Source organism: Phaseolus vulgaris, chromosome 10, assembly GCF_051622355.1.
Source record: "Phaseolus vulgaris cultivar YP4 chromosome 10, ASM5162235v1, whole genome shotgun sequence".
In the NCBI taxonomy this organism is placed as follows: domain Eukaryota; kingdom Viridiplantae; phylum Streptophyta; class Magnoliopsida; order Fabales; family Fabaceae; genus Phaseolus; species Phaseolus vulgaris.
In genome coordinates this window covers 42,273,324-42,345,412 of record NC_143507.1, presented here as the reverse complement: position 1 = coordinate 42,345,412, position 72,089 = coordinate 42,273,324, and the positions used below count along the sequence as shown (strand labels likewise).

Genomic DNA, 72,089 nt, shown 5'->3' with positions numbered 1-72,089 from the left:
ATTAACTTATGAAAATGAAGATTTTTCTTTATTTATTTATTTTTTCCATTTTACAATTAATTGATATGAGATTTTTATACATTTTTGGACTATCATGATAAACTCTGATATTATACTGATATTATACGTATAATCTAATTATGAATTTTATTTTACAAAATTCAAGAAGAATAATCCCATTTATATCTTTATTTTCAGACTTTTAATTAATGAACTTGTAATCTGTACAAGAAAAGGTCACAATCAGCTCCTTTATTCACCAGGCTATGAAGATGGAATGTGTTTGACTTGGGAATCTCACACAGTCCTAAATATAGTTTTCACCGTCTTTAATATTTTTAATCTGTGGCCATGCTTTTATGATTTGTTCCTTGAAAAGAAGAAAACTCCATCACACATAAACATGAAAAGAAGTGAGTTAATGTATTTTTTTTCTCAAACTGTTGAAGAAACAAAAAAACTGAGTAAGATGAAGACAACAGGAAACAACCTGGCATAGGTAACGTTAATGGCAGTGGGAATCTTGCACACCAACCGCTTCTTGGTCTTGGTCGCTTCTTGGTCTTGGTCGCTTCTTGGTCATCGATGAATTGATTAGAGAAGTATATAAAATGTCATCAACCTCAACTTCTGAGTGAAGTAAAACTATATTAATAATACTGGAATACATATTTTATATTTTTTCAACAATTTAAAACACTACAAGAAAATCATGAAATAGAAACCAATATTTGGAGACCAAAATAATTAGTTACAATAGTAATTAACTAAATTAGATATCATTTTAAAAACTAAATAAAAAATTGATTTCTAAATTAGTTTATATTATTATTAAATAGTTTTTAAATTAATATTTAATTAGTAATCAAGTTTTAACTATTAATTATTATGATTTTTTCTTACGTAAGCATGCCTCAATTTTAAGTTCTTTAATGTTCTTGCAAAACGAGGAACATTCATTACATAGAAGTCAATGCTATAAAATGAGTTTGGTAGTTGATGGAAATCAATTGAGAAGTCACTTTCTATTTCTCTTGATCTTCTACATCTAAGAAGAAACAACATATATAGAACACCACAAAATCTTGGATCAGAAGATCAGGAACATGTAGATTTTGAGGGTGAAACTATTGAAGAACAAAACAGAACCATTGATGAATGTTGGGGAGATTGTGTAGGGAACACGCACCGTCCATTTAGTATTTAGAACATAATCAATGATCTTAAACAGTCCAAAAATGATGCGCGATTCATGTTTTATCATTGGCCTTGCCTCCAAAGTCATCGCACCGGCTTTTGAGACAAGCGTAACCACCCTTTGAGGGAAGAGGTAATGTTGTGTTTGGTTTATCATTCAATTATTGTTGAACGCACTTTTATTTCACATTTTCAATGACAAAAATCATAACCAAGGGTGGTGGGAACATTTGTTTCGAATGAATGGGGAGAAGTAAGACACCCAAAAAGAAATAAAGAAAATCGAAACTAATTAAGATCATTTATATTGAAACAAAAAATAAAAAATAAGAGAAAAATCAATTTTAGTTATTTATTATTATTAGTTTAATTTTTTTTAATTATTTACTTTATTATATAACATAATCAATTATATAAATTATATAAAGATATAGAATCTAAGATATGCATAAATATTTATAATATAATTTATTATATAAAAAGAATATAAATCTGTTTACTTTGTATAAAAGGTTAACGCGTGTATTATTCTTATTTTTTTTTATGTTTTTAAACTTTTTATTTTTATTTTTTCTTCTTTTTTCCTTACTTCAAAATTTTCACGGCTTGATGTAACATCAAAGCCAAACATACAGAACTTAACACTTTTTTTTTCTTTTTACTCCCAAATTTGTCCCTTCTCTCGTCCATGCATAATGATTAAAAAAAAACAAAACTTACAGGTTGAATTGCAATATTGTTAATGGTACTGGTCTTTTTAAAATTGCTGATAAAAAAATTTGAAAATAATTTTAGAATACAAGTATATAATTAAAATAATATTAAATATTTTTTATTAAAATAAAAAGTTCACATGATTATATGTTTTATTTTAATATAATTATTATATTTTTAGAATTTTATTTTATTTTATCTTCAAAAATTACATTTGGTTTTTTAATAACAAATAGAATAAATTTGTTTGATTAGATTTCTATTTAGAATAAATTTTGTATCATTTCTTTTTTTTAGTCAATTTTGCATTTTCTTGTGTACGAGGTTTTGGTCTTAGAATTAGTCTATGTAAGTTAAGGTTAAGGTTCTTATTGATGATGTGGTAAGATCATTCTTTTCATTTTTTAGGAGTTGATTTCTTTGTGGTACTCATCATTAAAGATGAAAACACATCACTAATGCACATTAAGTATCACACCATTATGATATACATTATACTAACGAATTATACTAACGAAATACACTCGGTCTCATGAAAGATTGCAAAACATCAACCTTTAAAAGATGATTGTGAAAATACAATATTGGAACTTATTACTCAAGTTGAAACTCGACAAACACGGAAACTTGTTTATTCACCAAATTAGTAGCAGAAGGGTTGGCTGGAGTCTCTAGGATGGCAGAGGAGAAGAGTTTGATTGATAGTTTGGAGGTCGGAAGAGCTAGAGTGAAGGTGAATATGTTGCAATATGCTGATGATACTTTATTCTTTTGTGAAGCTAACACCAAAAGTATCTTCAACATTAAGGCGATTTTGCTCTGTTTTGAGCTTGCTTCTGGGCTTAAGGTGAATTTCTTGAAAAGCAGATTCGGAGGACTGGGGTTGGATTCGAGCTCGCTACAACGTTTCGCGGCTATTCTTAATTGTAATGTGATGGTAACTCCCTTAGTTTACTTGGGTTTACCAGTAGGAGGGTGTCATAAGCGCGACGCTTGTTGGAACAGGGTGGTTGAGAAAGTCCAGAGTAAACTAGCTAGGTGGAAAGGCAGGTGCTTGTCGATTGCAAGGAGGATTTGTTTGATCAAGTTTGTTCTCTCTTCAATCCCGTTATTTTTTATGTCTTTATTTAAACTGCCTTCTTTGGTGGTTGACAAGTTAGTTCAGATCCGAAGGAATTTCCTTTGGGGGTGGGGCTCTGATGGAAGGAAGATTGCTTGGGCTTCTTGGGATAAGGTGTGCGAACCTCGAGATTTTGGAGGTCTTGGAATCATTGATCTTAGGATTTTTAACTTGGCTTTGTTAGGAAAGTGGATTTGGAGACTGGGGACGGATAGTGGAGGTTTGTGGAAAGAGATCCTCGATTCTAAGTACGGAGGTTGGAGAAGTCTGAGAGAAGATAGTAGGTCTAATAGGGGTTCTCTCTGGTGGAAAGATCTGAAGGAGGTGTGGAATTCAGAGGGTTGGGGCGGAAGTTTTGAAGATGGGGTTAAGTGGAAAGTGGGAGACGGTAAGGAGATATCTTTCTGGGAGGACAATTGGTTGGGCTGCGGTAATTTGAAGGGAGTTTTTCCAAGACTTTTCTCTATAAGTTCGGCCAAAGACGCAGAAGTGGCTAAGCTTGGTTATTGGTATAATGGTGTTTGGGTGTGGAATCTGGAATGGCGCAGATCCTTTTTCGACTGGGAGAAGTCTTTGGTGGAACAGCTAGTTCAGTTATTGCAAGAGGTGAAGTTGACTTTGGGGGAGGCAGACTATTGGGTTTGGAAGGTTGGGGAAAGTCAAACTTTCTCAGTCAACTCTGCCTATGTTCAGGTAAGGCGGGGTAGAGGAGGAGAATTTTCTCCTGAGCACAGTAAGTTGTGGAGGTGTAAAGCCTTGCCTTCTGCTTTGTTCACTGCTTGGAGGGTGGTGGAGAATAGGATTGCCTCAAGGGTTAATTTGGTAAGGCGTGGAGTGGCGGTGGAAAGTTCATTGTGTTGTTTGTGCGGGGAGGAGGAGGAGTCGTCGTGTCACTTCTTCTTTGTTTGCAGGTTTGCTTGGCGTATCTGGTGTTTGTGCTTTGAGTGGCTTGGAGTGTCGTTTGTTTTTCACAAAGACCCTAAGTCAAATTTTGCACAATTCAGGATGAGTCAGGCTTCTGTTTCGGTTAACGACGTTTGGGGTTCAATTTGGGTTGGCATTGTGAGCGAAATTTGGAATATTAGGAACTCGGTCATCTTTAAAAGTGGAGTGACAGATGTGTCTGAGGTGTTTGCTTCAGTGCAAGTTAAGGTATGGTCTTGGATTCATGCAAAATCTCGTTTTTCTTATTTCCCGTATTCTAGTTGGGTTTTAAATCCTTTGGACTGTATGAGGTTGATTATGTAATATTGGGTAGTGTTGTTCTGGTAGTCCATTTGACAAACTGGTAGACAGGCGTTCTAATAGGAGTTATTGTTAGGTATTTATGTATAAGGGTTGGACCACCCCTGAAGTGGTCCTTATTTATTTATTTATTTTATTGCTGATAAAAAAAAAATTTATGGATTCCAAGCTTGAAGACTACGTAACTCAACTTCGAGATATTAAGATATATATTTATAATTGTACATCACAAAATATTTTTATTATTCGAATAATTTGGATATATATAACAACAATCATAACTCATTGAATGACAATTACTCGGTAATGAATTATATCTTAATTATCTTTTGGATATTTTCAGTTTATGCACAATAGTTTTTAAATACATATTGATCCTATAAGAGTATTCTATCAATTCTTTTATTCACTTCAATATTTATATATTCTATAATTTTTTAGTTCTTACTGACTTTAGTGTCAAAAAAATATTCAGTAAGTGGATCTTTCCTCGGTCTTCATCAACAATCCAATGATAAATTTTGTAAGATTTAAACTCGACTTCTAGAAATATCTCTCCTTCCATCTAAAATGAACCACACTCTTTTTCAATAAGATATAATATTTTTTCAAAATAAAAAATCAAATATGTGCACAAAGTTAAATGAGAAAATATCAAACATTTTTTTGAAATACATATTACCATAATTATCTCATCATGGAATAGTTTCATTTGTGTTACAAGTTCCTTAGAATTCTATAAGAACATGCATTTAATTAAATAATAGATTATCATCAACTCAGTGACGACTTTATTTTATTTTATTTTTTTTAACGTTGTCTTATGGTTTGATACTTAAGGTTGATCAGTTTCACTCTTGTCATTTTGAATCATAGATACAACAACAAAAGTTATCACAATATAAAATTATGATAAAATGTAACCAACATATAGATTTCCTAATATGAACAGATAACGAAGTTTAAATAAAAATAGTTTATCACCCTCATCAATTTATCAATACCTTAACATGCAATTAAAGGTATCTCGTTATCATCTTTGCATCTTTAGAGTGGTCACCAGCTAGATTACTCTTATATATCTTTTCAATCAAAATTCTAACGGTGCAGATGCAATCTGAGGACATAAGCATATTCCAATAACTAAAGCATTTTAAATATTTTTCACGTCTTCCCAACTAAATTTTCTGGGGATGACTTAGTTCAAATTGATCACTCTTCATTGGAACTCATATTTAATCAACAAATTTTTATATTAAACCTCTCTAAAACACTTTGTTGTATATAAGTTACCATAAATAAATCCAAAATATACCTTCAAACCTTGTTGATATAAGTTAGCATAGACAAATCCAAAATACCTTCAAATCTTTTTCTATGAATATTAATGTCGATTACATAAAATTTAGCACCCATATCCTTCTTTATCAAAATGATCTAGTTCCTAATTAATCGTAACACTTTTGTATCAATCATAAAAAAATAGCATCATACAACAATCACTGATAAAAAAAATAGCATCATACAACCATAAAAAGTTACAAATTGTTACACCCACTTTTTATGGATGCAATGAAAATTCCCCTAATCGGTGCATAATTAAACGATTGGATATTATTTATCCTAATGTAGAAAATAATCACTCTAAGTAACTACAAATTTTAACACGTAGTTATGCTAATAATTACATTGATTGTTAACACTATCTCTATTTTTAGCGTTAAATATATTGTTCTCACATATGTACTTTCGTATAAAATTGATTTTCTTTTTTTCTATTCTAATGTATTCGTAGTAGTAAGAAAACTACTAAATGTATTTTTATTAGTATTTTTTTACATTTTAATTATAGATTAGAATTTTAAAATATTTCATAATATTCTATCACTTAGATGAATATTAAAATATTATAATACAATTTCCATTAAAAATTTGTTTGTCAAGAGATCATATACTATGAAAAAAAAAATTCACGTTATAATACACTATCAAAAAATATATTAAACCCCTATTTTTATTTTTAAATGTTATTTCTATACTACAACATTATTTATATCCTTATTTTATATTTTATTTTTAACTAATTTGTATATAAATATTTACAGTGATGTAAAATAAAAAATAATATAAAGATTCTATTAAAATTAAGAAAATTTATTCTATTAAAAAACGAAGGGAGTAATGTTTGGTTGGAGGCGAAAAGATTATTCTGATGCATTGTTGGTTTCGTTATGTCCACTATTAAATAGGCACTGTGCAGTGACGCATATGCTTACGATAAATTTTTCGTAATTTTCCCTATTTTTTAAGTTCTGCTTACACTATAGTACCATTGTATTGCATAAATAATAATATACTCAAATCATTGGATTGTATTACTGAAATATAAATTTGTTTTTTGTAGCGTGTTTCAGAAATAATTATGGAGGTAGGGTGTGTTTGTAATACAAACTATTTTTTAATTTCTATTCTACACTACGTCTTAATAGGTTTCATATTTTTTTATTCATTTATTTTAAATTATAATTAATTAAAAATTTATAATAATTTTTAAAATTTCAATTAAATTTAACTTAATTAATTTCATAACTTAAATTCAAAACACGTATAAAGAAACATATTTTTCTGAAGATATATATGGAATATCTCATTGAATTTAATGTAAATTCTCTTTTCTTGAAATCTCCTATTTTTCAAGAAATTTACCTGAAGAGAAAAAAAAAATTAATGGAATATTTATTTTTCACTTCAATCATCTCATCTATATAGGTGTTATAAAATAACTATGGTATTTTTTTTTCTAATTGAAAGAATCATGTTATTCCCAATAATTTACCATTGTAAGACTAAAAAGAAAGCTACAAAAATATAAAATTAAGATAAATATTTCTTCATCTTATTGATTGGTTAGGAAGAACTAACAAATGTTGTCATTCTAATTGAATTCGAGGAAATTAAAATAAATAACATGAAAAAAAATAAGAAAAGCGAAAAAAAATCTCATATTGATGAATGTGGTACGAAGATTAAAAAGCACTATACAAATAATATTTATATCAAGTTACTAATAATTGCTTACTTAATATCATTCAATGCAAAAGTAAATTTTGTTTTGTTCAGAATTTTATCAATGAAAATAAATAAAAAATATTTTATTTTTATTTAATAAGATTAGCTAAGAGAAAAAAAAAAACCTCAGGAAATAATTTTTTGTCGCTTACAATCTTTTTCAACGAACAGGGATTATGCTGGTGTAACAGATTACATATAATAAACCATTTAATAAGCCACAGGAAAAACTATTTAATATTTTTTATTTTCACTGTTTATATTATAGTCACGTACTTTTCTAATATATTTTTAAATTTTAAATTATTGATCGAAATATATTATGTTTTTCAATTCTTATTAAACGAACTTTATCAATATTTTAAGAAATTTCGTAAAATTAAGTTTTAAAACTTAATTTATAGTAAACATTAAATTAAAATTTATTCCTAACACACTAATGTTGTAAAAATAACATTTCTATTATTTGTTGAGTCTGGCATACTTATTTTGTTGAAGTCACCACAATATTTTTTTCTGAATCCCACATTTCTTTATAGTATCTGACAATAATTATCAAAATGATATATCGATTTTCAGTAAAAATATTAATAAAATAGACCATAAGTTTATTGTTTTACTTCTCTGTCCAATGTGGCAAACAAAGCCTAAGCAAATCGCATTTGGCTTTATTGGAATTTTTAAATTAAGTGCCATGTTTCTTCCCAAATATGTTATTTTCCATGGTCAAAGAGAATAAGTTGAACAACACACACATCGCATTCCACCATTTATTTTTTGGAGAATAATTATTACGTTAACACACGACTTCTGAAACATTATTGATTGTTGCAACAATGCTGGAGCCAATATTCATACGCATCAAATTTTTCAAAATTATAATGTAGATAAAAAAAATTGTTCCTCGACATGAGTTAGTCATTTAATTTCCGTCACCAATTGACAACACATTTAAGATACTTAATAAATGACAACAACGACAATTATAAAATTTCTTTTACGAATTATGATCATGTTTCACGGGTGACATCTTCGAGAGATCAGTTAAACACTGAGTAAGTGAAAGATATTAAAGATATTATCCAATATATTCTCCAATTATACCAATATAGCAATATATGAATATGAGATCATGCTATAAATCAGTTAACAACTGATATTTGATACATCTGGCCCATCACAATAAGGGCTTATAACCAAACACTATAAATAAACCCTTTATAGAGGTGTAAGGTATGTTTTTATCAGTTTTATAAATATACACTCTTTACATATATAGAGTACTTGATCATCAGAATACCTTTTTCAGGTCAACTCCGACCGAGCACCAACAATTAAAGGAGAATACTTGAAGTGTGAAGCGAGGTGGCAACCGACACATCAACATTTGTACAACCAGTTTCAGGTACTGTGTAGGCACTATCAATTTATACAGGTACAATTGGCGTCCATCGTGAGGCCGAGGTAGAATTCAAATTCAGGCAAGCAACAATGATGTAAACTAGGAATATAGTCAACAATGATCGGATCACCAAGGAGCAGATCCCATGTTTCAAATGTAAGTTAAAACATGAATAAACGTAAATTGAACACATGCAATAATGTGTTCACATATAGATCTTATCATATCATGATTCTCACACAAAACATAAAAGTGAAGAAGAAATAGGCACTTACCTTGATCCATGAGTGATCCTAATTGAGCAGTTACTTTATCTCCTTTATCCCAATCTATCTCTTGCAATTCCGTTCTTGTCTCACACTTTCGTGATGGTTAACAGTGAGACAACTATTATTTGTAGAGACAGAACCTTATAGCCTTTAGTACCCAATCTCCATCAGATGTAGGTTTTCATTAGGTATATCATCAGATATATATTTCTCACATTAACCAATGGGCCTTTATTCTATTATTATTATTAAATCATATTTGGGCCCAAAGCCCAAACTCTAAGTCATGTGAGTCACTTTATAGAAATTAATTTACATAATTTCTTACATCAAATGCTCCAAAAACAACTGGAGGAGATGCATAAAAAATGAGTCGAAGATCAACAGAGGAGTGAAGAAGAAGTGTGCCTTCTCAAGGAGCAGAACAAAGAGTTGAAACGACAACTCGACAGATCCGATCAAGGAGAGCAATCTCAGTTGGGCAATCACACCCACAACCAAGAAAAATTTGCGACCGTTCGAGCACAAACTCAACAGGCATCGCGACAAATCGAACGAACTCACACGGCTGACGACGATGATGATCCTAAAGGACACCCTTTTACTGAAGAGATTATGGAGGCATAGCTCCCTTCCAAATGGAAGGTATTCAATATCAAACTCTATAACAGTTCTACAAATCCGGTGAGCACATGAATGTCTATAAAATCTAGATGAACCTTTTACCTGTTATTTGTCAGGTAAATTGTTACTTGTTACCTATTAAGTGCTACCTGCTACATGTTTGTTACTTGTTATCTATTACCTGCTACTTGTTACATGTTACCTGTTACATGTTACCTGTTACCTGTTACCTGTTACCTGTTACCTGCTACCTGCTACCTGCTACCTGCTTGTAACATGTTACCTACTTGTTTGTTACCTGTTACCTGCTACTTTCTTGTTTCCTATTATTTGTAACCTGCTACCTGTAAAGTAACATGTTACCTTTTACTTGTCAAGTAACTTGTTACCGGTTACATGATATTTGTTACCTGTTACTTGTTATGTATTACCTGCTACCTATTATCTGTTACGTGTTACCTGTTATCTGAACTGTTACCTGAAAATTGTAACCTGCTACCTGTTACCAGCTACATGTTACATGTTACCTGCTACCTGTTACCTGTTACCTGCTACCTGTTACCTGCTACCTGTTACCTGTTACCTGCTACCTGCTACCTGCTACCTGCTACCTGCTACCTGTTACCTGCTACCTGTTACCTGTTACTTGCTACCTGCTACCTGTTACTTGTTACCTGCTACCTGTTACCTGCTACCTGCTTGTAACATGTTACTTGCTACCTGCTTGTAACATGTTACCTACTACTTGTTTGTTACCTGTTACCTGCTACTTTCTTGTTACCTATTATTTGTAACCTGCTACATGTAAAGTAACATGTTACCTTTTACTTGTCAAGTAACCTGTTACCGGTTACATGATATTTGTTACCTGTTACTTGTTACGTATTACCTGCTACCTATTATCTGTTACGTGTTACCTGTTACCTGTTACATGTTACCTGTTATATGCTACCTGTTACCTGTTACCTGCTATCTGTTACCTGCTACCTGTTACCTGCTACCTGCTACCTGTTACCTGCTACCTGTTACCTGCTACCTGCTACCTGTTACCTGCTACCTTTTACCTGCTACCTGCTACCTGCTACCTGTTACCTGCTACCTGTTACCTGTTACTTGCTACCTGCTACCTGTTACTTGTTACCTGCTACCTGTTACCTGCTACCTGCTTGTAACATGTTACTTGCTACCTGCTTGTAACATGTTACCTACTACTTGTTTGTTACCTGTTACCTGCTACTTTCTTGTTACCTATTATTTGTAACCTGCTACATGTAAAGTAACATGTTACCTTTTACTTGTCAAGTAACCTGTTACCGGTTACATGATATTTGTTACCTGTTACTTGTTACGTATTACCTGCTACCTATTATCTGTTACGTGTTACCTGTTACCTGTAACATGTTACCTGTTATATGCTACCTGCTACCTGTTACCTGCTATCTGTTACCTGCTACCTGTTACCTGCTACCTGCTACCTGTTACCTGCTACCTGTTACCTGCTACCTGCTACCTGCTACCTGCTACCTGCTACTTGTTACCTGCTACCTGTTACCTGTTACCTGTTACCTGTTACCTGCTACCTGCTACCTGTTACCTGTTACCTGTTACCTGCTACCTGCTACCTGTTACCTGTTACCTGTTACCTGCTACCTGCTACCTGTTACCTGCTACCTGCTACCTGCTACCTGCTACCTGCTTGTAACATGTTACCTGCTACCTGTTACCTGCTACCTGCTACCTGCTTGTAACATGTTACCTACTACTTATTTGTTACTTGCTACTTTCTTGTTACTTATTATTTGTAACCTGCTACCTGTAAAGTAACATGTCACATGTAAAGTAACATGTTACCTTTTACTTGTCAAGTAACCTGTTACATGATATTTGCTACTTCTTACATGTTACCTGCTACCTGCTACCTGCTACGTGCTACCTGTTACCTGTTACCTGTTACTTGTTACCTGTTATCTGTTACCTGTTACCTGTTACCTGCTACATGTTACTTGCTACCTGTTACCTGTTACCTGTTACCTGCTACCTGCTACCTGTTACCTGCTACCTGTTACCTGCTACCTCCTACCTGCTACTTGCTACCTGTATGTAACATATTACCTATTACTTGTTTGTTACCTGTTACCTGCTACTTTCTTGTTACCTATTATTTGTAACCTGCTACCTGTAAAGTAACATGTTACATGTTACATGTAAAGTAACATGTTACCTTTTACTTGTCAAGTAACCTGTTACCGGTTACATGATATTTGTTACCTGTTACCTGAAAATTGTAACTTGTTACGTGTTACCTGTTACCTGATGATTACATGTTACCTGTTACTTTTTACCTTTTAGCCGCTACCTGTTAGCTACTACCTGCTACATGTTACTTATTACTTGTTACGTGTTACCTACTACCATACCTACTATCTGATTGTTACATGTTACATGCTACCTGCTACTTGCTACATGTTACATGTTACCTTTTAGCTTTTAACTTTTATCTGTTATCTGCTATCTGTTAGCTGCAACATGTTTACCTGTTACCTACTACCTTTTACCTACTACCTGCTACTTGTTATCTTTTAGGTAACCTGTTACTTGTCAGGTAACCTATCACCTTTTAGGTAATACCTGTTACCTATTAATTGTTACTTGTAGGTAACTTGTTACCTATAACCTAATACTTGTTAGTTGTTACCTACAAGTAACTTGTTACTTGTTACCTGCAGGTAAACTGTTACCTATTACCTTATATTTTTCAGGTCACGTGTTTTATGGTATGTGTTACCTGCTATATATTACCTGCTACCATACCTATTACCTGTTACCTGCTACTTGTCTGTTATCTGTTATTTGTAACCTGCTACCTGTAAAGTAACATGTTACCTGTTACCTATCAGGTAACCTATTACTTGTCAGTTAACACCTGTTACCTGCTACATGTTACCTTTTACTTGTCAGACTACCTGTTACCTGTTACTTGTTACATATTACTTGTTACCTTACCTGTTACCTTATCTATTACTTGTTACTTGTTACGGGTTACCTGTTATTTTGTTACCTACTACCTTACCCGTTACTGCTACCTTATCTATTACTTATTACGTGTTACCTGCTATCTGATTGGTACATGTTACCTGGTACTTGATTGTTACATGTTACCTGTAACTTGTAACCTGTTACCTTATTGTTACATGTTACCTTACCTGGTACCTGTAACATGTTACCTTACCTGGTACCTGTAACATGTTACCTTACCTTTTACCTGTTTCCTTATATGTTACCTTAATTGTTACCTATTAACTTGTTATATGTTAAGTGTTAAGTTGTTATTTATTACCTATTACATGTTACCTGTCAGGTAATCTATTACCCGTTAGTTGTTATGTGTTACATGTTACCTTACCTACAACATGTTATCTGTTACCTGCTACCTTATTTGCTAACTGCTTGTTACACGTTATCTATTACCTGTTAGATAATCCACTTTTCTAAAAGAGAGAGAGCTTGGTTTATCCAACTTCCACCTAATTCGATAGATAGTTTTAAAACTTTGTCGACAAAATTCAACACTCAGCGAATTTGTAAATAAATATGGTCACTCATAATTACAAGTCAAAAGGTTTTTTAACACCTTAATATTTAATATAATTTTTAACTGTTTAAATTAAGTAATCTTGGAATTGTATTTAATTAGCGAAAATATAATAAAAATGAGGCGTATCATACATACAAACCTGTAGACAAATAGTTAACATTTAAATAAAAAAACGTTTTTTTTTCATTTCATTTTTATTTAAACATTTCATATTATTTCTCTTTTTTAATACAAATAAATAATAATACAATAAAATCCTATTATATGTACGATATATTTGAGATGGAATTTTGAAATGACAACTCTTAAATAGTTAAACAGATGAAATTTATGAGGGTTAAATATAAACAGTTAAAAGTAAAAGAAGGTATACATGATTAATTATGCAAATTAAAAGTACTTTGACGATATTTTCGTACCCTTATAAATTTATACGACTAGGTTTAAAAAAAAGTTGGTTGTAAACAAATATTTTTCTTAAAAGTGTGATTGAGAAGAAGAAAAAGAATCACAGAACCTGCATTTTTGTTACTGTCCATGCTGCGAAGGAGAGAAGGTAAAGGGAAAATAATTAACTATAATATGTAGTTATATCTCATTACATATATGCAGATACAATCGTCCATTAAAAAGTTAATTTTTTTACTTACTTTCATATTTTTAACATATGAAACTCAAGTTAATTTTTTTTAATTGTCTACAGTTTCAAATGAAACTGCATCATGGTGTGCAGCTATCAATCTAGCCATTCAAATTAATAAAAATTTAATTTTAAATAACTTATCATATAATAAAGATAGGATTCATAGGGTTCTACTAAAAACTGCAGAGAAACAAAATCCAAAAAACGTGAGGGATTTTTCATAATTGTAACAAATGGAATGAAAATGTCAATACGTGTAGAGGAAGGAAGTAACAAATGAAAAAGTTATTAACAACCCCTAAAAAACTTTTATAAGATAATAAATTAATTAGTTAAGTAACAACTGTATTTATTATTAATTACCAACCTAATTCCTGGAATTGAACTTCTCTTTTTCATTTCTTACATTATTTTATGGTAAGAACATTCTTCAATCAGCATTAGAGTTTCTCAGATCTTAAAAACTGAGATCTTAGAAACTGTAACTAATAAAGCTCCAAAACCTGAACTATGAAGCCAAAGAGACATCAAACAAAGATGATTAATCTCTTGAAAGTGTCTGGGTATTGTTGATTTCCATAGAAACAAACTTGAACATGATCACATCATGATGATGATGAGGGAACCCAACTGTTTTATATTCCCTTTATATAACTCTTGCACAAGTTTGTAAAAATAAAACCATAATTAAAAAGAGGAAGAAGAAAAAGAAGAAGAAAGGAGGTTTTTTTTTCCAAGAATAATACAAATGGAAGGATGCAAATGCAAGGAACTTGGGCTTCCTTATAATTTGTCTTCCAATATAAATATGATAAAAGAAAATAGAGAGAAAGTTTAAAAGGGAAATAAAAAGAGAAATAAATTAAAAAAAAAAAAGAACTTTACATGAAGATGGTTCGAGGGCGATCTGATCCAAGACGAGAAGGGTAGGTAGATAAGTTAACCCCAACGGGAATTGCAAAAGTGCTTTCCATGAAAAGACGTTGGTGAAAGGTTTCAATGGTGGACCCAGCTTCGACAAGATCCTTAACAAGGTTTCGGTAGTGTTCCTTGAGCCTCTTCAACATGCGAACATATTGCAACTTGAGCCACCTTAAACGCATCTTTCGAAACATCTTAAAAAGCCCGAAAATTCGGCGGCGTGGCTTCTTGGCGCCCAGCCGCACAGTCTGCACCTTCCGGCGGCGGAGGATGGGGATCCTCCGGCGGGGCTGCCACGGCAACAAGGAGGGTTGGTGATCGAGGGCCATGGCAAGAGCGAGCATGAAGAAGAAGAAGAAGAGAGGGAGAGAAAGTTAGAGTTTTTACCGAAAGGTGTGCGTTTTGTTGGTTATAAATGGGAATGGGAAGCATAAAAATTGTAGTAAGTTTTGATGTGAGTGACATTGATAGACACAAGGGTTGACTTAAAATAATAGCAACGCATCTTTGGGGAAACGCAAGTTATTCATCAAACTGCTTCTTTTGTAACTTCAACTAAAAAAAATACATATTTTATTTGAATAGCTAGAAATGAAAAAAAACTAGATTGTTTTTCACTTATTTATGCTGGATGGAAATTGTTCCACACAATGAAATTGAGATCTCAATCTGGAATATTTATAAGTGTAGTCAATAATACGTAAATTCTTAATTATTATATAATTTGTCTTTTTTTCCGTGTATTTTTTTAATATATATTAAAATCTCTGTCTTAATTACTTTTTTTTATTTGATTTTGTTATTGGTCTGTTTCATTAAATGTTATGTCCTTATTTTTTTTTTATATTCTATAGTTTTTTTTTTATTTGTGTTGATATGATATTAATGTTCTTAAATATGAATATCGTCAGATGATCATTCGTAGACAATATCGAACTAGGTTATGACACTACAATCTCCTAGTTTTAGACATAAATTAATAAAGCTAAACTGAAGTTCAAATTCAGTAATTATGATAACTAACTATGAATTTTTCAATTTCGTGACATTAAAAATTAATATTAATATAGAAAGGAGATTTAGAAATTATTATATTGATTTGTTTGTGTTAATAGTGATGTCAAAAAAAAGTATTGTGAATTTCGTATTAGAAGTTTTTGTGTTGAAATATAATAGTTTTGTTAGATACATGATATATTAAATTGCTCAAAAATAGAATTTTTTAAATCATATTTGTATATAATTGATTATAACTTATAACATAATCTATTATGGTCACTTATAATTAATTATGATATAATAATAACTAATTAAAAAATAAATTTATTAAGAATAAATTTATTAAGAATAAATTTATTAAGAATAAATTAAATGAAAAATATTTTTCATTATTTTTACTCTTTTTTTATCTAAACAATTTATTTTTTTACTTTATTTTTTCACTCCTCCATTTTCTTTCGGATTCTGCAAACAAAGTCTTAAGTAAAAGGAAAAAAAGTGAAATAAAATAAAGGAAGTTATATAAAGATATTTTTTTCAATATGAAACTATTTACAACTTTTAAATCTATTTATATTATAGTTTTGAAAAAAAAGGAAAAAAAAATAGATCTTTTCCCGGATAAGTTTTTAGTGAGTATCATAAAAGTATCTTCTTTTTCTTTCTTTTTTTCTCACGTACATTATGAAAATCTAGTATTTTTATTTCATTCCTACCCAGACAAATATGCTATAAAGGAAAAATGAAAATATTTGAGTAAAAATAATAGTGATCACACAATAAATAAATGCATACAATTTATAATGTTTGAAAACAGCATTTGTCTTTATTATCATTTTCTGTTGTAACATTTTTATTTATTTTAATGTACAGGTTTGGGAGAAGATCGAGGTTGATGATTGAGTGTAAGTTTAATAATGAATTAGGGTAATGCAAGTCATTAATTTAAGTAATTATAATATTAATTAGTGTGGCATCAACGAATAATGGCCTGCAGGAATTGTCATGTTGCTATAAACAAAAATTGATAAAAAAAAATAAATTAAGTTGTGCTATTTTAAGATTAGGACGAAAAAACTTTGATAATTATTTATAATAATATGCTTATAAATGCTTTGGTCGTGCATGGGCTTGTAGAAGTCATTTTCAAAGGTCCCATAATTGATTTTTTTTAATCTTATATAAGCCAATCGTTATTATTAACTACTTTAAACAAAGCTTTACTTACGTATCTGCTTAAAATTAAGCTTTTATTTATAGAAGATGATAATGTTTTATTAAGTGATTACGAATATGCTATTGATAAATGATATTGATTGTGTTTATAATGTATTACTGCTATTACTATTGTATAAAAATAAAGAAAATATACATTAGAGAACATATTAGTATTTTTTTTTTAAATGGTACAAAAGATTAAAAAGTTAACTGAAATAGGATTGATGGTGATGCAATGAGGATATTATGGCAAAAAATTAGTGATGAACAAAACTTATAGATACTCTGATTGAGAAACCCTAAAAGAATATAAAAAGTGTTATTGGTGAGAATTACAGTAAGAATGAAAAGTTGGAAGGGGGATTATTAATGAAAGGGAGTGAAGAAGAAAGTGGTGGTTGTGATTTTTGAAGATGATTTTTGAAGATGATCATAAAAAGGGTTTGCTTGTAAAGGTAGGATTGCTGGTTTTGGAGGGTGGGCATGGGAGCAGCAGAGAAAGGCATTGGCCTTTTGGGTTTGGAATTTGGAGTACAGTCCACATGGCCACTGGTTTTTGTTGCGTGTAACAGTTTGTATAAACACAAGCAGGTGGCGTGCATGGCCTTGTCACATGGATGGACGTGGCTTCCCACGCAGAACATGTTTTTTTTTTTTCTTAATTAAGTTAGTGATTTATTTTATTACTTTTAATTGAACTTTTATTAAAAATTGTTTTAAATATTTTTTTATTAAGTATTATATAATTTGATTTTTATTATTACGGATTTTTATTATTTTTCTTTTCTAACTTATTAATCAAAATATTTATTTTCTTTCTGTATCGGTCGGGACTGAGTGAGATATATGTCACTCAGTTGACAGACCAACCGGGTGATCCACCACATTAAAGAATAAATTGATAATAAATGATAAGTAAGGAAATATCCTATATATTCAGCGGGTTACACCCACCAAATTTGGATGACATCACGAAAAATCAACTAACATTGACTTATTGAAGATATGTGCAAAATATACATCCTTATAAATTCCAGTGACATCCCAAGAAATTAGCTAATACTGATTTATTGAAGATATGCGTCAGATATGGTCCATGAATCAAATAGTCAATTACCAAACACTATAAATAAGCCTTCTACAAAAAAGTAAGGTACGCTTTTCAGTTTTACATCATACAACTCAATATAGAGTACTTACTTGATCGTTGGAGAATCTTTTGCAAGTTTACTCTCACCCGAGCATTAAGGAGCTAAGGAGTTGAAGTGTTGAAACCCGAAGGAGTGGAAAAGCTGGAGAATAAGGGAACACGATCTAGGACACAATTACCGAGCGACCGACACCGACAACAACTGTTACAGTCAATCTCAGGTACTATATATCTAGGCTCACTTTGTCTATACAAGTAGAATTGGCGTCTACCATGGGGCTGAGATAGAATTACAGCAAGTAACATTTGTTTCGACAAGACAAATGATGAATGACAATATTCTAGAGGCAGATCAGATCGATAAGTTCCAGGCTCTACAGAAAAAGATGGAAGAAATGTGCCAAAAGAACAAAGAGGAGGTGACCTTCCACTATAAGAATGAAAAGGAGATGTGAGTCCTTAAGGAGCATAACAAAGAGACGAAGCAGCAACTAGCCTGTCCTACATAGGAGTTGGGGGTAGACAGATGTGGACGAGCACATTGATGTGTATAAAACACAGATGACCATCTACACATCAGATAAATCAGTATGGTGCCGAGTGTTCTTCACCTGAAAGGAGGAGCACTCAGTTGGTTCATAAGACTTCCATCTGACTCGTGGGTAGCTTCAAAACTCTATTGTCTAATTTCGACACTCAATTTGCAACAAGTCAACCACATCATCTTACATCAATAACTCTTGTCAATATATGGCAAGAGAAAGAAAAATCACTTTGAGCATTCATGGCGAGATTTAGCAAGTTATCCTTGAATATCAGGAACCTCAATCCAGAGGTGGTCATACATCACTTGGTCACAACACTTCGATCGTGCCCGTTTGCTCAAATTTTATGTAACTTAGACGAATAGAGGCAACGAGCAGCTAAGTTCATGTAAATGTAACTGGAAGAATTGTGTGATTATTGCAATAATTTCCGAGCGAATACTGGTGGAGATAAAGGAAGAGAAAAGGATCGAGGTGACAAACATGGGCCCGGACGATCCGACAAGTACAAAGAAAATCAAGGCCCTCGGTTTCACACTTATACCCAATTGAATGCTGATAGGGGAAATCATGGACAAAGCATTAAATGCTGATATAGGGGAAATTATGGACGAAGCACTGAATGTCGATCTCATCCCCACACTCAAAAAGTTACAAAGCTCAAAGGGTACAAATATGTCCAGCAAATGTCGATACCACCGCAACTTTGGACATACAACCGAAGAATGTCAAGCATTGAAAGACAAGATTGAAGAGCTCATTCAAGTTGACCTTTTTGCGCAAATACGTCCAAGGTATAAACAAGAATTCTCATAGATTCCCACAGAGGGGGAAGTACCCTCGAAGGGATGAACGAAGGAAATCTTACTCTCGGCGTCATCAGGACGGTGATCGATGCCCGACAAAGCAATATCGAAGGAGCGCAACCCCTAAGCGGATCGAGCCTTCAAGAAAAAGCGATCATGGGTAATTAACACAATTGTTGAAGGATTTGCACGTGGAGGGTGTTCGAGCTTTGCTTGCAAGAAACATCTACGGGCTATTCAATCAGTGCACTGATCACAATTAGAGGTCGACCGAGAATACCCCTAATACTCTTCACTGATGATGAGTTCATAGCTATTGACCCAGCCTAAGACGACCCCATGGTCATCACCGTCGAAATCGACAACTTCGCCATCACTAAGACCTTTGTGGATGAAGGGAGTTCGATCGACATTCTATATAGGAAAACCTTAAAAAGAAATGAGGATCTCAGAAACAAAAATCCAACCATATGATTACCAGAAACAAAATGTTAGTGAACGAGTGGATACACGAGGTATATTGATTTATATACCACCTTTAGTGAGGGTAGTTACCTCTGTAGAACCATTAAAATAAGGTATCTACTTGTCAATGTCAACACCTCATACAACATTTGCTCACGCAATCGTCCATAAAATTTCTTGGAGCAATAACTTCAACTCCACATCTCGCCATGAAGTTTTCATTTGCTTTGGACAACATAGTCACACTACATATGGATCAAAAGGTAGCACGAGAGTGCTATGTTGCCAGCTTAAAGGTCGAACCAACAAACTGAGCCCGTCACAGAGAGTCACCATAGGGATGACCCCTTGATTGTTGAAGAGAACAATCACAAAGACTTCAAGGGACGAGCAAAGACAAGTCTTGAGAAGCAAGAACTCTCAGGAAGGAGCACATGATTACTTTAGTAGATCTGGATCCCCGACTGAATGACGCTTGTTCGAGTCGGTCAAAGACCTTTTTCCAATACCCTTACAAGATGATGCACATTCAACACATATGGGAACACCGCTAATGCCGACCAACAACACAATGGTAAGTCAAACACTTATCGGAAATGCTGACTTATTTGTTTGGACCGCCTGTGACATGTCAAGGGTAAGTCTGGATATTATTACACACCGTCTCTCAGTGTATAAAGAGGCACGACCGATCGTCCAAAAGAAGATAAAGATATGCAAAGAGAAGCGTGACGCCGCACGGAATGAAACCGACAAGCTCTTGAAAGTCGGTTTCATCATCAAAGCACAATATACCACATGGCTGAAAAATATGGTTATGGTGAAAAAAATGTAATGGTAAATGGAGAATGTGCACGTATTATACCGATCTCAACAAGTACGTGTTCGAGGTAGAAGATGAAAAAATTGTGCGTTTCATGCTCGCTCACCGTGTCATCGAAGTAAACCTAGAGAAGTGTAGGGCTATCACTTGAATGTGGAACCCTGAAAATATAAAGGAAATTCAAAAGTGGATCGGTCGGTTAACAACCTTATCCATATTTATACTTAAAATGGTAGAAAAAACAATGTCCATGGTCCAACTCTTACCAAAATCACCTATTTATAGTACTTATTATTGGACTTTATCAATTTTATTGGGCTTTTTATTTTTATACCTTATATTTACTAAATATATTCTTAATATTTTTGACTTATCTATTTGAAATTTGTTTCATATTAGAACTTTTTTTATTGTTTTATATCTTTTTATAATTGTATTTAACTTTTATGAGATAAGGGTCTCTCGACCTTTTAACCAATACCTTCAAATGTCATTTAATTAGTTTTACTAAACACTATAATACTGATAATATAAATGAATAAAAAGAAAAAAAAATCTATGAGATATATGTACATAATAGAAAAAGGAACAAAACAAGTATAGTTTTAATCAAGTTTCATCGCAATTTTTTATCTTAATTTACTCAAAAAGTACAAATTACTTTCTAAAGTTGCTTATAGAATTAAAACCTGAAATCTCATATTGATTAAGAGATAATTTTTTTTTATTATATGTGTAGGTAAAAATCTTATTTTACAAATCGTATTTATTAAATTAATAAATTTTAAACTATAATTATTATTAAGTTGTTTTGCATGTAATAATATTTTGTGGTTCTTTCACATAAGTAATAAAAAACTGTATACTGTTAACGGAAGCAATTCGATCCACACTGTACCTGATGCCAGAGAATTCATATCCGTAAACAATTATATAATATTTTCTTCAATAATTTTTCTATTTTATAAAAAATTATTTAATGAATATTTGAGCATAAATATAACACAATACATATATATCCATTATTTTTAAAAAAGACACAAATAAGACACAAATTTTATATTTATCAAGTATAAAAATAAAAATAAGTGTATATTTTTACTATAAGAGTATACTCAAACATGTTATCATTTCTTTGGTTAAACAAATGAAGTTAAAATCAATTTTTAAAAATCACCAATGAACTACCATCGTTAAGAAAATATTGGACGTGACTGGAAGATTGGAAAATTTGCTCCGAAAAATATTGCTAAGTGAACATTTTTCTAGTTTTGATTTTTTTAAAACACATGTTTAAAAAGTGTCTTTGCAATTAATATATATTGTTCATAATTCTTTGTTATCCCATTCTTTTACCATTTTCCGTTTCTTTTTTCAATTTGATGCTTGTTGAAATGTCAAGTTGCATTGTGATACCTAACATGAGAACTTTTATAAAAAAAAAAAAATAGTGAATCTTTTCATTATTTGAGTTACACGAAATCAAATTCAAACTATCATGTTTTTTTATATCTAAGATATAATTAAATAATTGGTTCATGTAACATTTATTTAGTTATTTTGATTCCTAAAAAACTATCAATATTTACCTCTAAATTTCAAATTTTGTTATTTTAGTTAATCCATTAAATGCTTTTTTGAGATTTTTGTGATTTTCAATTATATTTTCTCTGAAAAATAAGTTGTTGAATTAAGTGTTTAGTAATAAACTATAAATTAAAATTATTTTACTTTTCGTTATGAAATAATTGATGCACTCTACAAACAAAATTCTTCAAACTAAATTTTTTGAAAAGCAAACTTGTAACCTTAGACTCTAATATAAGTTAATGGACTAAATACTTATCATTAGACCAAAAAATATATCTAATAATTAAGGTTAAATTTGTTATACTTAAAAGTTAAGGTGTCATTAGAGGATTACCAGTATAAGACTTGCAAAATAATAAGTTTTTATGATATCTTAACGTCTCTTGAACAACAAGTTTTTATGATATCTTAACGTCTCTTGAACAACAAGTTTTAGCATAACTTGTAAATTTATTTGGCCCTCCTTTTCTAAGATCTCTGTCACTGATTACAAGACAATTTTTTAAAATCACAAAACAGTACATGCATATGTGGTTCTACATAAAGAACTTAGTATTGATGAATCGACAACAAATAATCAGATTTTGGATTAAACTTAGATAGCTTGGTCTTTGTTGATTTGAAAGGTTATCATAGCACACAAATCATTGCGTTTCTCAAAGCCTCCAAGGTATTATAACTGGGAACATATTCCTGGAGGACAGTGCATAGTTTGTAATGCAAAATGATGTGTAATTGATACTTTTATCATTATGAACATGCATGTTCATGGAGTTTTCAAGTATAGTATATATAACTAGTTATATAATGATACGTATCCTGATAAATATGCAGAAGCACGACAATAATCCAAATCACATCGACAAATATCATACTTTGTCATCGATTACTTCAATGTTGTCCCCAGTACACTTGCATGAAACTGCATACTGTAAAAGTATTTTGTAGTTTCTACAACAGAGCAATAATAAGCTTACAGAAAATTACAAAGACTCTTAATAAATCCATAACCTGTGAATGATGTAAATGGATGATTATGAGAATCCATGGCCCCATCAGACAAGCCACAAAAAAAGGCATGACAAATTCAAAGTGTCCTAGGTTTTTTCAGCAAAGCCAGAGGGTGCAATGCTGCCATATACATCTCGTTCAGCACGACCCCACCTCAACACCAAATTACAACAATCTGAACTGAACCAACCATGTTACAAATCACATCTCATTCCCCTGTCTTACTTCATCCCCGTAAATTATTGGAATTCCTTCACCAACCACTTCAACGTCGTTATTTGCAGCTTGTACAATAAAAAAAGGAGAAAAAACTAGAACGATACTAAATCCATAACCTGGGAATGTGTCTCCATAGCCACTCAAAGGGATGATGAGGAATCACCACTCCATCTAACAGCAATTGGACTCCTCACAACGTGACTTCCATCAGTCCATTCAATTGACCCAAAGCTGTCAGAAGTAGCGGGCGTAACTCTGCTAAACGCAACCTCAAATGCCTGTGTCTTGTTTTCACCACTGAACACAAGTGTGTTGGGAGACACAGTAACATCAACACCAGGTGGAGCATTCACTTTCACAGTGTAAACAGCATCAACAACACTTCCCACATTAGTAACAACCCTTTTGTACTTAACCAAATCACTTCCCCTACCCAACTCCACAGAGAAAGAAGGGTAATTCAAATCACCCGGACTAGCCAATCTCCCAGTCCTACCCACTATCCCTTCACAAGGGTTTGCAGCAGCAGGCTCTCTAGTGAAAACCGCAATCTGATTAGCATCATACCCAATTGAGCACAAAAACGCCAAATAGTCATTAATATCAGAATCATAAACCAAGCCAGGGTTAAGAGCCCTATTGGGATCAACATGACCAGCCCCATGAGTAAACGGATTTGACTCCTTTCCAGTTCCAAGATCCTTAATATTCCCTCCAGAATTGTCCACATTATAAGCAGTTGTCATCAAAGCAGACTTAATAGCCGCAGGTGACCACTCAGGATATGCTTTCCTAAGCAATGCAGCAATGCCACTGGCATGAGGACAAGACATAGAAGTCCCTGAAATAATGTTAAACTCAACCCTCCTAGGATCAATGTCCAAATCCGTAGGTCCCACTCTCCCAGTCCACCCTGCCAAAATGTTAACACCAGGAGCAATGACATCAGGTTTGAGAATCTCCGAAGTGAGATGGTTGGGTCCACGGCTAGAAAATGAAGCAACTTGAGGAGCAGAAGGAGATCCCCCAATCACAGTTCCTTTAAACTCAATAGTCGCAGTTGGGTACTGACTCAACCTTATATACTTCTTGATCTCATCCCCTGCAATTTGACCCACCATGGTAGCTGCCAAAAGATGTGCATCAGCAAGAAGCTCTTCACCACTCTCGGCAGTGTTAGCCATAATCATTCCCAACCCACCAGCAAGCTTCACTGCACTCCCCTTCTCAACCCTTGCATTCCCACCCCTATCGCAAACAACAATCTTCCCTTGCACTTTAGAAGCTTCCAGAGACCCCAGGTAACAGTACCTGTTCCCACAATCTTTAGCATAAACCAATCGAAGCTGAAAATCAGGTAAACTTTCACCGTAATACAAAGACACCCCACCAAAAACCCTTCCATCTCCGAGAATAACATCAGCAGGAAACTCTCGATCGATGGTGGAAGCTCCAACAGTTAAAATCCACGGTGCAATGTTCACAGCAGTGAAGGGACCAGGCCCTGAGTTCCCAGCGGAACACGAAACCAGAACATTGTGACGAGCAGCGCCGAAAGCTCCCAAAGCGATCGAATCACGGAAATACTGCGGCGCGTAACCTGAGGAGCCGACGGAGAGTGAAATCACGTGAACTCCATCCGCGACAGCCTCGTCCATGGCGGCAAGGATGTCGGAATCGAAGCAACCGTATTTCCAGCAGATCTTGTAAGCGGCGATTCTGGCTTTCGTGGCCATTCCTCTGGCTTCGCCTTGAGCGTAGTGAAACAAACTTGCGTTGGAAACGACACCGCCTGCGGCGGTGGAAGAGGTGTGCGTGCCGTGGCCTTCGGTGTCTCGCGGAGACTTCGATTCGGCGGATTCATCGATTGGTCCATCGAGGTAGGCTTCGTAGCCTTTGTAAAAGGCTTTGGCGCCGATGATCTTTCTATTGCAGGAGGACGCGGGGAAGTCGCGTGAGACTTCGCAAGATCCTTTCCACGTGGAGGGAACCGGAGAGAGGTTGTCGTCGGAGAAGCTCCTCAGTTCCGGCCATATTCCGGTGTCCAATACGCCGACGATGACGTCGTCCGCGTAGTCGGAGTTGGGCCAGAGGCCGAAGGATTCGGCGAGGCCGAGGAAGCGCGGGGTGTGTGTGGTGTGGGGGTGGCGGACCTGGTCGGGCTCAACGGCGAGGACGGCGGGGTGACGGCGGAGGTGAGAGAGCTGTGAGGGCGTGATACGGACGGAGAAGCCGGCGGCGGCGGCGGAGTAGGTGTAGAGGAGGGTGGCTGGGTGGGGGGAGGGAGGGAGAGAGTGGAGGATGGAAGTGTACCAGTTGTGGTGTGTGGAGAAAAGCGTGGGCTTCTGCGATTGCGCCACGTGGACTATGTAGGTTCGTGGAGCGTCCGATGAGGATGAGACAGAATCAAGAACAGAGAGAAATATAAGAAAGTGGAAGAATAGGAGAGAGAATGAAGAGGTAAGAGAAGAAGCCATTGTGTGTTCCTTCAGAATAGGAGCAGAGTTGGTTTAATAAGGTTGTTGTGTCACATGGCTATGGGTTCGTTTTTTTGGTTGTGTTTCCGCTGGTGAACACACATTATTACTATGCCATGTATTTAAACTAAAAATAAGGGAAGGTGAAGAGTTGCAACATATTAAATTAATAATAATTGGATAATTAGGGTATGGGTGATAGTGGGCCCACCCAAGGACTGCCCAATAATTGAAGGACGCATGGCTCTTCCAGGGTTGCTCATTTAGACGTTTTGTTATGAATTATCAAATCCTCTTTTGTCTTTTAGTCCAAAAATATTCTACACACAAATTATGGGTAGGGCTCCATCTCTATATATCTCTATAAATATATATATATTATATTATGATATGACACAGATATTAGTGTTTGGATTTGCGTAACAAATTGGTAGTAGTTGGCAAGGACGTTATCTCTTATGATTTTTTTTTTGTTAATTTTTTAACATTTTTGTAAAATAAATAAAAAAATGTTTAAACTACTAACACCTTTTTAATTGATAACATTTTGATTTAATTTTAAAAGATTATCTTAACATAAAAAAATCGCTGTTAAATTTTAAAGGTTTTCTTTTACAATTAAGCTCTTGTGTTTTGAATTTTAATATATTTTTATTATAAAAATTTACAAGATTTTAAAAACCTTTATACTATTATAAGATTGGAAAAAATGTATTAATTTTTAGAAAACATTTAAAATTATAAAAGAAAATTAAAAATAGTAAAAACTTGTAAGATTTTGATAAAATAAAATAAATGTATAATCTTTTAATATTAGCTAGTTCTAATTTTGTGTACTAGTGTTTTATGAATTAATATTTTTTCCTAAAATAACATTCAACAAAGTCAAATACCCTCCCATTGTTTTTTTTAAGTAACTTGAACAATTATTAAGAACTTTAGTTAGTTGTGGATTTGTTAGTAAACATTTAAAATATAATATAAAATATAGTTTATCTAATTTTATTTGACTTGAATTAAGTCAACTCGGTTTGGTTTAGATCTGAGTAGATCTAGGTTCGGATCAACTCAACACAATCAAAATTTATGTTAACTCATTTTGATCTATGTATGAGCATAATCAACTCGATATAGGTTCAAGCTAACTCAAGTTAACTTGGATCCATGCCAACTCAACTTAACTTGGTTATGAGCTCACTCAACATGGATTCTCGTATTGATTTGCATTTGGATCGACTTTGCTCAATTAGAGTTTGGACCAACTCAATTCAATATAGACCTAGACTGACTTGAGTTTGGGTCAACTTGACTTAATTCTGACTCAAACCAACTCGATCCAACTTTTCATGAATAACTCGATGATACATTATTTAGATTTGATCGAACCTAAAATTTCATAATTCGAAATGATCATAACTTGATTTTGGATTTCCAAAATCCAAAAAACTATACAATATATATTCAATCCAAATCTAATTAAATAACTGAACTTAAAATTAAAAAATTTAAATTTATATTAATATTAATTCATTTAAATAGAATTAAAATAATATAGATTTAGATAATTATAACTAGGATTTGAAAATTTAAATTTTGTTTTTACTCTTAAAATTAATAAAGTAGATGCTAGCAATGCAATGTCATTGCCTGGACTTAATCTGTCTCGTAACATTTTAGGGCCCTTTAGTGTTTTTTTCCACATATTTTCTATAGTTTTCCTCTACCTTTTCAAACCCTACTTTTTCAAAATGGAAGAAATAATGCAAAATGTTAGTATAGTACTATCCAGAAAGGTAGTTTTCTGTCTATATTTTCAAACCCTTAAATACACTTCACAATGAGAATGAAATCCAAATTTTAAAAGATTCTGACAATGTACTTCTTTTGACAAAGTCCATGACAAGTAAAATGATATACAAAGAGTGTCACTTTAAACTTAGATTAAATGCAAATAAAAGGTAAATTCTGATTCAAATCAATACTATTAGCATTTTCTTAAACTAAACCTATCAGGATTCATTGATGGAAGCAAATGAATGTGAACATTCACCACAAACTTTTAACTCATTATAAACATTATTTAACTTCACTAGCACTTGTTAGGAGAGAGCTAAATCCAAAATTTTCCTACTCTTTTAACTTTTAGTATTTTGAAAGCAAAAACCTTTCACCACTTTCAACTGTGTTGAACTCAACTCACGTGTCCAAGATTAAATCTACTTTATTCTTATAATAGACATCAGCTTAATCGATATATACCATTTATATAATATAAAAAATAAATTTTAAAAAAATTAACTTTTATAACAATATTGCATTTCAGTTGAAAACTATTATTTAAAAACTGATTTAATATTTTCACCTATTCTTGAAAATTAGAATAGTCACTTTATAATAAGAGTTTCATCAAAACAATAAAATCAAATCAACCACAAGCTCAAATTCATATCACTAAAATCAAAGCTTTTAAAAGAAAAAAAAAATATAGTTATTCAAATCATTTTGTTACTCTTCTTAAAAGAAATCTTAATTTAATTATATATTGTATGCCGAAAGGCATTTTATTTACCGACCATTTATCTTAACAAAACGATATTAAATTCATTAAGAAATATGTTATCGACAGATAAGACGAATTCATAATAAAAGTTAATTATTATTAAAGTAACTAATCTCCTTCTATGTAAGGTTAATAAAGTATTAGACTTTTATGGATATAGAATAATCTTTTTATATGAAAAGACTCGTAGAAAAACTATCAATAGGTAAAAGTTTCAAAGATAAAAGGTAATAATTTTTCAACTACAATATCTATAGCTTAAATATATTCACCGTTAACTTTAACGTCAAAGTATTTTTGCAAATAATTTTTGTGAGTCTGAGAAATCAAGATACCGAACAAAAAATCTGAACTTTTCCTAACATATATCATTTAAATTTTGATTGTATACCATACTACTGTGCTGATAAAAAAAAATACCATACTTACTGTTTCATATAAAAAAAAAAAACTTTTGAAATCCTTTAAATCTTTTAACATGCTACAAAGTCTTACCTTAATATAGAAATTTCAAAATAATTGATTTATTAGTTTTATAATATGCTGGTATAATGCAGTGTCTTCTGCACTAGTGGACCATCTAACGATTTATAATTAAATAATGTCTGATCCACTTATTTTAACACCATGGTTTTTATTTTGAAGATATTCAAAGATGTTACATCGGATCATGCAGATTTTTATTACATTTTTTAAAAACATCAAGATTCTCTTATAAGAAATAAAATAAAATATCAATATCGGGAATTATTTACAAAATACACGTTTGAAGCACGCTAGCATGTGCAATATTTTATATTTTTTGCAATATCTTATTGATACTATATAGTTAAAATCACATGTATGATTGAGTTAAATTTTTTAAAATGTAATCATTAAAATAGTCTTAATGGAACTTGTTACTAAAGTAGTCCAAAATGTCTTTTTAATGTTTTACTTTCCTCTAAACTGAAGTATAATGACGCTTTAGATATCTGTGAAATTAATAAACGTGGAAAAATTCCTTCAAAAGGAAGAATTACAAATACTTTATTGTGAAAATATTTTTATTTAAAATTATATCATTTAATTTTATAGTAGCTGCTATTTTTTTTTATTAAAGCATGTGACAACTTAATAAAAATATAAAAACAACCCCAAAGAGTATTGGTTGCAATAACTCTCTTTTGAGATATTATTTTTGGGTATTTAAGATGACTGTAGAGAAAGGACCAGCACCACTTATCAAGGACCAGCACATGTCTACACTAATAATAACACATATAACAAGTTCCTTCAAGAAAAAAAAAATGTAGAGTGAAAAAAGTGAGGGCTGCAGATATTAGAGTAGAAAAAAATACTTTTTTTATTCTATAACAAATAAAGATGTTAGGGATCTAAATGTTTTACTTTTTTATTCAATTCTGAGAATAAATGAGTAAAATTCAGAATTTTATCTTTATTATATTTTTTTTATTAATGGAAGATAAGAACATTTTATATTATATAGAATTTTATCTTTATTATATTCTTTTATTGATTGAAGATAAGAACATTTTATATTGTATAAGTGAGTATAAATTTTATTTTATGAGTTGATTTCTTAAGGTTAACTCTATTTTCTAATAGAGTATCAGAGTCATTTAGAATCTATCCCAATGACAATTTGTTGTCACTATTGGACCACCCATAATTATATAGTCTCACACACTGCAGCTTCGGCGTGATGAAATGTGTTGGAGATCTCACGTCAACAAAAGATAAAGATATTTCATAATATATAAGTGAGTGTAATTCTCACCTTATGAATCAATTTCGATTTTGTAAAGTTGAGTTAGAATCAAAGTTCACTTCCTAATATATATATATATATATATATATATATATATATATATTATTTTAGTTTTTTTATAAATAGAATAAAAGGTGAACAAGTTCTAAACTCAAAAAAAAAAAAAAACAACAACAAAAGGAATTAATATTTATCTATGGAGGGGTCATTACCTGAACCTTTTTTTTACTAACCTAAAATAATGCATGATACTAAACAAATGTTGAAGATCAACTACCATAAAATTTTTAGAGTCGTAATGTACCAACACATAGTTTACAATTTTGAATTATATCAATTAAAACTTTATACTTTTGTAATTTTTTATTTGTTTATGATGTGAGGAGGGCATCAAAGATTATGTAAGGATTAAGAAATCCAATTAATAGAATAATAGCTAAGAATAATAAAGAGTTTCTAAATTTTTTATTAATCACTTTATTTAAGGCATATCTTGGGATGGAAAAAAGACTGTAGAAGATGTTAAGAAATAAATATAGGATGATGTAATAATTGTTCTGGAATTGATGTTCAAATCGATGAAAAATTAAGAGCATAAATATCCCATTATACTTTGCCCAAATTTATTTTCTTCCAATTAAATGATTATCCATATATAATAGAGATATCCCTATTATATACATATATATTATGTTTTTTACATTTTAATAAATATTAATATTACAAATATTATTCTTTAACTTTAGAAGAAAATTTAGCATTTACTAAAATTACTTCATTCATTTTTTTAATCTAATTTTCTACAAATTAATTAAACATTCTATTTTTATTTGCTTATAATTATAAATTCTCTCGAAACTTAAATCGTCACAATAACAAGCATTTAATTTTAACCTAAATATAACTCAAAATAGGTACATGAAAGCGTCTTTTGAGTCGTTGTAATAAAGTTAATTTGATTGTTTTATTTTGTCTGTATTCACCCAATTATTCCAAAACAATTTGTAAGGTAATTGTAAATATCATAACATGCATAAAGTAGTTGTAATAATTGGATATGTTGTACGGACCCTGCTAACCAAAGATACATGTGTGAAACACATGAGAAGCATGGATCTGAATCAGGATCTATAAAAAGGCTTTTACCAATCCACTTTTTAACATGTACACAATTTTTAAAATAATTCTTTTTTTAAAGTGACTTTTAAATTATTTATTTTGAAAACTTTTTCACAAAACATACATTTTGTAAAAGACTTTTAAAATGAATTTTTTGGGATATATGAAATTTATTTTAGAATAAACTTTTTGTAATGTAACTTTTCAGAACATAAATTTTTTTACTGTTCTTTTTCTTTAAATGTAGCCTTTTTCTTTTTTTCTTATTTTTCAGTGGTAGTGATAGCAATGGTAGGGTGCAGTGAGAAAAAAGCAGACAGAATGATTGGATCATTTCACCTAGTTTGTGGGATTTAAAAATAGGGTGTGGGAAGTAAAAACCATGTATCTTATATAAAAAAGTATTCTATTTAGTATTCAAGATAACATTATTGAAATTCACCAAGATCATTTAATTATAAGAAGCAAGTATCATCATTCGTGTCGGTCAATTTTAGTTTAAAACTATTTAGTGCTAACGTTATAATTGTATACTTCTTTTTTCTATTTTCTTTTACCATGTCGGAAAAAAAAAATTAACACGTTCATTTTATCACTCACGACTTTATTTTTTCCTCATTATTTTTATTTCTAGACATCCAAACATATACAAGAGAACTTTAAGGTATCATCAAGCTTGTCAACACTTACATAGCAAAACACAACACAAAATTAAAAGTAACTAGCCAATTAAAATCAGTGTACAATTTCATACTCTCAGAAATTGTAAATAGTAAATCCATTATATATATATATATACACACATAATTTTAAAATACAATAACATCGTAGAAATTATTATATATTGATATTGTTCGTAGATATGGACCTATAAGATGTATATATATGTAAGAAACCAAGATGAATTCATACACAAAGAGATTGCTAGAGTACTGAAATACCAAATGCCCTAAAAGGAAAGTCATCATCATTCAATTAGACTCATGAAGGGTGAAAGTGGTAACCGTGTTCAATTTTCAACAAATGTGAAGTGACTGCCTATAGTATTGTCAATTGGATTGACGAGTAATTTGGATATACAAAAATGGCATTTTCAGCTGGAGCAGTGATTTATCCTTGCTATATAGAGACCAATATTTTCTTTCTCTAATTTCTTTTGTCAGCTGTCACAACAATCATAGCACAGGACCAGCCCAAAGAGATGTAGAAAACATGCTGATTTAGATCCATTGAAATCAGCTTAAACCAGCAACAGTTATAAATCCCATTGCAGTGCATATCCTGAAAGAAAGAAATATGACATAAAGGGTGATGAGACCCATTCCTAATGTTCTGTTAGGATGCATGTTCTTGGTAGGTAGCAAAACAAGTGCCAATAGCAGTCCTGCGATCAGAAATCCCATGGTGTAAAATAAGCTATTGTCTTTAGGCACCACGTACAAAGAGGGTTTCTTAGACCAGGCCCCAAGCAGCAGCGAGATTCCCAAACCAACAAGTGTGTTGAACATAGGACCTGCATAGCATCCAGATATAGCAATCTGAACCCCATCCTCTCCATCCAATGCCAATGCAATATTTGACATCAAATCTCCCATTGAATTTCCCCATGCTAATACAGTTAACCCCAAGATGGATGGATTAATTCCGAAAATTACACCAAATCCTACCAATAGAGCCACAAGCTCGTTTGCTATTATGTAGAACCACACTATGCTCATGATGAATCCTCCAAGAACCCAGGCAAGTAAAAATTGAGGTGGCGGATGATTGGATACAGTGTATTTATAAGCGAGAATGCCAAATGTACATCCAAGACCAACACCAACACAATTAGAAAGTATAACGCCCTGATTACTCACACTATCTCGGGTGCTAAACAAAACGCCCAGGAGAACGGGAGCCAATGAAGCACTGATCACAGCATAAGGTTTTGACCATACTTCTTCATTGACCATTGGAATTGTGAAACGCCTAGGAATAGCCAGTGGAATCTCCATCAGCAGAAAAAGTTTTGAAACTGAAAATGACAGCCTGGTGTTCTCCACAGACCCATCAGTCCATCCCCAGGGAGGCCTTTCATCATCCAAAAAGTTGATTTTGCTTGTATGGTTTGAATATATTGCCACATTTGAAGACCACATCCACTGGGGTAACGATGGAGGGAGGCGGGGAGGATCGCTTTCAGTGTCTTCAAGCAAAGAGCTATAGATCGAAATATCCTCTTCCACACCTAGAGAGAACACACTTCCCTGGACAGGAAGCAATGGTGTGACAACATCTAATTTCAATCTCTGTGCATGTTTCCTCAATATCTCATTGGCAGCAACAATGAACGCATACACAAAATAAATGGATACAAAGGCAATGGTCGCCCCAACACCCACCTTACCAACAACCAAAATCAAGAGCAGCGAAAACAGAGTCACTAGAAAGAAACTCACATCCCTTACAAAGCATCTTAGATCAATTCCAACCTCCTTCTCCGCAACGCATAGTGACACAGTCCCAACAACAATAGTGGTAACAAAAAGAGCACCACCCAACACACTGTTAAGACCAACCTCACCACTTTCAGCACCCACAAAGGAAGCTATACTAGCAAACACATCAGGTGCTCCATTCCCAAGTGGAAGCAACACAACCCCAGCTACAGTTGGAGGCAATTTCAAGAGCCTTGACAAATTCTCAAGAGAAGGGCAAAAGTAGTCCGCAGCAGTGTTCCCCAAGAGATAAAACAAAGCAGCAAGCCATACACCCAACCCTAGATAACCAAACACTCTAAAGCCCTGACATGTACAGTAGAAAAATTTCAAGTAATCAATATATCCATCAGAAGAACACTGTGGATTAACCTCCAAGAATTCACAGGGACTGGCATAACCATCATGGTTGACCAACCCAGAACAGAAGTCAGAATTATTCACACCTAAATCCTTCTCACCGGCTACACTTGAAGTGTTGGCGCTGATTTCAACCATTCGACGGTGAATCACAGAAGACCCATCTCTAAAAATAGCATTTTGAGGCAACCCGTGGCCAGCAAAATGGGAATATTGCCTCAGAATCGGGTTGCGAATGATGTCCTCACGATTGTAAAAGAAGAAAAACAAAACCACGGTACACAAAGCGTTGAAAACCCCATAAAAACTTCTACGTTTTGCACCAAAAAAAGCATTTGGCGCTTTCATTTCCAATATTAATATCCAAGGAAAGAATTTGGGGTCCGAATTATGAAATCCCAGAAACGGAAAATATTCTAGGGTTTGGATCTCTAGAAGGAGGAACGAGACGCGAGAGAGAAAATTGAGGGGAAAATGGAGAGGGGAAAGATTGCATTACAGAGAAGTGGAGTGAGAAATAAAGAATAATGAAGATTACCCGAATAATTGAAGAAGCAGAGCAGTGTGGGTTCAGAAAGGTACTGCTTTGGGGTTTTCGATGTTCCTTCACACCAACAGAAAACCTCCTTCGCTACCCACACCGATATGATCATTTTTATTTTAAGATCATTTTCTTGTTTTTAAATTTTTATAAAATTGTAAATTTTTTATATTGATAATATGTTATGTTATAAGACATTCCATTTGATTTTATACTATATTAAATTTTATTTCTGGAATACAAAAAATCTATTCTCATTTTTTTTAAAATATATTTTTCAATTTTATGAATAATTTTGAAATTTCCAAAATTGATTGGGTGTGATTCAAAATGATTGTATGCAGGAAGCAATTGCCAATGAGTGACTCAAATTTGTCTAGGATCCAACACAGTGAAGGGTCAGCTCCTACCAAGCCCAAAAAAGGTATTCATAAAATTGGGCTCCTTCTATTTACACTCCTTTACCTTTGTTTTTCCTCTTTTGAAAATACTCTTATTTCCTTTGCACACACCACTCTCTTGCTTACTGTATGTTCTTTCATGCTTTCACTCCCTCAGTCTTGTAAAAATGATTTTAATACCATGAAGATTAATTAAAATTAATTTTGTTTGTATCCAATTAAATTAAAAATAGTACTTTCCAAATATTATCTCATTTTTTCTATTAAAATCTTGGTAGGAAATGTGTCTTTAAAAAATATTTTTTTGTTTAACTTTTTGAAAAACTATTTTTATCAAACAAGGTTTTATGCTCTAGAATGTGTACATTTTTATAATGTAAAAAAAAAAAGTGTGTCTAAGAAACATTTTTCAAAGTCACTTTCATTAAGTTTGGAATGTACTTTCCATAACATATTTTTATTTTTTTTAATATTTAAAAAATACCTTTCATAACATTATTTTGTGATTTAGAAAGTACTTTCTGAAATATTAATAAAAAAATTATTTTGTAAAGTACTCTTCAAAATGTTAAAAAAAATGTATTTTGTAAAGTACTTTCTAAAATGTGTTTTGAAAATTACATATGAAATATAAAAGAGTATTATATGGATGTTGCAAATCAACCATAAGAGATATTGTATCTGAAATTCCGTGACATAAGATATTTTTATTAGACTATTGTTAGAACCAGAATTAAGCAAAAATATTTCTATTGTCTTTTTAATAATGCACAAGATTACTCTCATTTCTTATGTTATTGAAATTAATTAATATCACTAATTATTCCTTAATAATTAGATTAATGAGTTAATTTAATAGTAATTGATTTCTTATTGATCACTAAAGATAATCAATATTGAAAAATAATACAATAATGCATGAGTCAAACTTTATCCTTATAAATCTCATTCATTGGGAAGAATGCATAGGAATCTCATATTCAAATGTTTCTATTTCGGCAACTAGATTCACACAATAATTTTGTTCATTAAAAACTTATTATTTCTTTATTTGTTTGATTGCTACCTTCAATCTAAATAAACAATGAAAAAAATGTTTCAATTTTTACTTACAATGATTTTTAACAAATTAAGGGAAGGATTAAGTTTATGAATAAAATATTTCATTAAAATGTCACTCATGCTCACTAGAGTAAATTAGAAAATTAACAATATCTAATTTCTAAATACTTTCCTTATATTTTAGAATGTAAAAAGAGAAAATAGTATTATAGGAATTAATTTTCGAAACATTCTCTTTAAAATTCCAATATATTCTTTCTACATTTTTTTCTTAACATTTCGATTCAAGAATATGAAAATTAGAAGAGTGTTCTCCAAAGTATTTGTCGAAACATAGAAGAAAGTGTTTTGAAAAATACTCCTTACAACACATTCTACTATTTTTACATTCTAAAATGTATTTTTTGAAATACGTTTTTATTTTCTTTATTTACATCCATGAAGCAAAAATTAGTTTCCCAAACGTGCCATTTTAAAAAAAGAAACGAAGGGAAACGTATTGTGTGAATAAAAGAGAGTGCAAATAGCAAGAACGTAAAATTAAACCTTAGGTCCAACAACCTTGTAAAAATCTATCCAAACACATGAGATAGTTTTGACAAAATGATAGTACCACTACAAGAAAATTATGAAATAGAAATCAATTTTTAGAGAGAAAAAAATAATTAATTGCTATAGTGACTAAATTAGAGTCTATTTGAAAGACTAAAAAAATTTTGGTTTATAAATTGGTTTATATTATTATTAAATGGTTTCTAAATTGATGTCTAATTAACAAACCAAGGTTTTTTCTACCAAATTTAGAATCTAAATAATTGGTAGCAAAAACCTTGGTTGCTAATTAGACACTAATTTAAAAATCATTTAACAATAATATAAAATAATTTAGAAATGAATTTTTTTTTAATCTCTAAAATGATATCTATGTTGGAGATCTCACGTCGACTAGAGATTAGAGCCTTTCATTGTATATAAGTGGGTGCAAACCTCAACCTCATGAGCTGGTTTTATGGGGTTGAGTTATGCTTAAAGTCCACTTCGTAATATGGTATCAGAGTCATTTCGAGTCTATCCTAGCGAGTATTTGGTGGCCTTGACTAGATATTAGAGCCTTTCATTGTGTATAAGTGGGTGCAAACCTCAACCTCATGAGCGTGAGTTAGACTTAAAGTCCACTTCGTAGTAATCTAATTTAGTCATTATAGCAACTAATTATTTTTTGTCTCTAAATATTGGTTTCTATTTTTGCAGAAAGTTGAAATATTATTTGGTGTTTATAATAGAAAGTTATTTTCTAGAATAAATTTCTAAAAGAGAAATCTATTATAAAATAGGTGTTTTGTAATGCAAAGTTATTTCCTACCTTCTAGAAGAGAAAAAAACCCTCTCATAATCATTTTTTTCATTTAATACTTTTGATGATTGCAAGAAGAATAATGATAGAGTGCGGGAAAAAGCATCCATATTATTAACAACGATGTTGAGAGACAATTAGAAGAAAAAAAAAACATGATTCATACAAAAGTCAAACAATGAAAATAAAATCAGAGACCAAAGTAATAATTTTTCATTCTATTATTGTTTCTTCTGCGAGATATTTTTGGTAAAAATAAGCAAAATATATAAGAAAGGTGTTTTACAAGTGTAGTCATACAAATTGGACACGTCTAATATAAGAGTTTCCGAATTGATTTGTGTAAGAAATAGACAGAAGAAATTAAAGTAAGATTGTGACATTACGTGTTAAAACAAATACATAGTTGGCTACTTATCATCGTTTTCTTCATCCTGGTTAAGTCTGATTTGAAGTCAATAGATTCGATTGGTTTGTTTGTTTGTTTTTCCACGCCCTTCATCTCAAGAACTCTCTAGAATCCACATGCAGTTTTTGGTAACTGTTCTTGTAAAATCTAGGGCATAACCGCAGGCCTAATTCTGGAAACAACCTACAATCACGGGAACCATTATTATGATGACCTAATTTTGGCACTTAATAATTGCCCAATGGCTTTTGAACAGCACATAAACAATTCTGACAAGATGACAAACAAATGAATGGATGGTTCATGAGGCTATTTTTATATAATGTTAATCACACCATTAAACTAATTTTGTTTCAGCTAATCATCGCTCAGAGCAATGTGAAGGACCCTTTTAACTTATTCAAGAATTTGATAAACTACTTTTCCGGAAAGGGAGGAAAAACACAGAATTGATGGGAAAGTTTGGACGCTTGTTGGAGTTATTTTTGTGGAGGAAACTACCAACCCTTTTCAGAGAATAAGACACTCATTTCTTTTTATATTATATTAACTATCATCCTAACTGGCATCAACATCCACTCATATCTTCCTCAACTACACCAATTTTCACATCAGTTTTGCAACCATTAGTATTACTCATTCGTTGTAGAATCAAACACGGTGGCAGGTGTGATTTGATGATGCACAGAAACCTGTTAAACAGCAAGAGATGACTGCTTTCTGCTTCAGGAGTATAATGTTATTTTGCTTGATAAAGTTTAGCTGAGGACACACAAGTAATGTTCTTGACATGATGATATGTTCATTGAAAGTTGAGCCATTTGGAGCTAAGTGGGGGCTGTCGCAGATCATAATAGAAACACACCAGACCAAGTTCCACCTGACACGTCAGTCTTGTGTTCCAGAATGTTCTGTCTAGGAGCAATTCCATCTGTCATGCGTTCTGTAGCAAGACAAACTCCACTGCTCACTATTTTATCAGTACTCAAACAGTTTCATACACTGTATTTTCAATATGAAATTTACTGGTAAATTCTGTTTGAATACATGTTTTGTTTTTTAATTACAGTTCAGAAAGAATTTGACTCAAATATAAAAGAAAGGAGAGGTTAGTTATCATGTGTGGCAGCCAGAAAGATCTAAAGATGCACAGTGAAGAAAATCACAAATAGATGAGACCATCCAACCACTTTGCATTCCTAAGGCATAATCATAATCATTCCTATGGCTCTTGGTCCCTCTTTGTACGATACTAGCCACCCATCTACTTTTGTTTTCGTGTCATGGCTGCATTTACTTGCAGCTTGTTACCATTTTTATAGTGAATGGGTATATTCAATGCTGATGTGCCATAAAGAGGACAAAGGCCTAAAATAAACTTTGATTAAGTTTGACATACAAGGCAAGGGAGGGATCGTAGACTTGGTCAATGAAACGAAAGTACTGGTAATTTGTATACCCGTGATTTGCTCTTGAATTTTAAGAATGCACATAGCATTGTAGGAGTGGCTATTTTATGCAAAACTCAGCACAAGCTTCAGGTTTATAAACACTACAGATATCCAAGACTGCTTCAACTTCCAACCACCAAGATTTTTTTTCTGTGTAATTGACTCGAAATTATAATGAATGTCAGAAGCTGCATTGTGCATGGCACTAAAGGTAGACCAGTCAATTTTATATTTCACCAATGATTAGTTTTTAAGCCGGTTTGGAGAAGTAGAACTCAATTATTGGTGTCCTTATTTTTCTTTTCACTTTAAATAACCGCAACTGCTTTCAACCTAGCTTAATCAATTGGAGTACAGACAAGATTAGTTGAACTCCAGGATCAAATTTTGAGATTCTGCAGAGCATCGGGACAGCATTGTCCCATTTTCTCTTCAGCTGCATCAATTGTGAAATGTGAAATTTTGACTTCAGTTATGAACAAAATTTTCTTATTTCAAACAATTAAGTGGAATTGAAAACAAGGTAACTGGTATTAGTGAAGCAAAATTCTTGACCAAATTATGTTCAAATTTCTAACAAACAGATTGAAAGTTCTGTACTGGAAAAAACTACAATTGAACATCTAATTTTTCAGCTTATATTTTTCTGTCCTTATTTCTGATGTCTCCTTCCATTTTTATCCAACCAAATACACTGCATTTCCTTCATCCCAATCCTTCAGTGAGGGTAGGGAAGCAGCTCTCTGACCTTGTAAGCACAGAACCATGGATTTCTGTGATGGTCTTAGTTGGACTATTCGGTGTGGACCTTACTCTAGGAGAATCCAAACTCCTTCTAAGAATTTGTCTCATAGCTGATATCAAATGCACTGTTGGATTTGGAGGAGGCCCTGATGCCTTGAACTTTTTGCAGAAGTTCATATGCTTTGCCATTGCTTCTTCTGTGCTAACAAGCCTCTCAGACCTTACTATTTCATCCTTAACAGCCTCGGCACACAACCCACAAACCCATTTTCCATGGTACCTCTCTCTGATTCTTTCTATATAGGCTGGGGTGCACTCTTCTGTTAGTCCACAACAGTCACACACAGCAAATTCAACTTCACTTTGTCCAACTAGCATGCTAGCTGCTGATTGAGTTTCTGGTGCCGATATCACCACAGGGTCAATTATCATCGGTGCAGACATTGCCAACCACCCTGTGAACAAACAATCAACACCAAACAGGTTAATATAACATCATTTTGCTAATATTTGACACAACACAAAAATTCAACGATATGCTTCAATAGACATAAATACAAACGGTTTGCGCCTTTCACAAGACCAATGAACATATTGGTTTTTTGTTCAACAAATAACGAAGAGTTTTCAATCAAGAAGAGAAAAAAATCCAACAAAACCAAGCTTTTCCCTTTTTGAGTTTATGACAAAGCTTATTATTGTTCTGAATGTAATAATATCAAGAAAAATTATTGAACAAAACAAGGAAACTGAGCAGAAAAACATGATAAAATTGTATAAGCAAGCAAATCGAAGAAAAGCAATTGGACGATGATTATTACCAGCAGAAGCAGATCAAAATGAATGAAATCAATTGTTTGTTTCTCTTTTCTGTAGTTCTGCTTGCTGGGTAGGTATTCTTCTCCTCCTCTTCTTATCTCTCTTTCTCCCACTCACCTTCCTCAATTTTTTCTTCAGGGAACAATATCTCAGACATGAAAACCATTTCAGAGAAAACTTAAAACACCTTTTGCTTTCTGCAACCTCCTTCAAAAGATTAAACAAAAGTTTTAATTTTTTTTAAAAAAAAGATAGCTTTGAAGAAACCCAAATCTTATGTGAGGAAACAAAGGGATTATATTTGGCTTCTCCACGGGATCTGCACTCCTAAACTATATATGAATAGTGGGGAAGTTGGGAGAGAGAGAAAGAGAAAGTCACTTTGTAGAGAGAGAAAAAGAAAGAGGTGAGAGAAAAAACATCAATGATTGAGGCTTTAAGGTTGTGGACTATAGTTTAATCCACGTCGACAATTTTTTTTCTTGAATATGTGAATGTTTGGCCATTGATGATTGGATTGCCAGCTAAGCATTATGATATCGTGACTCTCTTCTTACCCAATCTGTGTTGCTCTCTTTTTCCACAAAACAATCTTAAATAAATATTTTCCATATTCATTCATTTTCTTTAGTTAATTGTATAATTTAAGTAATATTTTTATTCAAATTATACGAATAAAATAATAAAATCACATTTTTTAACAAATCAGTCCAGCTTTTTCTTTAAAATTAATCCTCCATATACTTGATTAATATTTTATGTAAATATTATGGTAATAATATTTGGATTTTAGGAATACAAATATTCACAAATAATGTATAAAAAGAGGTTAAATCGTTAAAACAGGTAAATTTTAAAATATTTATTTATTATAAATCTCAATCATTCAATAATCTTCCTATAATTCAGTTTTCAAATGTAAAAATGTAGCAAATTTCTTCGTTAAGAACTAAATAAAGGTTTTTCCATTGATTTAGTCTGAAAAGGGAAATTGTAAAAACAAAATAACAAATGAAAGATATTAAAGGTAAAGGATTAATGGTTTTAATTTTTGGTTAGTTGGCTATTTGGTTTTAAATTATAATCGAGTGGAATGTTTGCAAAAAGGACAAAAAATGAAAGATTTATTGAGATAAAATTAAATTTAAAGATTTATAAAAAAATGGTAGAGTTTTAAGCCAAATCCAAATGAAACTAAATTCTAAAATTTAATTTTGCAGAAAAAAAAAAGTGTTTGTAAAGAAAAGAGGAAAAAGCCAATAGAATTAACTTTTCTCCCGAAAGCATGTTTTTCTCATGGTGAAATGTTCTTCAATCAAATCGTTGCTGACTTGGTGGTGTGAACTCAAAAGGTTACGTGGCAATTGAAGGGATATTAATTTATTATTATCCCCTATCTTTAAGAAACTATTTTAATACGAACCCACGTAAAAAAAATCAATAAAATATAAAATTAATTATATAACATTTAATCTATTTTAATTATTTAAATAATAGAAATCTAAAATTTTTGTACGTCATAATTTTTTTTTCTCATTTGTGAAGCAATATCCAAGTTTCACGTGAAATGTAAATGATGTTAAGAAGGTACAGCTTGCACGATTACCTCATAAAGTGCCTTCTTAATTTCAATTACAGCTTCATTACCTGCCGACTAATACTGATTAGGTCAACACACCAAATATTAATTTAAATCTACAATATTAAGAATTCCAATTAAGAAAGGAAAAATAATACTAACACGATGAATAAAAATAAATGGTTAATAAACTATGTTGATATGTTAAGAAATATTTTATATTATTAGTCTCTAATCCGATTAATTAAAGGCACATGTGGAAGAGAAGAAATAATATTTAATTTTTTTTTTATTTGTGAAGTCAATTTTGTATTGTATTGGCGTATTGGTTGGTAGATGTGAGCGATGACCAAAATAAATACCCATTGGCTCAAATAATATGAATTTTTTTGGTTATTTCATGACCTTTTTGCTATATAATAGTAACAATTTATGCGACTAGTTTTTAATTTAATAATAATAGGGACAAGCATGAGGTGCATCATTTTTGTATTTTTGTCAAGCTACATCATTCTTTTCTTCTCTTGGAGGATTTGATCTTCGTAAGTTACTCAATTTATGCTTCTCGTGTAGATACACCAATTATAAGGTTCTTTCAACTATAACAAGTTTGGTTTTTGTGATTGAGTAATAATAATTAAAACGTACACTCATCATTTTATGTGGATGGTGAGCGAATTTCCTTTTAAAAAATACCAGTTCCTGCTACTTGCAGATTTGTTGTCACAACAATTTGAGATAAAATTTATTCTGTATATTAGATGGATTGAGTTGGCGTATCTTGATAATGTTGGAGAAGATTGAAAAATGAATATGGTAGATAGGAGAGAATAAGGGAACTTATAATTCACTTTGCTTTCGGAAAATACAAGATATAATAATATTATTTTAATAAAATTATATATATAGCTACAAGAAAATCATGAAATATAAATCAATTTTAGATAAAAAAATAATAATTAGTTGCTACAGTGATTAAATTATAGACCATTTTCGAATTAAATTTTTTTTTAGTTTCTAAATTAGTTTATATTATTGTTAAATAGTTTTTAAATTGGTATCTAATTAACTACCAAAGTTTTAACAGCCAATTATTTATATTCTAAATTTGGTAACAAAAATTTTGGTAGCTAATTGGATACCAATTTAGAAACCGTTTAATAATCATATAAACTAATTTAGAAACCATTTTTTTTAGTTTTTAAAATGGTATCTAATTTAGTCACTATAACAACTAATTATTTTTGTTTCTAAAATTGGTTTCTATTTTATAATTTTCTTGTAGTGTATACTATAAAGTGTTATTATCTCTAGTTGGTATCTGTTCTAGTTAAGAAAAATATTTTTTTACTAGAGCATGCATACAATTGAACTATAAATAATGGTTTCTAATCCTAGATAGTGATAGTGTCGTGCGAATGACTGGTCTATGTTGTCTTTATGTTGAATTGTTTCTTTTTGTTTTCTTAATTGTATTAAGTTTTAATAACTTTAATCTGTGTAACTACTAATCACCATATTTTTCATCGCATCACTCATAAATACTATGATTGAAAATAATTCGTTCATAAAAATTAACGGACTTGGTCCAAGACCCTACAATATCCGATCTCTAGCATTATGAAGGGAGAAAAAGAATTTAAATTTGATGAGGGTCGAGATGAAAGGGAACCAAAAAAAGGGAAGGGCATGGGGAATTATTCTTGTGGCTAATTATGTCAAGGTTCTCCATATATGGCGTATCTAGTGAGGTATTCTGATTCCAAAGCGTGACAAGTATAAAGTCCAAGAACATATGCATGTACACAAACCCACACTCATGTGGAACAAAACCTTAAGTAATGTTCACTTTGTGTTCCGAAAAGAGTTTGGTTTGCTTTTTTGAGATGAAAGATGGTATGATTATGGTAATAAGAGGGGAGAAGTAAATGGTATGGTATGAATGTGGGGTCAAATATTGGAGAGGTGAAATGAAATTTCGATGCCTTTAATAATTGGTTGGGTTGGGTTGGGTTTGTTTGCAAACGCAGTGCCTCCTACGCAACCACTTGTTTCATCGACCCCACTTTCGTTTCTCATTATTAAAGATATCAAAACCTAACAAAATCAGACAAAAGATTTGTGGTGTAAGTGAAAAAAAAAAACCTATATTTCCTTACAAAGTGTCCAACTAAGATTTGAATAAGTTAAATTTTTTTTGACTTATTCAACCATCTCTTAGTTATCAGATCATCTATAAGAATATAGTGTTATATAGAGTTGATAATTTCAGTGTGAGAGAAATACGTTAAATATCTGACTAATATTAAAGATTAGAATATTTTATAGTATATAATAATTTGAGTGTAAGAGAAATACGTTGAATATCTGACAAGTATTAGATATTAGAATATTTTATAGTATATAAGTAAGTGTAAATTTTATCTTATAAGTCAATTTTATAAGGTTGAATTAGATTTAAAATTCACTTCTCACTACAAGAAAATCATGAAATAAAAACTATTTTTTAGAGACCAAAATAATTAGTTGCAATAGTAACTAAATTAGATACCATTTTAGAAACTAAATAAAAAATTGGATATTTAGAAATGTGTTGAATATCTTACAACTACTAGAGATTAGGATATTTTATAGTATATAAGTGGATGTAAGTCTTATCTTATAAGTCAATTTTATAAGGTTAAGTTTGACTTAAAATTCACTTCTTAATATGATATGAGAAACATTTAAAATCTATTCTATCGAAAGTTTGTTGAATTTATCATACCACCTGCTATCGAACCATTATTGGATCATCCATAAATATATAATCTCTCACCAACACAAATTAACAGTGTCAACCTCAAAAGTGTTTAAATATTATCTTATCATATATATATGATGAGAAAAAGGAAGAGAAGGAGAGTGGAGAGAAAGAGAAATGGAGAAATGAATATTATTATTGGTGATTAAATGTCAGAGTCAAAGTAAAATTGAAGGAGGTTGTGGTGTGTCTGTGATGGAAAAAGAGCAATAAATGAGTGGACCAAAGATTGGCATGGCAATGAAAGAAAGAGGTGGCAGTGTGTGACATATAATTACTGTGCCACTGAGAAGCTCTTCTGACAAGGACTTCCACTTGGACACTGTGACACCCTCTTTGCCTCTTCTCCCACACTGTGTTCCTATTCAGGGACAAACCCATCTTCCAACTCTGCACCTCTCATTTTCCACCACACTCTTTCACCAAATATACTTCCCAACCTCCTCAAAACTGCATTCAATTTTTGGTGTGCCAACTTCTAACATTGTTCACAACCTCACATGCTCAGGGCAACACCTCATTCCACACCAATATATAGGGCATGTGAACCCATGCATCCTTGTTCTTTGCATCCTTTTCAATCTTCAATCTTCACACATGTCTTTCTTACACCTCTTCTATCTATACATATATTTTCCTTTCATTTTTATATACTAAAAAAACAATTATTCTTTCTTTAATATTTTTAATAAATGGCATATTATCATCAATCTTTTTCACTATATACATATTTTCAATGAAAACGTTCATTTGAAAATCATCAATTTACAATTTTCAATATTTCTTTATCTTGGTTCATATTTTAGTAAAAGATTACTTTTTATTCTACTTTTCAAATTATTAGAAAATTTATATTATAAAAAATATTTTTATAAATATATATACACATATATGTCAAAACGGCATTATATTGTAAAAAGTAATAACAAAATAACATCAAATTATTATCTTGTGACACAATATTACTTTATTGGAAACTTAATACATAGATAAAACGTGTAAAATTAAACTTTTTGAAGGTAAAATATACAACAACAAAAAAATGAATGATGGAAATGATAAAACAACGATAATTAAGTAGTGAAGCACATACGATTAAGTTTTTCTTAACTAAAAATCATCTCTAATCATATTTAAAACATTTAAAATATGTTAAGTAGTAATTTTACGATTTTAAATTTAAGCCGATTGAAAACCAAAGCTTAACCATTTGATCAAAGGATAGAAGTTAATGTGAAAGCACTTTTTCAATAAGTTGCCATAAAATAATAACTTTTTTAGTTGAGTGTGTGAATGAGCTAAGATAGGTTATATATATAGATATATAATATGTAATGTGTTGAGTGACCAAACAGGGTTGGTTTTAGGTCAACCGAAACCAAACTTGCTTTTGGGTTTCAACCGAGCAAATGGCAAATATAGTATGAAGTTATTTAATACTGAAATTGACGAATGGGGTTTAATTTAATATTGGTAACATCATTCGTTACGCTGCACACTTATCATGAGTATGGTTAATTAAATCATCAAATTAAAATTAAAATATTTGTTGAAAATGTTACATGAGATACATAAAGTTAAGTTAGGTTTAAAGTTCTCTTCTTAAAATTAAATTTTAATCTTAAAATTTGTAAGTTATGGACCATCATACTTTTGATAACTGATGATTTAATAATATGATTGAAAAAACGCACGCGTAAGCAACACACGAATCAACTGTAGAAAATAAACAATACAAAATTTAATGTAGTTCGGTCATCAATTGTAACCTAAGCAACTATTATATTTTCATTTCTCTTCTACACACAATTACAAGTACTATGATCTCTTTAAATAAAAAATTATAAAGGAAACACAATGATTAAGCTCACTCACCAAACATGATCAACCCAACTCAATTGGTTCTGACTTCATACTCAATATAACAAATATAACAGTTCAATAGTAAGTGACTTGATAAATTCAGTAAATATAAAATTTACACTCACTTATATATTATATATTATGAAATGTCTTAACCACATTTTTAATTAATTATATTAATTTTTTTGCCATTTATGAAGAAGGTGAAGATAAAAAGGGTTAATGGTCAATGATTTTTATAATAATGTGTTGGGATAATAATAATGGGAGTAAAAGAAAAGGTATAGTGTAAGCGATAGGAAGGAACAATGGTGTACGTCACAGAAGATAAGAGATCAGAGAGAATCGGTTCTTCTCGTTATCAAACTCCTAACTAAACAAACACTCTTTTTCTTTATGTAAAAAAATTATTAAAACCCTTTGTAAAAATAAAGAAAAGTCATACTCACAAAAATATCATATTAATTATTTTTATATATAATTGGTATCAATATTAATTGGAACCAAATCTTATTTTATCCTTATATAATGTATATCAAAATCAAATATAACAATTATATATTATATTGTAAAGGAAAAGTTAATACTTGACTGCTTATTTATAATCAAATATTTTTTATTTATTACACGCAAGAAAGTCTACAAATCCAGGTTAATATCGAATGAAATATCTACTCAATATTCAATTATTCTTTTACTTTTTTTTATAAACATTTCTTATTAATTTGAGTGTGAGAATTTTTTTTTGCAAGTAAATATTTCTTTGATCTTCAACTGGAAATTCACGTATAAGGAATCTATAAAGTTCGAAATAGGACAATTTCTCATTTTACATAAAGATAATGTTTTATTTTTTGTAACAATAATCACTTTATATACTAGTGTATTGTAAATTAGAGATTAAAATATAGGTTTTAGTGTAAAAATTTTAATTTATGAAACATATGATTTGAATTTTAAATCTTGATTAAATATGTAGTTGATACAGCATGTAACTAAACTTGTTTGAATGGATAAAATATTTTATTGATTCATAAATTTTTTATTTTTTATTAAATTTTGTATTACCATTTCATTTGAAAGCATATTCCGTAATACCACAAATATAGAAAAAAAAAACTTAACAGATTCTCATTTTGTATATTTTTTTCATATATTTAAAGTGATATATATTTATTTATAAAAAATTATCAGAAAAAAAATTTAAATTAAACAAACTTACTTAAGAGGTTATCTAACCCTTATACAAAATAAAAGAGTAAAAATCACTTTTCTCTATACACAAACAAAAATCCTAAAGAACCGTCTACTACCTACCTCGACACTACCAACTAAAGATAGCAGAAAGATCAAAGACCAATCCTGTCGGCCTAAAGTAACTTATCACTACAAGAAAATCATAAAATAAAAATCAATTTTAGAGACAAAAAATGATTAGTTGTTGGTAGCAAAAACTTTGATTGCTAATTAGATCTAAATTTAGAAACCATTTAAAAATAATATAAACTAATTTAAAAATTATTTTTTAGTGTCTAAAATTATCTCTAATTTAATTAGTAATTAATTATTTTTTATCTTTAAAAATTAGTTTTTATTTTATGATTTTTTTATAATGTATAATTTATTCATTGTGTATAAAATATATATTTTTATTTCCATTATTGATTGGTAACATGGTATGGTCGAGAAAGGTTCTTATGTGTTACACAAAGTGACAGAGTGATTCTTTAAGGAATGCAACACTGTTGTCTCTTTAGTTCTTTCCACTTTTGTTTTCCATTTCTTCCCTGTTTGCCCAAAAATGCCAAAACTTTTCATTTCTACTCTTCCTTTCATTGCTATAAAATATCACCATCTCCAACAATAATTTACGAAAACTCGAATATTTTGTGTTTATCTTTGATTAAATAATTAAATAAAAGAAGAATACAAAATTACAATTTCATTAGAGATTATGGATTTTTTAGAGATTATTTTACTTTCGTCTTTCATTTACCATAGTGATATTATTTTACTATCTTGTGTTATAATTATGTTAATTGAGTTTTTTAATATAAAATATCAAACTACAAGAAAATTATAAAATACAAACCAATTTTTAGATACCAAAATAATTAGTTACAAAAGTAACTAAATTAGATATCATTTAAGAAACTAAAAATAAAATGATTTCTAAATTAATTTGTTAAATAGTTATTTAATTAGCAACCAAGATTTTACTACCAATTATTTAGTTTTTAAATTTGGTAGAAAAAAATTAGATACCAATTTAGAAATTATTTAACAATAATAAAAACTAATTTAGAAATCATTTTTTTTTAGTTTCTATAATGATATCTAATTTAGTTACTATTACAACTAATTATTTTGGTATCTAAAAATTAGTTTATATTTTATGATTTAATATCTATATAAGATTTAAAGAATGAAAATTGTACATGGATAAGTTTGTTTAAATTTTTTTATAAAAACAATAATTACATTTTTTAACAGAAATACATTACCGTATTATTTTCATGTTTATTTAATCTGAAAAAATAGAAGAAAAATATGTTCAAAATAACTTATTTCAACAAGTGATTGGGAATAACTTATGAAAAGAAATTGGTGCATAAACTTTCTTTAAAAATATAAGAGAATATGTTAATAAAAAAAGAAAATACTTTTTAAAAATTGTAACTAACTAATTTATATTTGTGTTAAGTCTGAACAAACTCCCTCCTTGTACTGAAATGGTTTTTATATATGCATCACTTTATAAATATTCTATAAAAGGAATAAAAGTAAATTAATTGTTGTCTATTCATTTTAAATAATAGTTTTAAGATGTTGTCAGAAAAATTATAACATTTATTAAAACTATATCAACAACATATTAAATACTGTTCTTTATTATTATTGGGTTAATATCTTTTAAGTTTGAAATTGGTTTGTTTTTCTAATCCAATTTTTATATTTTTTAAATATTATAATCATATAATAAAGAAACTATTAAAATAGTCCTTATTAATGTTTTTTATTTATTTTATGTAATAAATAAATTTTCGGTCCAAATTGTATTATAATATTAACTGAATTAACATGAAACATTTTAATCCTAATCTATATTAAAAATTAGTATATAAATCAAAATTGACAAAAATCTATTTCAATAGCTTGATTAAAGACAAAATTCAATTTTGTATAAAAATAAAAATAAAAGAAACATATTTAACCATTATTATTTAATGTAATAATTTTACTTTTACTATATAAATTATTTAAAACTACAAAATTGTTGAATAATGGTTAGATGGGTGAATAGTTTTGGTTTTGAAAAACAAGTATAAGAAGAAAGTATGGTGAAGTTTTAAATTATTTTAATCATAGTATCTATATGAATTATTTGATATAAGAATGGCTAAGTGTGACATATGTGTAAATTGATTGTGTTGAAGAAGAAATGAATCACATGCAAGATGTTAACAATGGTGACAGCACAAGTGAAAGCTACATTTTCCTTCATGTTTCTCATAAAATAATCTCCATGTGACCAAAACATATAACAACAATTTCTTCATTTCCTTTTTTTTTTCATTTTCTTGTTCAAAAATCTGAAAGCATTAAATGGACGGTGCCATTAATACTCATTACTTGCTCTACTGCTATACTAGTATATCCTACGTACTTCATTTTTTCTAAAATACATGATAACTACGCATTAATTATGAAAGGGTTTAGTATGTGTACACACCAAAAACTACGTAGTTGAGACATTGTTTTCTAAATGTAAAATCAGTTTAAGAATCCGATGTTAACATTTTCTACGTCCTATGAATTCGTACAATATTATACACCTATCATTTCTCGTCGATAAATAGTTTTTCCATGATTTTAATAACAATTCTACATCAATATTCTCATCATTTCACTTTTAATTAATTATTTTTTCTTCATTCATTACCTTTTTTCAACGTAACGTGGACTTTTAAATATAATAGATGAAGTTTGTATCGAATCATATAATATGAAATATCATTAATGTCATTATTTTTAAGTTGTGTAGGATCTTCATTTTCTCGTTTTTAGATTTTTCAAGTTATTAGTTAGACTATATATTTATTGATGATTTGATCGGATAAGTTCAACAAATATTATTAGGATGAAAAATTCTCTCCTGCACCATATCAATTACAACCTACACCAGATTTTTCATTAAAATGACCATAATTATTGTGCAAAATGAAAAAAGTGACTTTAAATGAAGGAAGGTGTGGATAAAAAAAATACTTTCAAATCCCCTTTTTTGAATATATTTTCGAATCTATATTTCCAAAACACATTTCTAAATTCCAGATTCTAAAATTCAAAATATATGATAATTTTTAAAAGTTTAAAAGATAATAGAATGCATTGAAATTAATATGGTGCAGGAAGTTGGGATAAACCTTTCAGGAAGTTAGGATAAACCTTAAATGACTATAATATCATATTAAAAAGTAAACTTTAGAATCTAATTCAATTTCATAAATTTTGTTCATAAGTTAAGATTTATAGTTATGTTATATATTATAAAATATCTAATATCTAATGTCAAATGTCCAATAATCTTTCAATCAAAGTTAAGTACTTGGTAAGCGTTAATCATGCTTTCTTAATCTTCATGTCAAAACTTGGATACAGGATATTTTGTCGCAATTTGGCTCAAAGTGGACTTTTTCTCAGTGTGTTTAATCAAACGAAATTAATTAGAAGAATTCTCTAAAGTTTTGATGTGAGGACGTGACACGTTTAATTAATGCCACAAACTTTGCTTTGATTTGATAACCACACCTTGTAGCTCTAATATATGCCATTCGAAAGCATGAACATGGTTCCTTCAGAAATGAATGGTTTCAGATATTTGGACTTCAGATAAATATATTGAGAAATGGTTGTTTATATTTTATGTATTCCAACTTTCTGAAGATGTTCGTCATTACTTTGGATAATGAATACTTTATATCAAAATTATAGTTTGAAATATTAGATATTGAGGATTCATTTTAGATTTAATTTTGTTTCAATTATTGAAGTTCATGATGAATATGATTCTTATCATTCAAATTTAGATAATAAATCATTTTGATATTTTTTTTTTAATTTGAAAAATATATTTTAAATCTCTAAATATTCAATTTAAAAGGTTAAAATATTTTTTAAATCGTTCGTAGTCCTTAAATGATAATTATTTGCAAATTTTTATATTCGAATTTGAGTTCTTTTTTTAAAATTTAGAAATTAAAACTATAATTACCTGTATTTCAGGAATAAAAAAATGAAGTTTAGTTTTATAATAAATATTTGAAATTTATGTTTTCATGAAATGTATCAACATCTAAGTAAATATTTGAGGTTTATTACTTATATACTATAAAAGTGTATTTATTTCAACACATAAGAGTGCTTTTTTTTATGGATGGTATTATTAGAAGTACTATGATCGAGAATTTAACCTTTTTGGAAAATTTTAAAATATGTATAGTTTAAGGAAAAATTAAAAAGATATTCGCCTAAAAAAACTACAAATAGTTATAGAGAAAATGTGATGGTATTGTGAATATCATTATTTTTAAGAGTTTGTTAAATTTGATATGGTTTCTTTTAATAAAGATATATTTTGATAAATATATAATCTTCAAAAAAATGTAGAAAATAGTTATTGAATAAAAAATATGTAATTTATCTTATCTTAATTCTTTTTTTATATTTTCTTTTATGTGTATCATTTCATAATTTTTTATTAATATGATTAACGGTATTTATGGATTGAAATTTTTAAAATCTAGTTTAGATTCTATCCGATGAAATAAAATACAATTTGACGTGCAATCAATCTAATTTAGTTTGATACTATGCCGACTTGATGTATCAATAAAAAACTACCTTAATTTAACTAAACACTATCCCAACTCGACTTAGTCCGACTTGGTTTAGTTCGTTTCAATCCCACCTGAACCCAATTTGACATGGGTCCAACACAACTTGACTCGACTTGGATTTGGACCAATATGACTCGACCTGGGTCTAGGCCAACTTGACTCGACCTAACGTGAGATCGACCCAACTCAAATGAATTAATCCCAACCCAATATCTCAGTTCAACACAAACCCAACTCTACTTGACCCAACCTACTCCAATCCATCTCAATCTCACTTAGGCTAGACTCGACCTAGACCTGGGGGACTAGGCTAGACATGGGGTTCACCCTATTAAACTCAGTCTAATTTGGGCCTAAGCTAGCTTAATTTAACGTGAGTCTGGCCCGACTCGGGTCGACTTGGGACCAGGTCGATTCAACTCAACCTGAAGTGAGATTAATCCATCTCAGCTTGATATGGACTCAACCCAATGCAGGTCTGATGTCTCAATCCAACACGACCCAACTTAAGTTAGTCAGATCTAATATGGTCTATCTTGGTCTCACCTAAGCCCAAACCAACCGAGCTTAATTCGACACAGTTCTAGCCTAACTTAGTTGAACGTGGTCCCGTCCCGCCTCGGCTAAACCTTGGCCTGTGTCGATCTAGCTTGATCTGGCTCTGTTTAACTTATACGCATGTTGATTCAGTTCGACCTAAACTAAATCCTACTAAGATTTACTTGGGCCTGGATGAGTAGGTCAACCTAGGTTCGAGTCAACTTGGCTCGACCTAGGTCCAGGCTAACTCAACTCGAATTTGGTTCAGTCTGACTTAGCTCGGCCCATGTTTAGGCTAACTCGACCCAACCTGCACACGAGTCAACTCAACTCAACTTGTGTTTGGGCAGTCTCAGCTCAACTTGTTTCTGGACAAACTCGACTCAACTTGTGTTTACGCTGACTTGAGTTAACTTGGGTTTGAGATATTTTAGCCTCACCTAGGTTTGGGCTAACTCGGCTTTATCTGGGTTTAGGCTACGCGGCCTGGTTTGAGACTGAGCTGACTCGGGTCACTTGGGTTTGTGCCAACACTTCACAACTTAGGTTTAGGTCAACTCAACTTGTCCTTAGCCTAAGTCGACTCAACACAACCTTGGTAAAGACTGACTCAAATGACCTTGACTCAGGCCGACTCAACTTAACCTGGACTCTAGGCGACTCGAGTTGGACTGTGGCCTGAGCCGACTGAACTCAACCTTTGTTCATGCCAACTCGAATCTACCATAGCCTGCGTCAACTCAACTCTGCATGGGTTCAAGCCAACTCAATTTGACCTAGGCTCGAGCTAGGTTTGAGTTGGCTTGGCCTACTTGGGCCTAGGTCGTCTCAACTTGACCTGTCTTTAGGTTGACTTTACTTAACTTGGGTATAAGCCAAGTCATCTTGACTGGTGCCTGGGTTGAGTTGACTACAAGCTGACTTAACTTGACATGGCTCAAGCTGATGTAGTTGGACCTAAGTTAAGACAACTAGCTCAACCTTGTCATGATTGGGCTATGCTCGACCTTAGACTAGGTCTAACCTAGGTTTAGCCTTAGTCAGTTGAAAGTGGGTCGCCCTTACTCAGGTAAATATGGGCTCATCCTAACTCTACTCAACTGGCTTAGCTGAATCGGCTCAATCTCGATACAACCTGATTCGACTTGACTTGGATCAGGTCGACTTGACTCGATTTTTGACCTACACTGACTCTACTTGATCTTGCCTAAGCCTAATTCAGTGCTACCTTATTTAGGTCTAGCCCAATCTAAAAGTTCATAACTTGAATTGACTTGGATACACCTTGATTTTGGATTTTCAAAATCTAAAAAATTATCCCATCTATATCCAATTAAATAGATTGGACTTTAAATTAAAAAAATATAGATTTATAATTAAGATAAATTTATTTAAATAGATTTAAAATAATATAAATTTGGATAATTTTGTATTGAATTTAATAATCTGATTTTTTTTCTAACCCTTAAACACGGTTAAGCCTTTTAACGATTTAACATTTTTTTTAGTTTCCTTTGAAGGACGAGCTACTACAACTACATACACGATAAATATGTTCAAGATGGAGATTTTTATCAAACGGGTAACATATTTTTATTACCTTTTTTATAGATATAATTTATGCCTCCAAATTTTTTTCTTAAGAATTTATTCGTAGTCTTCAAGTATTAATATATATTTTATCCATTAAGATATTTTCTTCACACAAAAAAAACCCAATATGATTGTACTGTTGACTATTATTGACAAAAATGCATTGTCTTGTTGAATTTGCTAGTTTTGATAAAATTCTTAAAATATATTGAGCACAAAATAATTGTCCTTGTTTGTTGTTTGAAATAAATTATTGTGGTGCAGTTTCTGAAGAACTAAATCAACAGTTCCGAAGTTTCTGACATGAGATTGCAACTAATTTATGAGGTCCACTTGGTCAAATATTGCTAGGTGTGAACTGCATATGCAGCCATTAAGAAATTCATTATTGCACTACTTTGTTGAGTTGCATGCACCATTTTGTCGTGTTATCAACCAATGAATTGGGTTTGCTTAAACGCCCATTCTAGTTTCATTGCACAAAAGTGAATGTTTGTTAGGGGTCAGGTTTTGAGAATCTTTGGCAAGTAATCTGTCGAAATCTTTCAAGAAATTTTGTTGGAAATAAACTTTAAAGACTGAATGAAATGCACTTCTTTCACTCATCTGGTCCAACTCCAACTTTTGTTGCTCACTACTCCAACCATTCCCACCAAACTGATCATGATTATGGAGAAACTAGCATGTTTAACAAATCAAAATAATTGAATGTATGATACAGAGTACACCAAACATTCAATTCACAGAGACAATGATTCAGCAAACACTTTTTCATTCAAATTACCACGAATTATCTTAACCTTTTATTTGGACAGTTTGCCACATTATTACTATTTACATATAACTTGGATCTGGGGAAGCATTTACAATTACTTTTCCCCGGCCAGCATCAAAGTTAAAAGTATCCAATGATGAGTTGGTTCCATTTGATCATCAGAGTGAGAATCAGTATATTAGGCGGTTGTAATCACCTTCGTTTGGGTTCCTTATTGCAGCATAGCACAAAAACTGCATTTCCTACGAGACTCGTTCCGAAATCAATGGGACAAAAAACACCCAATGACACGCAATATGGTACAAACATAAATCTAATTGTAACTGTCTTTAACTATAACACCACCTCTTGTGTAACATGGCCCTCAGTAGCTTCTTGCTCAAGTTCTTTTATTAGCCTTTCAATCTGCCTTCTATAAACTGGCATGAAGTGATCACTGATCATTCTCTGTGAAAGTCTAAGTTTACTATACAGAGACCTGGAAGTTAGAAAAATCCCAATCTTAGTCTCATCTAGCTCGCTACTGTCTGAACTTGCATAGGTTGGGCTATCATCATTTTCATCCTCCGTCTCAGAACGGAGTGTAACAATGTGCATTATCTTTCCTGGAGGGAAAAATCTGTAGACTTCTTTTATTTCTGGTACAGAACTCTGGGCTTGCTCTACTTCGTCCGCTATAGCTGCTTCCTCTTCCCTTATCTCCTTTACAACATCAGTCTCCTCAACCTCAGGACCGTCATACAGCTCATTCTCCAGTTGATGCCACAACTCCACTTCACTCATTTGATCATCATATCTGCCATGGTCCATCACGTTCTGATGGTCACCATGATTAACATCCACCTCGGTATCAGAACCACTTCCATTGCCACATTCAATCTCAGAAGACCACTCTTCTATAGACGAAGATACTGGAAGGTTCATATTCTTTGCATTAATCGCCTTCTTTGGGGAACCAAGAAGTGCTTCAGAACTGTCAGTGTTGGTAGAGGAGGATCTAGGCGAACTTTCCCCATCTTTGGAGTTTGAATAAGCACTCAAGGCTCTGCGACGGGGTCCCATGCATGACCAAGAGGACAAATTAAGGTTTGGACGTGCCCATGCTGCCTGAGCCATACTCTTGGCTCTCTTCATCACAACCTGAGGTTTTTCAAAAGTCAGACATGGATGAGAAGCGGTAGCACTAGCACTTCTTGCATGATCAGATTGAACACATCAACCCCCAATCATAGATAGAAGAGAACTAACAAATAAGTAGAAACTCTTCTTAGTTAGGCTTATGCTCAAAAGCATAATAAATAGTGTGTACTCTTCTGAAAACAGGATTGCAACACCAATATATCTTGTTCAACATAAGAAAGACAACCAAATCAAAAGATCGTTTATTTTAACTTCCAACAATTGATAATTTATCCCACCCTGCTTTCAGAGACAATACATAGTTGCATGATAAACGAAAAGTGAATAGATCTTATAACAGAACGTAAAAGTACCTGGGTACCATTAGAAACTGGCTGCAAAATAGCCCCAGCCCCAGCAACTTTTGCTCTAGCCGTGGCAATCGATGGGAGGCGAGAACCTAACGCTGAGGCAGAGCGATAGACTGTACTAAGTATTCTTGTATGCTCAATTTGATTCCTCAAGTCATTTATCCATGCTGATGCTGTCACCTGAAAATGGGAAAAGTAATTTTTAATACACAAATGATGCAGAATAGCAAAATGAAATTTATGAACTGCAAACATTCATCATGCAACTGGTAGTGTAGCAAGTAAATCGGTTTATCCAAGTTCCAATAAGGCAAGCAAACCAAATCAAGAGCATTATGAATTTCAGTGAAGGAATTTAACTTCATGCGGAGTAACAGGACAGCCAATGCAAAACTTTGTAGAATCTCTATAACATCTTGAGGGAGTGGGAATATTTATACCACTGCTTTCTATAATATCCCACAATTCTTTTGATACACACTTTTATGAGAACCTAAAATAGTTCATAGCCATAAATGAGAGCTAAATCCACCAAATGACGTCCTCCACACTTTTCCAGGGGTCATGCATGTCTTATCAACACCTGGACTACAAGTCCTAATTACTTAAATTACACTATCCCCCACAGATCAAATATTGGTCAATAAATCAGGACTACAACAATATTTTTCTACACAAGATGCTAATGATGACAACCTCAGAACGCAAGTCATCCACAGAAGCAGCTGAGAATGTAGGCACCAAATCAGCTCCATTTATAATAGAAGTGATAAAACTAACACCCGACTCTGCCAACTCCCATGTCATACAAGCAGCTGAAAGGGTAACAAATGTCAGGTTCGAGAGACTTGCCATGCAAACCAATATTAGTTCCAAAGTGCTCTAGGATACTACACTTTGAAAATAAAATGAAGAATCATATTGACACAGAACATGATATACTGACCTGGAGCAAAGGTAACACATGTAGCGACAGACAGTTCCTTTCTCTCTCTCAACACATAAGTGAGAATTGCTGCAGTACCTCCACCCAAAGAGTGCCCAACAATCTACATAAAAAGACTTTTAAAACTAATACAGTAAACAATAGAAACATCTACTAACTATTTAAAGCTAACAGAATGATTTCAAGATCAACTTTTGTTGTAAATTCAAGATTAATAAAGATAAGGAAGAAAAACCATGATGTGATGACTACAATCTGCAAGCTATGCATGCTTGATCACAATATTAACAAAGTAATATATTGAAATTTAAATAATATTATAGTCTAATAGGGAAGAATGTTAGAAGGATTATTTAGTCAAAGAGAAAAAAAAAATAAACATCTTTACCTTGACTTTATAATCAGGGTATTGGCCAAGTGCTTCAAGGAGACAAGGAGTTGCAAGCTTTGCAATCCATCGAGCAGCAGCAACCATTCCACAGTGGGCATAACCTAAAACCAAATCTCTAACACCCCCCTGATGAACAACAGTGTGATGGAATGGTACCACATTTCCTGTAACAGCTGTTAGAGTATCTTTGATACTATGTGTGCCACGAATCAATAGCAAAAGGCATCTCATCTCATGATCAGCTATTATTGTAAAAGCTGGTTTCAAAATCTGCATGACAAATAAACAGCAGGTTTAAACATACGTTGTCTTTACCAAATGAGTAGAGATTACTGAAATGGTAGCAAACCCCAAAAATAACTCAAAAAAATGTTCCAAACTGAAACAAAAAGAAAAAAAAAATCTATCATCAATTTTTTATCCCATCCCACATTTGATCAGTCTAAAACAACAGCCTCTGTTGCTCCATCCTGCCATCCTTTCTCAAAAGAAAATGTGTATTAATAACTATCAATAGCATAATCAACACAGGGTACAGATACTGAACTGTATAAATTTTTTCTGAAAATTCAAACAAGACTTACTCCTGCTTTGGCTTCCCGAAGGAGAACATTTTCTTCATCGTAGCCAGTTTCTTCTAAGAACAAGGGAAAGGGCTTCTTTGAAAAATGCCAGCACAGGGTCAACAATTTCAAGAGATACTTAAGTTCAGCAGTAATCTCAGATCCTTTCAGCTGTACACTATCATTACCACAAAATTCACTGTCAACTTGGTAGTCCCCCTGCAAGGTATAATTAAGAAGCTATATCAAAGGGTCAAACTTAAATAAAAATAAATAAAAAGGAAGCACCAAAACCAGAAACTATATTTTGCATGTTGAATACACATAATCTTCTGAGTATCAATAGTCTAGTATCTTGGGGTCTATTTGGATTAGACAGTAGAACAATTGAGTTTGCCCAGATATTATACAGTATAACAACTTTTGAATCATAGATACATTCAGAAAACTACAGGGTCCAACTTCTCAATTTATTTTTGAGGATTGCTGACCTTGTTTGAAAAACTAGTAGGTCTTAGTTCTTAATCAAAATCAATTTTCTTGGCCACAAAATCCACTGCTGGGTACTTCTACAGAATTCATTCCTAAGACAAATCAATTCCGAACATCTTACCCAACAACAAATACTGTAAGCATTTATTTTTACCGACCAGATTGATTTTACATGGCCAAAAATCGAAATAAACATGGCCTTTACGTCCAATTTTAAGGATTGAAAAACAGAATACGTTATTATTATACACAAACTACAGCTTAATGTGAAGAAATCAAACTGGCACAAAATCAATATTACATAGCAACTTTTCATCTACTTTTGTAGAGCTGAGATGAAGAAATTTGTTAGTCCAGGACTTCTGTTTAATAAATCATTACTCTCAAAGAAAGTTTAAACAGAAATTATATCATGAAAATCATAAAACCCAAGAATAATATAATATGTGAACTTCAAAGTGATAATGATTAATATGTAACAGAAGTTCAAATATTGCAAGTCATGATACCAATCCCTTGCTGTGACCTTGAGAAGGCTTAAAAAGTAAAATAAAACAAAACTTACAAAAAAGAATGAGCCGATCACATGTAAGGAACACTTCACAGATAATATAAACTATAATTGTTATCGAAATGTAGGATAACTTCTTTAAAGACTATAATTTTTTTTATTCAGATGGGACGCATTAAATTGGGCTTCTAACTATTCAATCATCCATAATGTTACTTATACGTGGAAAAGTTCAACTAACTCACATAACTTTCTTAGCCACTACTATTTTCTTTCCTTTTATCTCTCCTCACCTTTTATTCATCAATTTCAGTGATGTGCAAGTGAATTATGTCTGTCGCATGTTAAGTGCAGATTGCAACTACCATTTCTGATCAATTATAGTTCTACCTAAATAATATCCACCTGGCATTCCTATTATATACTATATTCCACTTACTACCAAAACGCATCCAAAGTTACAAATAGATAAACAAAACGCCACAATTTTCTTGCTTTTTCACTTGCTTCAAATCAGGACACCAGCAAAGAATCAGAATCAACTCATTGTTATTACCTGCCTTTTGAGCAGAAAGCTGATACCAAACGCCAAATCCCCAATTGGCCATTTCCCAAGTGTCTCCGAGTACGTGAACCTGAGAGTCTCTGACAACGTTGAAATTGTCTCTAACCACGTACCAGGGGCTTGGATTAACCGATGGGAAACACGAGCACTGCCTAATGGCGTATCACTGGGCGTTTCACTTCCACTTTCTTCAGCATCTTCATCTATTTCTTCCTGAGTCTGCAATTTCCGATTCAATGTGTAATACAGAAGGGCAGCTGCACCTGCTGCAGTAGCCATGGTCGCAGTTGCCATTATTTTACTATCCCTATAACAACACAAATCCCCGAGAGAGAGAGAAAATCATTAGAAAAGGATACACAACAGAAAACTGTGATAAAATTCCCCCATATAAGGCAACTTCAAATCCTTTATTTTCCATTATACGCGATCAAAAGTTCTTTCATAGGGACCATCATCAACCATGCAACGCAAAACAGATAAAATACCATAGCAAAAAAGTTTGGTCTAAATTCAACAATTTAAACTGGAAATTGAAATACCGATTCGTTCGATTGATGAATAAACAAAATCAGAAAACCGTGATCAAATGAATTAATTAAACAAAACAAAAATCGGAGCAACCTGAAGAACATGAAGACACACCGAAACCCAAAACCCTAAAACTCCCAAATCAGAAAAAAAAAAATGATAAAAATAGAGAAAAGTCGAGTACATGAATGAACGAACCTGAATAACGTGATTTTGGAAGAATTTGAAGGGGGAAATAGTTTGGTTACGAAGGAACCATAGATTGCACCGAAACCTCTTAGTTCTTAGATGTGTGTTTTTATCCTCATATGTAATAATAACAATAATTAATAATCTAATCAATACCTTAATAATAATAATAATAATATAAGGTTTGCGCAGTTTTCTTTGAAGCTGGAGGAAGAAACCAGAAAATAAGAATAGTTTTTATTTATCATATACAATGTTTTTCTAATTATGTGTTTAAGGGACACGTGGCGTGTTAAGATGGAGTGAAAACAGACCTGGTCAATGTAGTGTCAGATGATAAGTTACACCACGAAGTTGACCCATTATTACTAATTAGTAGTTAATTATAACAAATTATAATAATTAGAACCAGTTAAGATTGTTATTAGGAACTGTTAATTATTACTAATCAGTAGTTAAAATTGTTATTAAGACCTGTTCAAAATATTGTTTCAAATTTCAATACTTACCCAAATTTTTTAGACTCTGTTTTTTGTCTTCTTCTCCGTTTTATTTTGTTCTCTCTGTGACCACCTTCCGTTTTTTTAACAAAAATAAAATAAAATAAAAGAATAACAACACAGAAAAAATATTGGCAATTTTCTTTTATTGATATTAATGTAAAGATAAAAAAAATATAAAAGTTAAAGGGAATTACACTAAAAAATTATAATTCTTGGGAGTATACATTAAATAATTTATAAACATCGTTATTCTTTACTTTTTGACTCTTTATACAATAAAATTATTGTTTCCATACACTTAAAAAGGTTTCACGTCATTTAAAAAACAAAACCTATGATAATTTATAAATACTTTTTTTTCTTTTTAATCTTCTAAGACATTTTCTAAGGAATAACCATGCGACTCTCGTGAAAGTGGACAATATATCCATAAAAAAAACGTCTATAATAAAAATGAAAAATATTTTTTTGAAAGAATATATTTGGAAAGTAAATATAAAAATGCAGAAAGGGGCTGAGAGAAAAGAGAACAAAGCAAATAGAATCCTTCAAAAGAAATTTGTATTAAGGTTTGATTAATTCAAATGGACTTTGTACAAAAGGGATAAAGAAGAAAAAAAAAAAGGCAGTCTCTTCCTTCACCCCCTACGTTTTCTTCCTGCACCGCAACAATATTCTACAAAGACAAAATTTTCCTTATTATTTTTAAAATTCCTAAAATACACTTAAGTCCTATACTATTTTTTTTTCTTCATTTGTCCACATATTGCACAATCACACTCGACATATTTCATTCCTCTCTCAACTGCGTCGTTCCATCTCGTGTTTTTGTTGATGGCTTAGGGTGGTGTCTTGGTGAGAATGACGGTTTTTCTTGACGATTTCCTGGATAAGAAAGTAAGTAAATTTTTGGTTTTCGGTCTGTAGTTCTGTTTTTTCTTTGAATTTTTGTTTCTGTAATTCATATCCCAACAATGCAGTCCGATAGTTTTACGGAATAGAGAATCCATATTTATTTTTTCGCATTTCAAATTATGGAATGTGCATAAATCCTGTATTGGAGAATTAGTAAATCTTCCAGATCCACCAAACCATAATTCAAAATATGCATTCCAAAAAAATCATTATGGATTCACTAATCCATAACAAAAATTAGGCTTCAAGATTCAGCAATTCAGAAATAAACAATTTATGAAAAATTTACTTTTGGAACACCCCTTCACCCAGAAAAAAAAAATAATTAACTTCCAAATTGATGAATTCATAGCACACTACCAAATTCTGATTTCCAATAACCACAAAAACTTCATAACCACTAATGCTCCTAAAAAACCTTAATTTTTACCTCTAGAAGCCAAGCAACACTTCGGCAACGCAATCCACTCCTCCACCTTGCTCTACATAGGTAAAATGATCCTCCACCAGTGTCTGAGATGAATGAAGAAGATGAACATTGCCAAACAAACTCCACCACAATGCTCTTTTCAAATAAAAGGTCAAGGTCAATTCGAGATATATAAAATTGTGGGGGTGCAAGAAGCCAAGAAAAAATAATAATAAGAGAATGAGCCCTTGGGCTATTGGACCAGTTTATGCAAAAATCTAAAAAGAGAAAAATTTAAGTTGTTAGGTCCATTGAATCAAAGTTATAGGATTATGCATAGAAAAAGAGACCAATTCTCCCTTCACTCCATTACCTTTTCCTTACACCTTCGTATTAGTCGATTTTTTTTTTTTTTAATGAAATATAGTTATATATTTTTAAATAATTTCAATTGTACTTATGTACTTTTATTTGAAAGGATAATTTTATCATTTTAACGTGTGTCAGAGGAAAGATAATAACCTTTGTTGTATTCAACATTCTCAAATGCAAAGATAATTTTTTAAAATTTTGTATATTTTGTACATTGGATTTTTTTTTTAGTTTTGTGATTTTCAATATATACAAAAAAAAAATGAAAACACTATCACCACCAATAAAAAACCACAAAACTTACTTCAATCACCCATAGTCATCACAAGCAACCACACAAGCAATAACCACAAACAACTACCAGCAATTGAAAAAAAAAAATACAGTACACTCTTCACCTTACTCAGAAGAATATTGTTAGAATTAAAAAAAAGTATGAAGATGCAACGAGAAGGTACAAAGTAACCACAAGTAACTACCAGCATTTGAAAAAAAAAATACACCACACTCTTCACCTTACTCAAAAGAATATTGTTATAATTAAAAAAATATGAAGGTGCAACGAAAAGGTGTAAGGAGAATTTTCTAAAATAACAGTAACAAAACAATAAGTTGATTTTTTTTCTTATTTCAAATATATTATTGAAGTGCTCTTAAGTTTATTAGTTGATATTTGATAGAATTTAAAATAAAAATAAGTTTAAGAATGAAAAATGTTTGAACATAAAAATCACGTAATGACAAGTTTTACAGATAAAATACATCTTCTTTTATGCACACAAGTTATTGAAACCTTCTAATGTCAAACTTACAAAATTTAAATTTAATTTATTTACTCGATGAAATATAAATTAAACTTAAATCTGTTTATATGATCTTTGAATATTTTGTTTATAAAAAAGCTTATGTGTATAATTGTATTGAGAGAAAACACACAAAAAAAGAGTAATTTTTTAACCATTTTGTACCAAAAAAATAATTTTTGAAAACTTATTTATTGAATTTTTTGTTTTCTTTTTCTTTTTCTTCAGAATAATTCTTAAAAACAGGTAAGAAATAATCTTTAAACATGTAGGACTAAGATCTAATTTATTTTTTTGATTTTTGCAAGGTTGGGCTACTGGGCCTACTCTTTAGGTTTTTGTTGCCTCAATTTATACAAACTTATAATTAAGGTGGGCCTCTCACTCATCAAATTTCAAACTTTGTACATTGAATTTGCTCAAAATAAGGAAACATGGGAGTGTGAAATTAGGGCTACCATTAAACTTGTACTACAATTTCAACTCACTTTATATATTAAATATAATTATGTTTTGTTACTAGAATTTTGGGGGTGAATGGAGTCTCTCAAATATTATAAAAATGTTAATTATTATCATTTATAAGTAAAATAATACTAATTTAAAAGATTAGTTAACTATATTAATAATGACACAAATAAAAATCAAACATTAATTAAAGTTGAATTATCTTAAAAAAATTGTTGAAATTTAATGTTAAGACAGTGATAGAGATAATACGTTGAAAGGAATGAACAACTAAGATTTTTTTTTTTTTTTACAATTAGTTGTGAATGTAATATAGAACATTAGCAAAAGATAAAAATATACAGTGAGAATGTCTAATTTTTATCATCACGAAATAAAACATAACTATTTTATCATTTGACATAAAAGTAGCATAAGAAATGTGCAACTTTTCACACTTTTTCTACATAAAATATACCTCTTAGTAAGTTACTGATATAAAAAAATTAATCCCAAATTACACATTTTTTAAATATTATTTGTCGCTTGCCATTTAAAGATCTATCACAAGTCTTATTCAAATTTAAAAAATATGCGAAACATTGTCAAGTCTTAATCTTTATAATATATTTAATTATTAATAAACAAATAAATATTTTGTAAGATTCACCTTGTACAAAAATAAAATTTTCTTACAATGACATCTCAATAAAATTCGAGTACCTACACACTAGACATATCACACACTAATAATCTCCCAAATAACATAAAAAAAAAAAAACTTAATAACATTATTAACAGTATCACACGATAAATATCTTATAAATTATAATTCAAAGATGAAACGCAATTATATATGTACAAACAAAATCTAACATAATTATTATAAATAGGTGAATACTTTAAAATGAAGTATAATAAAATTTTGACTTTTAATATATATTATTTACTTAAATCAATAATTAATTTAAATGTTAAAATATAATCATGAGTATTGATTATTAATATATTGAAAAAATAAAAAATAAAAACTAAAAGACGGAATACTTAATACCAAAAACATCATACGTAAAAGATATTTGATTTCGCAGATTTCGCAAAACATTACTACTTACACAAAATTGAGTGTTTATTTTATTTTACTTTTCTCTAACCTCTTAGTTCTTTAAATTATTCTAAAAAAAAAAAACATTAATATTTTGATTATGTTGAAGTAATATTATCTTCCAATATATTTGATTTTTTTAATAAAAAACTTAATTTAAAATATCATTAAGCGGATTTAAAGTCTAACTTATAAAACTAATAAGATAAGATTTACATTTATTTTTAAAAAAATTAAATATTTTAATCTCTAATCTATAAGATATTCAATTTAAGAAAAAAAATTAACAAACATAAAAAATAAAAATAAAAACATATAGTGCACTTAAAGAAATCTGATAAGTTTTTAATAAGACCAACCTAATATTTTGCTGGTTCAATTAATATTGTTCTGGATAGAGTTGATTCATCTCCATTTTTTCAATTAAGTAGTTGACAACTTTAATTTGGGGAACAGAGAAGGCACCATTAACTAAACCATCTACCATTTAGGTCCTCTTTATAGTTTGTCAAATCCTCATTAATACCCTAAAAATACCAACTTAATATATTTATTACCATGATGAAGATAAATATATACATATATTTAATTTTTGTTTATATGTACAAAGTAAACATATTTAAAAGGAGTTCAACCAATATAGATTAATTTTACTTAATAATTAATTTTTAATTCAAGTAACTTTATGTAACTTGTACGTGGAAAGGAGATTTAATTACTAGAGTTTACTCATAACTAAATTTTAGAATAAAAAAAAAAAAAAGACAAATTATATCACTCTAAACCTTTAATTTTAACTAAAACCAAATGTGCAAAATAATTTTTATTTCAAATCAATTTCCTATATTTTCATCTAAGTACATACTAGAGGAGTTTGTTTCTAACCTATGTTTGAATGTTTCCCAATTTAGTAAGACAAAACTCACAGGGTATTTTAATGACATGCTTTAATTGTACCATCAAAATTCCAAATAATTATTTAAGTAAATGTGTTAGGGTTTTTTTTGGATTGTCTTAATTAAAAACTATCTAAATTGGATTAAAATTGGAGGTTTTTTTAATTTAACCTTATAAAATCGATTTATAAGGTGAGATTTAGACTTACTTACATATTATAAAATATCGTTATCTCTAGTTAATGTGGGATTTTCAACACACTCACGTTGATGCTACTAACTCGTGTGTGGGACTATATAGCGGGTAACTAAATGTGTCCAACAAACTCTTGTTAGGATAAACTCAAAAATGATTTTGATACTATAAAAAAATGGTAATTTCTTATTTTTGTATCTATACATCAATCCGTGCATAGACAATATATACAAATATATAGAGACTTTCTCTCCAAATTATAAGTTAATTATGTGATAATTCACTAATCATAGAATTCTATCATTATTAAGTTAATATATAATCATAATAATCATTATTTCCTTAATAGTTTTTTTTGAGAATGAAGATTAAAGTTACAAAATTGATGAAAAATAAAAGAAAATCAACCTTTTCGCATTAAGTTGATAGAGTTTAGATTACCATATAACTTAGATCGATCTTAACACAGCAATCAAAATATAAGACATGATTGTAATTAAGATCATTTTATGATAATTAAACTGTGTCACTAACAATAAATTATCACTGATATTTGAGTTCTTCCATACAAAAAAAAATTCAATATAATTTAGTTAAAAGAAAATATATATATTATAAAAAATCTAACATCGATTAAAATTAAAAATAAAAATATTAATATATATATATGAAAAAATTAAATCTAATCTTATAAACAAATTTTAAATAAAATCCAATTCTTAATATTTACTATTCTTCAAATATCAAAGAATTAACTTCAACGTTGGATACCTTTTCTTCATCGCAATTTTTTTGTTGGTTGGGCTTCAGATTATTGCCTAGAGCTTCACAGTGTATTCAGTCATTAAACAACTCAATTTACATTAAAATGGCTTCATCATTCTCTCTATATCTCATCATTGTCTCTCACCCACACCTCAATGCTACAAACACACAACTACTACCATAATTAGGTTCATTTTTCTAATGTTTTCGCTTCATTAAGCAAAAATGCTAAAATACGTAAAAGCACATGTTTTACAATGTTTTTTTTTTTTTAATTCTAACAATTATTTTTTAATATGATGAAGAGTGTGATTTTTTTTAAGTGGTGATGATTATTGATGAACGTTGAGATGAGATAAGTTTTATAGTCTTTTTGATTGATGATTTTATTTTCGTTAATTTTTTTTAAAGTCATAAAACCCATAAATCATCAAAGTGTAAAAATAGAATATATAAAAAAAAGATATATTAAGAAATATTAAATACAACGAATTTTTTTATTAATTTTTTTTAAAACATTTAAATGATGAAATTACTCTCAAATATTATAATTAAAATATAATAAAAATTTGTGGTTGAAAAAAAAATATTAGTAATTGATATTATTTAAAAATATGAAATTATATTTAAAAAACTAAAATCAATTTTTTATAATTAGTACGAGGATATAGGAGAAAAATATAGAAGTGAAAAGAGAATTTATCTATAAGAAAAGTTGATAAATTACCTGCATCATATATAACCCCGAAAGTCATGTAGGTCCTGAAAGGCATGGGCTTCTGGTTTTTCTGGGGTTGGCTTCCACGTGGATGCACCAATTGGTATCTAATGTGATAGATATGAATATAATGAATTTTAAATTATAAGTTAATCTCTCTCTCTATATATAAAAGATTTTGAATTATTTTAAATCAAAAAATTGAAAATATTACACTTGTAATTTTTTTATTTTATTTTATATATACTTCATCTCATTCATTTTCACCTATCTTAACTCAATGTCACTCCCCTCTTATACTTCTTCTGTTAATATGTATTTAAAACTGTTTCTTTCTGCTATCTTGGTGATAGAGAAATGAAATAACAAAAAATTTATGATAAAGAAGAGTAAAAAAATATTACTAATAAAAGCAAATCCACACACATACATGAAGTGACGTTGCTTTTTTATTTTCTCTTTCATCTTTGTATCATAAAGAAATGAAAGATGGTAGATAGCATTTTACATCAGTGCAGTGGGACACACCATTAGAGTGCAGGGACCAGTGTGACTTTAATGCTCAAACTCTTGAAAATGTGTCAGATGAATTTATTTGGTGTGCCCTTAGATATTGGGTCCCCCTTTGGGTCAATTATCTCTCTTTCTTTATCTTCTTTTCCTTCTTGTCCTTTCAATAAAAGAATTACCAGAAAAACGATACTAACTTTTTAAAGAGGATATATATTGTAGAATAACACTATGTTTAAAAAATATTCATAAAATCAAAGTGCAGAGAATAAGGGAAGAGTGATTTTTATCCATGGCCCTGGTATTGTAGGGTTAGCATATGTTGTGGACCTTGGTGTGTATTTTTAGTTGTTGTATTGAAGTGATTTTGGTGTGAAGCAAATCCAATTGAGGAGCAGCTTTTGTGAAAGAAAAAACAAGTAGAAGAAGGGTTGGTGATTTACTTTCAACCCACCAAGGATCTTTTTCAATAAAGAACAAAAAGTGCTTCTATCATGCCATGCTTTCACACTCTCTTCTCTACTAGTAGTCTAAACTTTTGCCTTTCTTTTAAAAAGTTTGCTGTGTCTTTCAATTAAAAAAACTACTTTATTATTGTGCCTATAGGGATAAAGGTCCAGACAATACATATCGGTTGTTTTTAAGTTTCTTTAAGCTTCCTTCTTTTGCTGTGAATACTTTGTCGAACGCTTAAGTCAGTGTTATAATTTAGGTGTTCTCTTGTAGGATATGAAAAACATACATTCTTCTCCCTTCATGATAGTCAACGAATAATGAACATGTATAGCAGCTCCCTGGTATCGTGGAAGTGTATATTTCGGTTTAGTCAATTTCTATTGTTGCATTTTCAGGATATTTCGAAACGTGCATTTAACTCATTCAACATCAGTTGTAACTATTTTTTTATTACGTGTTTATTACGTTGTAAATGTTATTTTACTCAGTACTCATTCGTCCGACAGGTACGATTATTATTATTGACAAATTAACAATTAAAAGTGTGGTTATACACTTGGTATAAAAAGATAGTTAAATTTATTTACAGATATTTTGATTTGTTTTACAATGCATTTTTTATTTGAGGAAACCAAGAAAGAAAAAGGAAAACCAAATCACAACTTTCTCCTTGGTCTCTTGATTGGTACCTAGCTTTGCTTGTCCAATAGCAATCATAGGTTTCCTATGGAAGAACTGTGCAAGTTATGGCAGAGCTGTGACCACTTTTGTTCATTTCCTTTTCTTCTACAGTGTGGAGTATTTTTGTTTTTTGTTTTTGTTACATTTTTTTTTACAGTTTTGTGACAACAAAATAAAGTATTAAAAGATATAATTAACATTTTTAATAAAGATTTACCTGTCTTCTTTACATGGTTCATTGTAATTTTTGCTAAAATGATGAATTTCTTATTAAAAGTATGCAGTGACTTTTTAATAAGAACAGTTAGATTTATTTTAACATTACATATTAAAAAATCTTGTCAAAAGTATATGCACTGACTTTTTCTTTCATGCTTGTTATGTTTTCTATTAGTTTCTGTTTTTCTTTTTTTCTCTATTTACTTTATTTATTTATTTATTTTTCTTTTTTCATATGATATAATCTACAGTCAAGTTTTATTTATTATCATATGATTATTTATTAATAAAAAAATTAGATTATATAATTATATTATGAAATGTACAAGTTAAAAATTATTTATAGCTTTTAATATCTTATTTTGATATTTTTTCCCCATAAAATACAATGGATGAGAAGAAAATAAGTAAAAGAAACAAAGTAGATAAAAAAAGAAAAAATGTGAAAATTTTAATGAAGTTGTTAATGTAAATAAAATAATAAATCAAATAATTTGCATTAAACACATGTCTTACAATTATATATAATGGATGTAAATACCGTATGATGGAAAATATTTCTTAAGAATCAACAGAATAACATCATTTAATTTATTAACATCATTAACAATTTGTGTTAGATGAGGATAAGAGTTAAAAATGAAAAAAATAGAAAAAATAGAGTGAAAAGTTAGATTAAATGTATAAAAAGTGAATTAAAAGTGGATAAATTTGAGTGAAAAGTTTATAAATAATATAATTAATGTGATCGAAAGGTAAAAAATTAATTAAATAATAAAATAATTTATCGAAATACACCTGTTTTAAAATTGTGAAGAATTTGAATTAAAGTAAAGATAAATATTTATATATATAGAAGTTATCCATATATTTATATATTTGTGTTTGAAATTTATAATTACAAAAAATTATAATTATTTTTTTAAACCAATATTGGGATATAAAGAATATAATATTCATAAATATATTTAGTACTGTTTTAACTCTTTATCTCTTTCATATAGAAGATGATGAAGACATGATATGATATGAATTCTAATATTTTTTTTTTGTCTCCAATGAATTTTAATTTATGTGAAGATATAATAAATTTGAGAAAAGCAAAATTGTAATTTAAATTTAACTAATAAAAGAGGTAGATTTTGTTTTAATTGGGAAGGACAATCCATTGTGTATGTTTTTTGAAATAT

The 72,089-nt window shown here is 30.8% G+C and overlaps 5 protein-coding genes across 5 annotated transcripts; all 5 read right to left on the bottom strand.

Moving 5' to 3' along the window:
* Positions 1 to 14,587: 14,587 nt before the first annotated feature.
* LOC137819519 (uncharacterized) lies at positions 14,588 to 15,230 on the bottom strand. Its single transcript, XM_068623398.2, has one exon. The coding sequence runs from the start codon at positions 15,141 to 15,143 to the stop codon at positions 14,760 to 14,762; it is 384 nt and encodes a 127-aa protein (XP_068479499.2). The 5' UTR covers positions 15,144 to 15,230; the 3' UTR covers positions 14,588 to 14,759.
* Positions 15,231 to 23,240: 8,010 nt separating this feature from the next.
* LOC137818592 (Subtilase family protein) lies at positions 23,241 to 26,237 on the bottom strand. The gene has a single exon (XM_068622113.2). The coding sequence runs from the start codon at positions 26,100 to 26,102 to the stop codon at positions 23,766 to 23,768; it is 2,337 nt and encodes a 778-aa protein (XP_068478214.2). The 5' UTR covers positions 26,103 to 26,237; the 3' UTR covers positions 23,241 to 23,765.
* Positions 26,238 to 32,359: 6,122 nt separating this feature from the next.
* Positions 32,360 to 35,049, bottom strand: CCX4 (cation calcium exchanger 4). The gene has a single exon (XM_068622061.2). The coding sequence runs from the start codon at positions 34,738 to 34,740 to the stop codon at positions 32,788 to 32,790; it is 1,953 nt and encodes a 650-aa protein (XP_068478162.1). The 5' UTR covers positions 34,741 to 35,049; the 3' UTR covers positions 32,360 to 32,787.
* Positions 35,050 to 40,143: 5,094 nt separating this feature from the next.
* On the bottom strand, positions 40,144 to 41,634 carry LOC137818485 (uncharacterized). The gene is made up of 2 exons (XM_068621940.2): positions 41,176 to 41,634; positions 40,144 to 40,809 (listed from the first exon to the last, which is right to left on the bottom strand). The coding sequence occupies exon 2, from the start codon at positions 40,796 to 40,798 to the stop codon at positions 40,316 to 40,318; it is 483 nt and encodes a 160-aa protein (XP_068478041.1). The 5' UTR covers positions 40,799 to 40,809; positions 41,176 to 41,634; the 3' UTR covers positions 40,144 to 40,315.
* Positions 41,635 to 56,376: 14,742 nt separating this feature from the next.
* LOC137818560 (uncharacterized) lies at positions 56,377 to 62,136 on the bottom strand. The gene is given in 9 exon segments (XM_068622059.2): positions 56,377 to 56,581; positions 56,584 to 57,366; positions 57,720 to 57,896; positions 58,413 to 58,531; positions 58,663 to 58,765; positions 59,051 to 59,323; positions 59,638 to 59,835; positions 61,176 to 61,491; positions 61,914 to 62,136. Coding segments are annotated over 8 exon segments (1,998 nt in total). The 5' UTR covers positions 61,479 to 61,491; positions 61,914 to 62,136; the 3' UTR covers positions 56,377 to 56,539.
* Between the last annotated feature and the right edge of the window lie 9,953 nt (positions 62,137 to 72,089).

Coding starts and splice junctions, on each gene's coding strand:
- LOC137819519 (XM_068623398.2), bottom strand. CDS start 15,143: ATGCTCGCTCTTGCCATGGCCCTCGATCACCAACCCTCCTTGTTGCCG.
- LOC137818592 (XM_068622113.2), bottom strand. CDS start 26,102: ATGGCTTCTTCTCTTACCTCTTCATTCTCTCTCCTATTCTTCCACTTT.
- CCX4 (XM_068622061.2), bottom strand. CDS start 34,740: ATGAAAGCGCCAAATGCTTTTTTTGGTGCAAAACGTAGAAGTTTTTAT.
- LOC137818485 (XM_068621940.2), bottom strand. CDS start 40,798: ATGTCTGCACCGATGATAATTGACCCTGTGGTGATATCGGCACCAGAA.